Here is a 72089-nt window from a genome sequence, read left to right as displayed (position 1 = left end):
GGAGGGAGGGAAGGAAGAGGGGGAGGTTCAGGACTGCTTCATGGTCCACATCTCCAATCCTGCTGAAGATCCTCAGCTGAAAGATGCGGATGTGTGTCAGTGTGTGTGTGTGTGTGTGTGTGATGTGGACATGTATGAGAATGTGTGTTTGTGTGTGTGGTGTGTTTGTGTGTCTGTGTGTGTATATCTGTGTGTGTGTGTGTGTGTGTTAAAGCAGAGCTGATATGTCTAGATAAGCAACATCTGAGCTCCAGTGAACACACACACACACACATCCATCATGTCCTGTTTGATTAGATTTCTGCCCTCCACTGCACTCCATGCCTGCAGAAAAGCACCACTCAGCACAAGCTCTGCCTGGACCCAGTGTTGGAGATGGATAATACTACCTGTAGAATTAAAAATACTTTGGCAAAAATGTATTTTTGTCATGCCAATAAAGATTTATTGAATTGAACTGAGAGGAAACAGAGAGAGAGAGAGAAAGAAATAGAGAAAGAGAGAGAAAATAGATAGAGAGGCCATATTACTTGCTGGCTGTCTGGTGTGCCTCATTGTCCATGCTGCAGTTCTGTGTGATGTCTTATCTCTTGTCTGGACTCAGTGTGAGTGGGTCTGCCTTTGGTCCTCCCTCTGCTGTCTGTAATCATTATAGACAATAACATACAGCGCCCGCCATGGGGCCTCGCCTCAGAGTCCTCAACTCCCCCTCTCTCTCCGTCTCCCTTCCCTCTCTAGCTCCATCTCTCTTCCTTCACAATGGCTTCTTTAGCCGGACTGTTTTGGAGACCATCTGGCCAAAACCAGTGCTAATATGAGTATATACAGTAGACATTATAGAATGCAACATACCGTAATCAGTTTAACTATAACATGAATTTCTTCCTCAATATTTCTCTCTCTCTATCTCTCACTCTTTTTCTCTCTCTCTCTCTCTCTCTCTCTCTCTCTCTCTGTATATGTGTGGTTCTCTCATTCTGTCTGTTCCCCTTTACCACCCCCTTTACCACCTCGTCTCTCTGAACAGTCTGTGGTCTGTGTAATGCAGAGACTATATATGGTGTAATGCAGATGGTCAGATGGGGAACATGGACTCTGTCACATGTAGAAGATGAGGACATGTCATACGATGATGAACACCACTCTGTGTTCCTGTGTGTGTGTGTGTGTGTGTGTGTGTGTGTGTGTATTTTGTGTGGGTCTGGGTATCCTTGGGCGTGCTCTCATACCTTAAGCAAAGATGAATAAATAAGGTCCAGTGAGCTCATATTGCAGTGTCCTTACTCGCACCTTGACCTCAGACACACAGAAATGTTTGACAAAATAGTAGAGAGCGTTATTCTGGTCAACCCCTCCCCTCCGTCTTCTCTCTTTTGAACTTCAATTCCCCAGTTGATCTCAGCATGTAAAGCACCAGTGCTGAGACCTGGTTATTTCGTGCATTGTAATTATGCCCAGACCATAAAGTGGGATCACTTGGTTTGATAGTGCACTGTTAACACTAATTCTCTCTCTGTGTCTCTTTCTGTCTCTCTCTCTGTCTCCCATCACAGGAAGTACTACTACATCACGCTGCTGCGTGACCCGGTGTCGCGCTACCTGAGCGAGTGGCGGCACGTGCAGCGCGGAGCCACCTGGAAGACCTCGCTGCACATGTGCGACGGCCGCACGCCCACGCCCGAGGAGCTGCCCGCCTGCTACGAGGGCACGGACTGGTCAGGCTGCACGCTGCAACAGTTCATGGACTGCCCGTACAACCTGGCCAACAACCGTCAGGTGCGCATGCTGGCCGACCTGAGCCTGGTGGGCTGCTACAACATGTCCTTCATGCCCGAGAAGAAGCGCGCCCAGATCCTGCTCGAGTCGGCCAAGAAGAACCTGCGCGACATGGCCTTCTTCGGCCTGACCGAGTTCCAGCGCAAGACGCAGTACCTGTTCGAGCGCACCTTCCGCCTGCGCTTCATCCGCCCGTTCATCCAGTACAACAGCACGCGCGCCGCCGGCGTGGACCTGGACAACGACACCATCCTGCGCATCGAGGAGCTCAACGAGCTGGACATGCAGCTGTACGACTACGCCTGGGACCTGTTCCAGCAGCGTTACCAGTACCGCCGGCAGCTGGAGCGCCGGCAGATGCGCCTGCAGAGGAGCGGGGGGCTCTTCGCCCAGCGGCGCGGCGGGGGTCCCAGCGAGGACCCGCCGCAGCCCCACGGAGACGAGCCGCCGGCCGAGGAGGCCGCCCGGTTGCCCACGGAGGACTACATGAACCACATCATCACGCGATGGTAGCACAGGACCACAGGGCAGGGGCAGGCAAACAGATGGGAAGGGCAAAGAGAGGCAGCAGAGACTTAAAGAGGGGGGGGGGGTGGCATTTGGTATTTGGGGGGTGGTGCGGGAGGGCAAAAGGATATGAGGGAGTGGTTGAAGAGAATCCCCTCTCATGAAATAGCATGCTCATAAAAAAGACTGGTGACCACCCATCTTCCAACAGAGAGGCATGATGTCAGCAGTCAGCAGTCAGCTGTCTCCCCCCAGAAGCCCTGTACCCCAATCCCTCTGTGTCTCAGACCAAACCTCCTTATATGTGGCCGGGGGACGTGTCTGTGTGGATGTGGGACTTCCCAGAATTCCTTGCGAGGCCCTTTCCTATGTGGAGCCGCCGTTGAGCTGCTGAGACAGCCGAGACAGGTTGAGACCGTGCAACCCCACGTCCCCATCCAGTGCACCCCTCCCTAGGGAAGTCAATCCACTGCACATAGTAAGAAAAAAAAGATTAAGAGAACAAAGATGAACAAAACATGTATAAAAAGATATTTGCTTAAGTGTCAGCTATCATTTCAGCTATGGATGTGTGACTTTGATGGTCCATGCCATTTTAATGGAACATGGCTTTTAAGTTTGGGTTTCTTTGTTCCTGATGCTCCTACCCAACGAGAACATTTAAAACTGTATGACCAACAGAGCTGCCTAAAGTCTTTCTGGATGCAATTTTTCAGCTTCTTACTATCCATTGACAAAGGAAAACAATGGCTTGAAGATTTTTTTTTGTATTTTAAGTATGGACAGATTGGATTTGTGTTGGTTGGACCATTGCCTTTATTTAAGCCTTTCAGATTATGGGAAATCAGTAATTTAAGTGTACTAATATATTCTACCAGAGTGTTAAAGACTGTAGACTACTCAACAACTTTGACCCTGTTTCTCACACACACACACACACACACACACACACACACACACACACACACACACACACACACACACACACACACACTGTACAGTACACTTACCCCTACACAAGTGGGAGACCAGTCACTCTCCCTTAGTTAGGGTAGAGATAGAACACACACACACACACACACACACAGGGAGAGGGAGGGGGAGAAGCCAGTAGCCAGTCAGGGAGCTGGCTGCATGTCATAGCTATGGAATCATGTTGCAACTGCCCTGTCATCACTGCTTGTGTTTGTTTATTTCATAATTTGTTGTAAGATCAAAGAAGGCATTACCTTTCCTTTTTACTTTTTTTAAAACATAGTTTTAATTTGTGTTGTCTGTGAACCAAGGGATCAACTAAAGGTGTGTTTGGCGCATTAGAAAATGTTCATATATGTGTGTGTGTGTTTGTGTGTGTGTGTGTGTGTGTGTGTGTGTGTGTAGGAGTGCAGAGGCAGTTGAGCAGGTGTGGTCTGAGTGATTGCCTTGGCCAGAGGGCCGCTGCATTCTGCCTTACCATTCCCTTGAGAGCAGCCCACTGCTCCTCTACTGTGTACTCCTGTTCCACAGAGACACTGGATACTATGAATGCATGCTGTGTGTCACAGTCAATGTGCGCACCATTACGTCAGGTTAAATAATTAGCTAACGTACGAGTATGGGAGTCTGAGGAGTATGTTTTAGTCTATACCATATTGTGTGTGTGTGTGTGTGTGTGTGTGTGTGTGTGTGTGTGTGTGTGTGTGTGTGTGTGTGTGTGTGTGTGTGTGTGTGTGTGTGTGTGTGTGTGTGTCTGTCTGTGTGTGTGTCTGTCTGTCTGTGTGTCTGTCTGTGTGTGCGTACATCAACTGTAGTGTAAATTGTTTCATGACCAATCTAATGCCATGCTCTTCAGGGACTGAATATATCTTAAGCTAGTCTGAGCTCACTCGTAAGTCTCCTATGCAGTCTCATCACTAGGAGCTGCTGGTTGTTCTGCTGTCAAGTCAGTCAAGCAGCAACGGAGCAGACAGCAGCAGGAGTCTGTAACTGATCTGCCAGGCCTGGGTCAGACCCAGAGTGGATCCGGCCCTAGTGAGGACCAGGCCTGGGTCAGACCCAGATAGGCTCTATCCCAGCACTACCTGTGGGAGGTCAGGGGAAGGGGCACACCACTGGCTATTGGTCCCATTTAATTTATTCTTTTTTTTTTCTTATTTGTGAAATATATGTAAACTTTTCTTTTACCAAGAACTGAAATACTGCTTTGTTTGGGACATAATCACAGGAAAATTAACTGCTTTCAAATTCTGGCTGATGTGTTTGACATTGTATTTTCTTCTTCTTTTCTGTGCTTTTGAAGAAGAAGCAATGTGTAATGCTTACCAATGTTGTCCTTATTTCAGGTAGCTTTCATGGTGCGCTGAAACCCTCTGTAATGTATCATACTAGATAAGGGATATAATTCTGTTGTGTGAGGATGGCTGTGAGTTGCTCATGGTGTCTGTTGTCTGTTGGCAGTGCATTTCTGACCCAAGTTCATGACTGGTTCCCTGTTGTCTCTGATATCATTCTGTGTGCATCCTCCACAGAGTGTCCTCATGTAAATCAACTAACTGGACTATGTAAGCAAGAATGTTTGTGTGTGTGTGTGTGTGTGTGTGTGTGTGTGTGATTGTGAATGTTTGTTTGCGAGTGTGCTTGCATGTGTCCTGATAAGATTGGGGGAATGCCCCCCCCCCCCATTTCCAGTTCAGATGAATTGAGTTCCCAATCCATCCATTTTTTAGCCACCACCTCTCATACAGTGCCCATACATGTGCTATCTCCTTGCTTTCAAATCCAGCCCAGCAAGTCTGAGGTAAGCGCAAGGACCGCGGGCCCAGGACATACAGTATGCTAAAGTAAAGCAAAGCAGGCCTATTTGTTGTCCTTTGTGAATATGCGCCTGCACTTTATTAAGCTTGCCCAGCGCAATGGAACTAATGCATTAATCCCCGGAGTGCAAGTCCCAGCCTTTCTGGCACCGCAAACAAAGTCAATGAAGCGCTAAGAGCAGTGCTAAGCGCTACAAGCAACGGAGGACAAGCAAACAAACAGCGTTGCGTTTTTCCCCTTCTCCAGACTGGGCCTGCACGACTGCAGAAGTTGTGGCTTTGCACGAGACTATAATCAGGACGGGCGCTGACTGGGCGAGTTTGAACAGAATAAAAATGGCGCAGGAGAACTGGAGGTCAGCAGAGTTTATACTGTCCAACTCTCTCCAATACAGTCATGTGGTCACTCTCTGGGTATATTTGTAATCATCACAAAAGCAGACTGGATCATTAAAGATACCAATAAAGAAAAAGAATTTCATTTTTATACAAAAGCACTCTCTCAGTCTCCTGTCATTATTTCTATTTGGAAAAATACCATATGTCTGTTTGAATGGTCATAGTATATCTACAGTCATGGTGTATCTACAGTTCTACTCTGGTCTCACACATTAAAGGTTTATGAAGACTAATACATGTAGCTTGAACTTCATCTGCTGGTGTGTCATAAATCCAGCACTTTTTAGAGAATGTTGGAGAATACACTAACACCGGGCGCGTTATTGAAGTGTTCCGTTCGCAACGCGTGCAAAACTATTTTAGAAGACTGGTCTATTTTGTAGTGTTTATAGTTGAAGCTAAGGCCCGTTTCACACCGGGTGAGTGGTGTGAGCGTGTCAGCTGTGTGGCATGTAATTTAGTTGAAAACGGTCTTCACTGATAAAAATCACACTTGCTAACATGGAAATGAGGTCCTATGTCCAAAATCCTGAACCACTCCTTTAATCTAAGATAAGATCTTGGTCATTGTAATGGTCATCTATACATGCTATATCTTCCTTTTTCGGGACAGTTTGGGATACCCATATCTGGGAAAGTATGATGTGATAATATTTGCATATTCCAGGTTTTATATCAGAGACATGCTTTATATCCTTGTATCCGGTAAGGTCTGCTGTTTATCGTGATCTACTGAAAGGTTTGCCATGTGATGAGTGAAGAGTTTGTGTGATATTTCACAAAGAGTAATGGGTATGCAGAGCTTCGAGCAGAATTCAAATATAATTCCATTTCATGTTTAAGTCATGTTTCATTCAAGTTCAATGTTCATTTTCTCACAAACCAACTTGGTGCTAATATATTCCAAACAGACTTGGAGTCAAAACACTCTCCGAGTAAACCCTGGTAGGCTACGGCTGGCTACCGCGGCTCTGATTTCCCGACAGCAGATGTCCATTCTCCTGGCGAGACAAGTAACCACTCATCTGGCACTAGATCCAACGCTCTCCATTCTTCCAAGCAAAAAAAGAAAAGTGCTCGTTTAAAGGTCCCCTTTTCTAAAAGGAATGAGCGCCGACGATCGCGGGCCCGTTGTTTATGATTCACATCCACATACATCCAAGTAACGTGAAGTAGTAGCCTAATGAAACTGTAGGCTAGCCTTTCTGTTCTGCTGAATCCAAGTACAGCTCGCTGCAGCCTGTGGGAAGGCGAGGCTTGGAGATGCTCCTCTCTGAATTTGCCGCCGCACACTGACTGTTGTTTATCCTATCAGCTGTTCTGGTGGAAGCGCGACCACAGTGCAACCACTGCTCACTAGAGGAAGTGTCTCCCCTGCTGGTGTGGGGGCGTAACGGTTGGACTTAGTGGTTTATTGAAGTGACCCTGCTGTGGCGTATAGACTGAGAATGTTTTGGACTGTGCAAATAGTCTACTACCAGGGAAATAGCCAATATATATATATATATAGGTATATATTTTCATTCAACAAAAATATATGCAGTTTTGCATATATTTTTGTTGAATGAAGATAGTGATAAAGACAATCATTTATTTGCCTCTGAAATTCTCATTGTGTTGGTGTGAAGGGAAAATCTGAATCTAAACTATCGACTGTTACATTATAGGAGCTTGCAGTGAACAGACATGTCATACCCAGCATCATTTCTGCCTGTTGAGCGTATTATTGGGAGTTGTGTGGTTAACACATCCACTGTTTAAGCAAGACCAAAGGCCACAGTCATGCCAGCATGCACAGTTCACTCCCCCTGCTACCCTGATTTGCATTTGTATAGCTCACAGCATATTCATTTACATGTTAAAGCCTCCCCTAGAATTAGGAGGAGGGGGGTCATGGGCGGACGACTGCCAAGCAAGGCCCCCGTCAATTTCTGACAATTCATGGCAGTTTTCGGCATTGCTGCAAACTGCCGCGAACAGCCATTAAACTGAACTTCCACGACAATCTACAGTGCCGCATACTGACGGAAATCACACTTTTCATGCAGTGCTTCTTATCATGTTGACACTTCATGCGCTCTCAAGCAACTTCAAGATTTTCCTCGAGTCACCCAACAAGTGGCCACTAAGCGCTCCTTAAAACAGGACATATATTGCAACAAGCTGCCCTCATCCTCCATCCAAGTTCAGTGTCTTTAAAGTGTTTTCGATAAGGGTAGCAGTGCTGAACCCAGAGCTTATGGGTAGAGTACCCAATGATTCAGGAAGTGGCCCCACAGACTTAACCACATGCTCTCTATGGGTCTTATTTGCAGAAGTGGGATTCGGTAGAGCGTGTATTTTTTGATTGATTGATTGATTTGTTTATTTAAGTGTCAAACACTATGGTGCCCAGCCCTCATGGGCTTATTGGACACTGCAGTAATAATTTCACAATTATCTCCAGCTAACCATGTGACGCAACACAGAACCCAGCATAACATAATAAAACCACTAAAAATAAGTACACATACAAATAGAGATGGCTTGTCATATGGGATACAAAATACTTTGCCGCAGATACCAGTAACAGACTAAAGTCACAGTCAGACTAAGCAACATGCTTCTATAGTGCAGCCCTAATGAGGCGGGGTCGAGGCAGTCTATAGAAAAGGAGAGAAATCAATCTCTTCGTTGAGTCCATGGAGCGTAGTGGCTTTAAATTTGTCGATTCAAAACTGCTCCCACTGTAGGAGACGTCTGAGTCTGTCACCGCCCTCGCCTGGTTTTGAACCACTTCAACAACCAGGACCTTCAGGGAATCGGGGCTGGAATGACCAGAAGCAAGCTAATGTGAGGCCATGGGGTAGTTGGGATTGTGTGTCCTGATGGCATATTTGTGTTCTGCCAATCTGTCCCTGAGTCTCCGTTTAGTACGGCCAATATAAAAGCAACCATGATCACATTCACCACACTCTAATCTATAAACAATGATTTTTGTGTTGCAGTTGGCATAGCTCAGTGTAGTGTCTTATTGCCCAAAACATCAGCAAATGTTGCTCCTTTCAATGTGCTCACAATGTCTGCAGGAGCCACAGGGAAAAGTTCCTGTGGTTCTGGGGAGCCATGTTGTGGGTTTTGGAGGAGGGGGCAAATGGCTCCTCACTAGTCTGTCCCGGAGTGTGGGCACCCTTCTGAAGGCAAATCCAGGGGGTTCAGAGAACACGGTGGCGAGTGAGGGGTCACTCTGTAGAATATCCCAGTTCCTAGAAATGATGTGCCTGATATCGTAGTCCAGGTGGCCATACTGTGAAGAAAATAAGATTTTAGATAGTTGTTGTTCACAAGGTGTTTTGTTAAGCAGGAGTTTCCTATCAGATGATCTGGCTTTGGACACTGCTTGGTCCAATAAGCTTTTCTAAGTATAACTATATATATATAATGGTCCAATAAGCTTTTCTCATATCCCCTCTGAACAAACTGATCGAACATCTCACTCATTTGGTTATCAAATTCCTCATCAGCTGTATTCCAGACTGAGTTCGATGCTGGGGTGGGTGGCATTTTAAGGTAATGGTGGGAATCAATAAGCTGTTCTGATCCAGAGAATATTAAAAATAGGTCATCGATGTATCTGCCATACCATCTGATGTAATCTTTAAATGGATTGGTTAGGCTGTGTACATACCTTTCTTCCCATAGTTGCACCCATGGCTGCCCCCTTCACTTGTCTGTAGAGTTGATCCTGGAATAAAAAAACTTTGTTTTCAGTGTGCAGACTGTAAGCTCTACAATGTAGTCAGTGAGGCACCTAACCCCTCACTGCTCCCCTATAGCGCCGCTGTAGCAAGGCAGCTCACTGTTCCAGGTTAGTGTCTTCACCTCACTGTGTGTTCACTTTGTGTGTGTTCACTAATTCACGGATGGGATAAATGCAGAGACCAAATTAGTTGTATAGGCAAGTATACTTGGCCGAGAAACCCGATTAAAAAATAAAAATAAAAAATTAGTCCAGAAATGGCGTGGACCCTTTCCAGAGCTCTTCTGTTCCAGATGCTATCTTCACCTCGAGTGATTTCACAACACAGTGCGTTGAGCTGGCTGGCTGCTCAGGCCCATGGTAGTCCTCTCTGGCCCATTCAGCTGACGGAAAAAAAGGCCCAGCATCAGCAGCTATCAGTGTCCCCTGTGCTGTGAAAATTGGACAATCACTCAACATTATCCCACTCTAGAGGTGTGTGTGTGTGTGTTTTTGCAAAGCCTCAAAAGAAATTGCTGTGTGTGTGTGTGTATGTGTGTTTGGCCCTAAACTTCAAAAGAAATTGCAGTGTGTGTACAGTATGTGTGTGTGTCTGAGTGAGAAAAAGAGAGAGAGAAAGAGAGAGAGGGGGGAAGAGAGAGAGCTTGTGTGTGTGCCTGACCCACAAAAAAAGAAGTGCACCCCCTGGACACTTGGTTAGAGTCCACATGCTGACTGAGATCTGAAGAGAGGGCCACTGAGGAAGAATGAGCTACCATTTACCACTGGCCCCAGCTGCAGGGCATACAAGAGCAACAGCAACTGAGTGAAAAGGCAAGGTGATGAGCCGCTGAAAGGCTGTTCTGATCTGTGAACAGCACCAGTAAGTTGAGCCGCAGCGGCATCATAACCACACTATATTGCAACAGGTGAAAGAGAACAGCCAGGAAACAACATGATATTGAGGAACTACTGCCACTGCAACCACTATGTCACTATGTCACTACCATGCCGACCATTTATGAGCATCTGTGCCACAGAATATTGTTTTTATCAAAGGTGCTATAGCAGAGGTCTATTTTCCTTTTCTCTACACAGTTCAGAAAACATGTGATGATAAAGGACATCTGGCCATAATAAGACCTTCAGAATAGAATACTTTTCACTTTGGGGTTGTTCCAGGGTGATGTCTGATATCTTTTGCCACTTACACCCACTGAACAGAGACAGCCTGCTGCAGGCAGCCCTTGGCACAAGTGAAGCATGACATACACTCCCAGCAAACATAAATCAAACCCGATCAAGCATTAATAACAATTATTAATTACCATTAGCCACTCGTTTCCACACTAATTTCCCTTTATTACTCGACTCCTATCCTGCAATTAGGGAGAATTAGAGGTGCATTATGGGAAAGGAACGGCGTGATTAGAAATCTCTCCGACCGATCCTGCAGCCAGCTCTCAATTAGAAGTGGGGGTTTCTGATACAGCAGATTTGAAGGGCTTGCCACTTTAATCAACCAGATGCCATATCTCTGAGTAATAGGTCTTAGCCAAGACATTAAGCATGTTATAGATGACTCACGATTCTCTGTGAATATATCATCTGATTTCACATAGATCAAATCTAAAACTACAGTTAAGACCTGACCATACAACATGCATGTTATTTCACAACATATACTTTACTTCTCAAGCGAGCAGGAACAAGCAGGGACATAATAGCTTTGTCACCCACCAGCACTGAATCATGCCAGTAAAACTGATCTATCCTCGACGTAAGCCATCCATTCCCCCCAGCAGTCCCACGGTAATGGCTTGGTGGTGAGGTTTGCTCCTGCCCTCTGGCTCCTGTAATGAATACCCCCAAGATCCAGCACTAAACATCCCAAGGTCTTGTCCCACCAAGGTGACTGAGATTGCCCTTGCCTCTTTTTTTAGGCTCTGGTCATTGGTTCGACTTTAATGGAAGATCGCCCTGACCCCATAAACCAAGCAGACCCTCCACGGCATCCCACACCCTCTGTACTCCGATAAGCGTGTGCTGTGTTGTCACACTTGATCTACGGTTTAATTCAATCCCGGCACATGCAATTTTGTCCTTCCCATCAGTGCTGGGATGGGAGGAGGGGGGTTCATGCCCACCACACCATCACCACAGCCTGGTATAAATAACCCCACTGTAAAAAGTTTCTGTAAATTTACACCCAGATTCTAACATTATTCACCGGTTTTCTTTAATAAACAGGACTTTCCGGTCATTAGTAAGACTAATATGTAAAATCAGGCTCCAACACTGTTATTTACCACGCCCGTAATGTTTATTCTGGAACACACGTACTTCCTGTTATCTATTAACGTTACCTTCGTTCTGGTGATGGGAAGCTGTCTGCTGAGAGAAGACGATACGTTGGAATCATATCCAAACCCATCGAAAGCCATCAACACAATAAGGTGAGTTTATCTGTCACCTTTGACCAGAAATACAACGTTTGAAAGCACACTGGTCATGTTTATATTAAGTTGTATAATACAACATCTCTGAATGTTACCCTGCTGAAACGAAGTTAGTAGCAGTGCTATTCAGCTAGCCAAGACCGCGCTTTCGCCCTTCTTAAGCCATGCGTTATCGTTATCACTACACTTGTCGATCAAATGTTACGTTTCTTCATTGCAATCTGGAGCCATCTAAATGTATTGGTATGTGTAGGGTATGCGTAGTTTTTGAAAGTTTGACTCGCGGGATTTACCTGCTATAACACGTGCTTGCTAGCTAAGTCTGCTTAGCATCATCAGTTTAATAAACCAGTGGCCAAATAAACAATATGGCACAAACGGATCAGTGTTGACTGCTGCTTTCAGTGTTTACTTGTATGCATGGATTTCGCCCGTGCTGGTAATTACTTAAAGTTGTGTTAAGTCCTTCAGTTTAGAAAGCTAATGCTAGTTAGTAGCCTAGCTAGCTCTCCATAGCAGAGGTGGTTGCATGACACGCGTATGGTATTCCTCCCGAGTTCATTTGAGCTAGCGGCATGCAACAGGAAGATGTTTACATGTCAGATATGTGGGCATCAGTCCACTGCGTCTATTTATGTGAGCCATACCTAAATTCATGACAATATACCCAATATAGACCTTCCATGCTGTGTTCCAGATTGGCAAATAAAATTTAAGAGACATGCAGGTCTTGGATTTCCCCTGGGGATCAATAAAGTATCTATCTATCTATCTATCTATCTATTTATCTATCTAGGTCTTTAGACGCACATATATAGAAACCATAAACAATGTGGTTTTGATAAGACGGACACTATTTCAAAAGCAAGCCCCCTTACTTTGCACACACATTCCTCACACAAACATCTTATCACACCCGCCTCATCACTTTTTATCATTCAACGGCAGACACACACACCTTTCATACTCACCTTGCAGACAACTCACATTCACTCACTCCTTACATACATACACACACACACACTCAGAGATTACATTCACTTTCTCACTCACACACATACACACACACATCAGAGTTGTTGAGTGCCTTTCTTTTCTTTTGCTAAGGGATGTGCGACCGTAGCTGATGTTGAGTCTTCCAAGCCTACCTGTGACGCCTCGCCTGATATTACTCGGTATGTTTGTTTTCATTCACTAGAGTAATAATGATCAACATATACATATTTAAATCAACTTTTGAATACTAAATGTTTTTTTTTCTGTATTGAATTTTGTTTGGACAAAATCCTAAAATGAATCTAATCATAGTTGACATGTGGATCTATATCTTAAATTGAATATGATAAATTATTTTTTTCAGGTGAACGACAAGGTAATCATCAAAAGTGGATGGTCAGCATTGAATCCTTAATCGTTTGTGAAGGGTCCAACCTCGCCACATTTCTAACAGGCCTTGCAACATGTTTCTCCACCTTCTACATTCTGAATCTGCAATATCAGGAGGAGGCAGCGTGCACCCTTGAATTCATCCAGAGGTAAGTTCATGTCACACTTTCGAACCAGAATTTGTTTTATGTGTGGTATGTATTGGGGGGGTTGTGTAGTAGTCTACTATGTAGTTATAAGCACTACTATGCAGGATTACACCCTCTGTAGAGAGCAATCATGCATAGTACTGCTGTAATAACCACAGAACACTATACTTCTACTTCATACAACTGATTAAATCAAATATAAATGCAGTTACAGTAAGTAATAAATGTCAGTTAATTTCATTGTGAGAAAGTGTGTTAACGTTACAAATTCACATCCGATTCATTCACTTTGGCACAATTTTCCTCTACATGAATCCTAGTGTACCCTATCAGTTTTTGTAACTCTCTCTCTTTCTCTCTCTCTCTTTCTCTCTCACAGAAAAAAGGCCCAGAAGAAGCCTAAGAACAATCACTAATAAGTAAAGTGAATGTTATACTTGATTTCTCATGAATGTTACTTGATTTCCTCCCTGATTATCATTTATACTCATCTCTGTACTTTAAATTCTTCTGGACATAATCTGTCAGTTTATTCATTCTCACATGTACACAAGCCCAATGCGATGCAATGATATTGATAATTATCTGTGATAATTATTCTGTATCTTATTTGATTTTGAAATAGTACTACTGTAGATAACATGTCTACATTTTACATACATATGTGATACACAAGCCTAATTTTCCATGATAATTCTTTTGTACCTTATTCACGATTTTTGAAATACAACTAGATCACGTGTCTACATTTTACATTCATACGTGATACACGAGCCTAATGCGATGTTTTTGTTTTTCATGATAATTCTTTTGTACCTTATTCCTTGTTTTTTGAAATACGATTTTCAAAATACAACTAGATAGCGTGTCTACATTTTAAACGGGCCTAATGAAATGTTTTTGTTTTCCATTGTAATTCCTCTGTGTCTTATTGCCTGTTCTTTGAAATCCGATTTTCAAAATACTACTATGTATCTACATTTTACATTCATACATGATACACGAGCCTAATGCGATGTTTTTATTTTCCATGATCATTCTTCTCTGTCTTATTCCCTGATCCTGAAATACGATTATAGTCAGTCTACATTTTCCAAAATTACTATTTATCTTGCTTCATCTCCCTTCATCTTTCAAAAAGATGACTTTACTGTTAGACTGTCAAGTAAGTGCTGTGAAATAAAATATCTGTTAAATTACAAATAAGTAACTGATGTGAAAACATGGATTTTTATCTTTAAAATGTTGATTTGAGAGTGGATGAACTCAATATATGGCACTTGTTTCCTGTAATTGTAAAAAAATAAAGACCTGTTGTGTAACTAACGCGAAGATCACATTTTTTTCTTGTTACCCAACATGAAAATTATGTTATACAGGAATTTAATGTTATGGTAGTCTGCCGTTAAACAACGGGAAGCTCCTGGAAATCCTGCCAGTTGTTTCCTGTTAATTTACAGGAAATTAATGTTGTTATTTTACATTAACTTAACGTTAAACCAGGGCACCGTTAAATAACAGGAATCTCCTGGAAACTCTGCTGCCAGTTGATTCCTGTTTTTTTACGGGATAATTTCTTACAGTATCGGCCCTAGAGAGGTAAAGCCAGATGGATTCTGGGTCGGCCACCTCATAAACGGCCAATGCACTTTCACCCCTCAGCAGCAGTGAAATATTCACCCAAAATGATAAGGGCGGAGAGGATTTCTGTCAGTTATCGCTGGACCCCTGGGCCCTTTATCCATGCACACATAGGCCTCAGATCAGGTGTCTTATTACCTGAAATGCAAACAGAGGCAGTCCAACAGCCACAGGCCTGGGCAATTTTTATTCATGAGATATAGAGAAGCCATGCTGTTTTTTGATAGACGCAGAGCAAAATCCATACAAAGTCAGCAAGCCTCGAGATTTAACAGTCTGATATGCTCATCCCTTGACACCATTCACTGTACCATTTTCCATTATTTTTTTAAAAATCTTGTGTTTTGCTTTTTGCTAAACATGGTTAGGTCTCCATTCCTTGAGAAAATGCCTGTACACAGACTATTAAGCTATTTAAAAACACTATTCTAAGTGAATCCCTCCACCAAGTCTTTTCATCCAGATTCTATAAGATATATAACATAACCTTTCAGTGATATGGGGTTTACCATCTAGGTCAAGGTCAAAGGGCTATGACAATCGTCATTTATTGACGGGTTCCCAGGACATACAATGTCCCCAATAAAAACTCCACTGTGCTGAGATAAGAGACCAACCAGGACAATTTAACTGCCCCGTTAAGTATGAAATATCCACACTTTGGGTCAAACGAGAATAGGTTATCTGTGTAGGAGAAATATTTGTTGATAAAACCCACTGTCAGAACTGAACATATTGAAGCAGCTATGTGGTGCAGCTCTGGAACCAATTTCTGGACGCATCAAAACTGCCCCAACTATTGTCGGTTTCAAATCTAGACGTAAGACATAAACTGTTTTCAGATGTTTTCCACTATATCAAATGCATTTTACGTTAATCAGATGCACTCTATCTTTTATTTTCTTTTATTTTCTTTTTTATTCTACTTTGTGTCTTTTATGTCTTTTAATTATTCTGTTTCAGTGATGGACTGCCTGTTTTACTTTACTTCTCTTGCCCTTTTATGCTTAAATGTAGCCTATAAGTGTCATATCTCGCAATGCTAATGGAAAATGATCCACCCCATGATTCTAATTAGCTCCAAAATAGGTTGCTCTTGGGCCTATGCTCCTTCCATGGTTTCATGAAAATCGGACACAATTGTGTTTTTCCCTCCGGAATTGTATTTACAGACAACCCATCATCCAATATTATCAAGGAATTTGACCTGTCTACACCATTTGATTATGCACTAAATTAAATAAAGTGTAGGCCTACATAAAATATGATTTTGTGGGGAAATAGAGAGAGAGAGAGAGAGAGAGAGAGAGAGAGAGAGAGAGAGAGAGAGAGAGAGATAGAGGGATTTTAATTGAATTGTGTGTTTTTTTTGTAATGGAATGTTGTTAAATGTTTGTCGACTCAAAAGATCTGGCATCTGCTATGGCATTGCATTATATAGGCTATATCTTTCAATCTTCTGGGTCAGATGCGGGCGGGCCACTGAGTTCTAAGATCTCGTGCCTGTTTAAATTATGGCTATTCGTATAATTGATGACAAATAACTGTAACTGAACACTGGCATGTTGTGAGACATTACAACAATAGCCTAAATAGTCTACAAATTAGGGGTAGGCCTATATGCAATATAGGCTATAGGCTAGTCGACGAATATCGTTGTTTTAACACTCCACCCCTCACTCGACAACCACACGGAGATTCTGTAATGTGCGTGTATGTCGTTCATAGTGGGGTTGTTTAAGGCTCAGTCATTTCAAATTTGTGTTAAAGTTTGGTTTTCACTTCCAAGTTGAAGTTTAGGGTCTATAGAACAATTTGAGTCCGAGTGTCAAACACACAGATAAAAAATGGCCTCTGGGGGGCGCCGTAAAATATATAAACTGCTACAACTTTTCATTAGATTATCCAATTTTAACATATGAGGTATGTATGGATTCAGAATTAAAAGGAGAAACTGGTGTGCTAAGCATTTGGTTACCAGATTAAAAACACACTTTATAATAAACACACTTTTAGCCCATGGACAACAAAATTTTGCTTTTTTTTAGATAAAGGGTGGAAATGCCCTCAAAGTTGTAATGAAACATCATTTTTAACTAATTTTTTGATGCAACAGTTGCTTTTCTGGACCATTGAGTGACATTTGGGTAATTTTCTGCGGCACACCTGATGATCTCTCACGGCACACTAGTGTGCCCCGGCACAGTGGTTGAAAAACACTGTCGTAGGCCTAATCCCTTGCATTGCCACAAACAAACATTATGCCTATGATATCCTATGCATGATAGATAGATAGATAGATAGATAGATAGATAGATAGATAGATAGATATACTTTATTGATCCCTAGGGGAAATTCAAGAAATGAATTTTTTCATGTAGTCCAGGCAAAGTAAGGTAATATTTCTCATGCTTATTTCAGACTGGTTTGTTGCAAAATTGGTGTCTATTTTTACATGTTGGCCCTTTGAATCAATGGAAATGGTTGTTGACGGGGATTGACTGATAGACTGTCTGTCCAATCAGAGGGGCCTGTATGATGCCTCTTTACTTTGCACAATTTTGGCTAAAGCAGTAGACAGTATGTTTATGTAAGTGAATGAAGATAAATTGTAAAGGTTGAAGATGGGGTTGAATGGGGGTTTCTGGGCTATAGGGCCAGATAATAGCGGTATTAAACCTATGATGTATATATATATGATGAGTCACCAAGTCCCCAAAAAAATCTTCAAAAGTGACCTCACTGCTAATAGCTTATTTAGAGGGCATGCAGGTAAAAGCCTGTCCAGCCATTTAACTATTAATGTAAACGGCAGCAGTTACTGAATTGTACAGTGACTTTATCTGGAAGTGTGGTCTATTGTCAGATGAAATGAAAATTGAGCTCTTTGGCTAGAAACTTTAGATGTGTTTGGTGTACATAGAAGAATGGCTATACTGAAAAGAACCCCATGCCTAATGAGAATTATGGTGGGGGGGCTGTGCTATTGTGGGGCTGTTTTTATTCCCAAAGGCCTTGAGAACCTAATTAAGGTGCATGGTGTCATGAACACCAAGAAAAACCAGAACATTTTCAAAGGAAATCTGCCAATCTCTGCCAAGACACTAAAAGTTGGTCTTGATTGGATCATTAATCAGGTCAATGAACCAAAGCAAATGTCCAGATCAAAACAAATATTGTTTGCTGAACACAAAATCATGCTTCAGACATTGCCATCTCAGTCCCCTGATCTAAACTCCATAGGAAAGCAGTGGGGTGAGTCAAAGAGGAGTATGGACCTAGGAATCTGGACGATCTGGGGAGATTTTGTAAAGACGAACGGTCTTAAATCCCTTGCTTTGTATTCTCCAACTTTATGGGGTTTTATTGGCAAAGGGAGGCTTAAGAAGTTATTACAAGCAGGGGTGCCAATAATTGTGAGCAATGTGTTTTTGTTATTTATTTCTTTATGAGATTTTCCTTTTTCTCCAAATAAATTTGCTTCCCTTCAAGGTTGGATTTTTCCTAATTTCTTTCATTGTGAGATTACAATAAATCACCAACAGATTGTTTTTTTATACCAGTTTTTAGTCAACTTTAACCGAGGTGCCAATAATTCTGGAGGTTACTGTATATAATTGCTATAATTATTGTTATAATTTTAAACTATATTTTCTGATTCAAAGCTGAACAACTGAACAACAGCTGAACTACAGCTATTAAACTGACTAAAAGCTATTCATGTCAATTCAGGTTGGTTTTTACAAAGTTAAATTGTGTTTTGTTTTATAAATCATGATATTGAATTATGCAGTGCAAGATGCCTCAAAGACAGTAGACAAATGCAGAAAGAAAGCCACAAAAGGCAATGGATCTCTCTCTCTCTCTCTCTCTCACACACACACACACACCACACATACAAACAAATAGATAAAGATTTCACCTGGTGGGGTAAATGATCTATATACTATAGTATGATGTAGTTTGTTGTAAGATTTCATGTTGAATTTTGTTTCAATATGGGTCGCTATAATTTAACGGATTGAACTGTAAATTATGCTGACATATGTTTAAAAATCTTGTTTCATGTGCCCCTTTTTCAATTTGAGCCCCTGGCCCTCCAAAGGTCTCGGCCCTGATATAGAAAGCTAGGCAATGCCCATGATGATGACTGAGCTGTGTAATGGGTCTGTTGCCTATTAGACTACTTTAGGCTATATCACGACTACTTCATGACTACCTAAAACCGTATTTATGCAGAAACTGTGTCATTGGTCTTTGATTTATGTACTCAAAAATAGCCCTCTATCCTTTTTCACAAGCCTGTATTAGGCAATGGGTTCCTCAAAATTTCACGCACATTATTATTTATTTACTTTACCAGATATAAATTTCTTTTGTGAATTTTTTGTGAATAAAATGATGGCTTGATTGAAAAAAGTTGGTACTCATGATCCTAAATTCATAAACTCAAAGTTGCAAGTTGGGTGCTTAATATCACATCGCCTTATGCAGCCATATTTGTGTATGGGTATCCTAGGTATCTTTGTGCTTCAGGGATATTCTGAACAACGATCTTAAATCGAGTTGAGTGATTACCCAGGCTTTATTTACAATAACTTTAAAAATGATGTTTCATTGCAACTTTGAGGGCATTTCCACCCCAAAAGCACCATTTTGCTGTCCATGGGCTAAAAGTGTGTTTATTATAAAGTGTGTTTTTAATCTGGTAACCAAATGCTTAGCTCACCAGTTTCTCCTTTTAATTCTGAATCCATACATACCTCATATGTTATAATTGGTTAAACTAGTCAAAAGTTGTAGCAGTTATTATTTTGCAGCGCCCCCTAGAGGCTATTTTGTTATCTGTGTGTTTGACACTCAAATTGTTCTAGACCCTTCACTTCAACTTAGAAGTGAAAACCAAACTTTAACACCAATTTGAAATGACTGAGAAAAATTACACATACATACGACCCCACTATCACACATACGTCCGTATAAGGTCAGTATTATATGGAGTCAAAATAGGGTCTTTAATATTGAGAGCTTGTGAAAAGATGTTCACATGTGTAATAAAGTTTTGCAGCTGTGCAAAAGGAGTTCTGCATGTGAAAAGAAATTTCGTACCTGTAGAAATATTTTGTACATGTGTGAAAAAATTATGTACCTGTAGAAATATTACGTACTTGTGTGAAAGAAATGTGTATCTGTAGAAATATTTTGTACATATGTGGGGGGAAAATGCGGATCTGTAAAAATATTTTGTACACGTGTGGAAAAAATATGTACCTGCACAAATACTTTGTACGTGTGTGAATCTCCTACGCGATGCTTTCCTGCGCAACACTGAAGTACGAGTGTGAAACTGAGATACAAGCTTACAGTGGTGTCATTCATGATTAAAAACAGTAATACTGTACACACATTTATGTTTATCTGCTATTATTATTTGATATGAGAACACGTTTATTTTATCACCCTTTGCAAGCCTATAATAATAGCCTAGTGGACGGCAAAAAGACGAATCAAATGAATGGGTTGTAATGGGACATCCACAGCTAGGAGATTATAGTGAGTAAGATTATAGTTATGCCCTTCCAGGACTGTTGGTTTGTTGTTTGGAATACAACATCCCATTTTCTTACATAGTTTTGTTTTCTTTGTGTTTGGGGAGTATTTTAACCACACGGTTATCTCGTCAGTTTATGAAGCACAGCAGCGGTTGCTATAGCAACCATAGACTGAACAGGACGGTAGACTACCAAGCAAGCAAGCTTAGGCAAAGTCTATGGCAAGATCTGAATGTAAATGGATAAACCCGTTCAAGCGTTTTCTTTATTTCCTATTTCTTTCAATTCTTTAACTTAAGACATGTAAGAATTAAGCCTACTTATTCGCTGGGCAACGTAAAAAACTGACGAGTTACATTAGCCCTAGCACTATGAGCTACGATAAACGTCAGCTAGGATAGCTATGGCAGCTATCATACAGTTATTATTTCATGTTCTGGTATGATATTCTTAACGTTTTGACTATGTTACAACTGATAAAAGCATGACAAATAAAGTAACCAAATCGCTTTGCAATATTTTAGTCCAGAAATACTTATGGGTGTTCATTTACAGTAATGTTACGACCTATCTGCCCTTGCTGTTACCACCAGTTTTAATAACTAATCTAGATCTGTGGGTTAGCGGCAAAATCTGGGTGGTCGGTGGGGAACGCTGATTGGTTGGCAGTAAGCAATGTGTTGATTGGCTCTTCAGAAAGGCAGTAAAATTAGGGTCAAAAGTCCGTAAGCTTGTATCTCAGTTTCACACTCGTACTTTCAGTGTTGCGCAGGAAAGCATCGCGTAGGAGATTCACACACGTACAAAGTATTTGTGCAGGTACATATTTTTTCCACACGTGTACAAAATATTTTTACAGATCCGCATTTTCCCCCCACATATGTACAAAACATTTCTACAGATACACATTTCTTTCACACAAGTACGTAATATTTCTACAGGTACATAATTTTTTCACACATGTACAAAATATTTCTACAGGTACGAAATTTCTTTTCACATGCAGAACTCCTTTTGCACAGCTGCAAAACTTTATTACACATGTGAACATCTTTTCACAAGCTCTCAATATTAAAGACCCTATTTTGACTCCATAGTATTAGGTCTGCAGGTTAGCATCATATCTGAATCATCTGAAGGGTAGGACCTCCGTTTGACAAACCTCCTCATATACTCCGGAGGTTATATCTGAAAGCGCTTAATGTGCAAATTGACCATAGGCCTATTTAAATTAGACTATTTAAATGTAGGCTATTTATTTTATTTTCAACGCCTTATGCGGTGCCAACCCAACCTGAACGCAACTGAATCTCACGTGATTCTGTGTTCTGGATTTTGAGCCAAGATGGCATCATTATATAGATAACTACTAGTTTGCCTGTATACAATATCAATATACAAGATTTTACTAATTTGATATTTGTATGCAATACACAATTATTATCTGCTTTTATAATTTAACAATTGAACTAGCTAAATATTAAATAAATAGAAATGGTACATGGATACAGTCACCTTTGAACAGGCGAGAACACCGCGGACAGTGCCTTTCAACAGGACCCAACGTTTAACATTACCTTCCAAACATGGCTACCACCGTAGGAAGTTTGGAAGCCGGTGGCGGTAAGTAGATTCTGTCTTCTGTCAAACGTATTAAGCTGGTGTCACAACTAAAAGGTACTGCATGCAAAGCATGTACTCATCTGTTGTCTTACTTTGTTTGAAACGTTACTGCATAATTGACATGCTTTCTGTCAACATTCAGATTGGGTTGGCCGCGTCCAAATAGCTAGCGACAGATGACTAGCAATAAATTGATTGAACCTGCTTTTCTGGATAGCTAGCAACTTAATTTTGATGTTGGAAATAAACCCTGCTTAAATGTCTAAATGTGTTACACAAGGGATATAATATAAATTCGAATGAGACTAGCTAGTGACATTTATTACGATGCTACCAGGATGTAACACATCCATACATATGAGGACTCCACTAGGCGGTTACTTTTGATGTTAGTCTTAGTGCAAAGAATGAAGGAACCACTTGCACGAAAACTGGATGATATATAGAACAGACTTTCTGTGAGATGTAGTACATATCTACATGTTGCCATGATCACATTAGCAGTGCAAGTTGAGGAAGGCATATCGAAATCCGGATGTGCTACTCGCCTGATACGCTTATTGGCTGTCTGAACACTGATCGGCCACGTTAGGAGTTTTGATTGGCTTAGGAAAGTATGTCTCATTTTTTTCTTCTTTCCCACCGAGCTGTCAATTAGAAAGGACAGATTTGACAGGCGTTTGATTATATGACTAAACTCACCACTTATTTTGTTTGAGATAAGAAATAAAAATTATAGTGCTACATATTTCAAAATTATAAACAAATTTTGATATACTACGGATCTACTTTAAACAACCTGTCTCTTTTGCTTTCACTTTGGATGGTCTCTAGTGTCACAAATAGGTAGCGCTGTTCCTTCTTGTTGTTCAGGCCCTCGCTCTGGAAGGATGTGGAAACTTTTGCTGGCTTTGCTGGCTCTCCTACCAGATGTCTTTGCTGGGGCGGACTCAAAAGCTGTCACAACAACACTAACTACAAAGTGGCCTTCCACTCCCCTCCTCTTAGAGGCCAGGTACATTTCATCTGCAGTCTAGATGCTTTTTCATGTTTTATTATTTTCAGTTGTCTAAAGAGTTGTCTAAAGAGTTGTCATTTCAACAGTGATATACATGTATTACCCTTTTGTATAGTATGTGGTAAGGTATAGTGGTATAGTGTTGCCTACAGTAAGTAACTGTATAGTAAATTATTCAATATGAAGTGTGTACTAATTATGGTTGAAGTCATTGCCATTACTGTTAGTAATGTTTAAATTTGTTTATGAAATGCATTTTACAAACAGTTGTTTTCTTTACTTTAGTGAATTCCTGGCTGAGGAAAACCAGGACAAGTTCTGGGATTTTGTGGAAGCCAATCAGCATATTGAAAATGATGAACATGATGGTGAGTTCAAAAAACACAACTCCATTTTCATTCTAAAATCTTTTGCTATGGCTTGTCTTGGCATGTGGCAATCCACACACATTTGTCTCATACAGTTAGCTGTAACCTTCACAGTGCAGGTTTACATTTTTCACCTGTGTAATTTCTGGTTATTAAAGGGCTGTTCACACCAGGAGCGATAACTATAACTATAACGATAAAATCATCCACACTAACCAACGATAAGGAACTTTCTCCTCATGTTGATGAATGTGATAGCTAATTCTGGATTCTGATTGGCTGTCAGCGTTTAATCATTCTCAAAATCGCGGTGAAAGTGATCCCCAACAATATCGTTCTTCATGTTGTTATCGTTATAGTTTATGTGTGGACGCAGTCATTCATATTAGCTAGGAGGACTATATTTTTTACGTTACTGTTATAGTTATACAGTAGTTATTATTCTTTGTGTAAACGGCCCTTAAGCCCTTGCCCTTGGTGTACCATTTGAAATTGAATTTGTGCAACAGCAATAGCAAGCAACAACAACAATAATAAGGCCACAATAACATAATGATAATAATAGCATCACACACAGTATTTGACATTGTGTTCTGATTCTGATTCTGCAGGCACGGATCTGTCCTACTATGGGCTGATCCAAAAGCGAGCCCAGCCTCTGCTCAGCCCAGTGCAGCTGAACCTGCTGAAGTTCGCCCTTTCTCTCAGAGCTTACTCCTCCACTGTGCACTCCTTCCAGCAGGTCAGCCTCCACACTCCCTATTCCCCATTCCTAATCCAGAACATGCAACAACACAAAATATGTGGAAAGTTGGTTGGTGTTGGCATTGTATCAGTTGACAGAGTTGGCCCTATGAAATAATATGATATTAGATAGTATTGATATTGGTCGTGCATTATGTTCTGTGGAGGCCTGCTGTCAGTGCAGGCCCCAATCTCACCCACTCCTTGGGGATCCACTGTGTGTTGGGTTGAGAGAAATTCAAAGCATGTGTATATTATACCAAGCTGAACTGATTATGTTTTTTTGTGTTCAGATTGCATCCAATGAGCCCCCTCCAGCGGGCTGTACTGCTTTCTTTAATGTTCACGGAAAGAAGAGTTGTAACACCGAGCATTTGTCAGACCTGCTGGACACTGCGTCAGAACGGTAAACTCAACAACACCTTCACTGGAATTGTTTGTCTCTAAATGCACTAAGCTAAGTGCACAATAAGTGTTTCATGATGTTCATGTTGGCCCCTCTGATAAAGCTATGGTTGTTGTTGTTTTATTCCATTAGGCCAAAGCCATATCTTTTCAAAGGAGATCACAAATTCCCTTCGACCAACCCAGAGGCTCCTGTAGTCATCCTGTATGCTGAAATGGGGACTGATGAGTTCTCCAGGTTACACCAGCTGATGGTCTCCAAAGCCAACGAGGGCCTGATTGTCTACGTCTTGCGCCATTTTGTTGCCGTAAGTTGAAACTTTAGATACTGTATTGGGAAAATGTTAAAAATATCATTCTTGTTATCAGTCAATAAGTGCACTTCAACTCATCCTGAGCATTACCAGTAAATGTTACGCTTATTTTTCATTTTACTTACTGTATGAAAGTTTATGTTTTGGGTGCATCTTTGCACATTTTGTTGTAGTGGGATTATACATAGCATTTTCCTTGGAGAAGAGTTACATATGGGTGGGAATAATTTTTTTTATCTGAGCCTTTCCCTTCTGCTTCACTCACCAGAATCCTAGCAAGAATAAAGTGTACCTGTCTGGCTATGGTGTCGAGCTCGCCATTAAAAATCAGGAATACAAAGCCAAGGACGACACTCAGGTTCAAGGTAAATTAATTCTCAAAAATCATACATTGGAGACCTTCACCTCTGTGGTGGTCTTTGGCTTTTTAATTAGAGGTTTGTGCGAATAGCCTGGTACCCGTGAAGGTTCCAGTGGAAGATATGTTCAATGGTAGCCTGACGAGCCAGACCCACATTAAAATGTATGGTCTGGGCACTCACCGTTCGCAGTGCTCAGTCCGAGGGGCGGAATAATCGGTTGTCTTTCAAATTCCCTCTGCACGCAATACAGTAGGACAGCGGCAGCGCTATGAGTCCCATGCGTTTCCCACCAGCGGAGCTAGTTGGCTAGTTTAAACGTTTGACAACTTAATAAAAGCTTAACTCGTGTCATTCTGTTCGCCAACAGCAACATCCATCTTATTTGTTTTCAAGTAGCAGGGAATTCAAGCCAAACCGTTGCAACTCTGCCATCAATCATTCTGTTAAGCCCACCTAACGACTCTATACACGATTTGATTTCCGTGATAGAAGTTTAATTTTTCGAGCTCACAAGCCAACGGAGAGTTAGGGTGCATCTAGTTTTCTAGGCTAGTTCAATGGTACATGCTAAGTGGAGTGGTGGAGCTTTGGTAGTGTTGCTGCCTAACAATTGGTTGACTTGGGGTCAAATCCCTCACCCGTTGTTGTGAGTCGGTGATGCTTTGGATGAAAACATCTGTTAAATACCAGGTCATTTTAAAGTGTGTAAAGTATTAAGGTTCAGTTTGTTTTAGTTTAAGTTAAGTGTGTAAGTTTTAAGTGTCAGATAAACAATTGTAATTGGCCGGGTCAAAATCAATTGAGTCGGAGAGGGGCCAGGCAGGTATGTGAGAGTAGATGAAATATGCTGTCAGATCTGCGTGGTTCCCACGCTAGAAATGTTTAGTTTTCACACAATACAGTGTTCCATATACGCTGATTAAACTGCTAACTATGCATCCTGACCTGAAGCAGTAACAAGTCTTTCATCACTCAACAGGTGGAGGTGAAACCAATGCTACCCTGTTCGGAGAGAGAGACGGCGTTGATGAAGTCCAGGGCTTTCTCTTTGGCAAACTACGGTGAGTGAAGCAGTCATCCGTTTTTCTGTGAGAATAATCTATATTTTACATTGTGCAGATCTCTTAACGGAGACAGACTACAGATTTTTCCGGTTCATGTTTGTCTTGTTGATGTCCCGCAGGACTATGTATCCTGAACTGAAGGAACAGCTGAGAGAACTGAGGAAGCACCTGGTAGAGAGCACCAATGAAATGGCTCCCCTCAAAGTGTGGCAGATGCAAGGTGGGTGATCCAACTTTCCTTTTTAAAATGAGTATCACAAAAAGTCCACACGGGCACTTTAAAGGAAGTATACTGTAGGGTGTTTTGAAGTATTTACCATGTAAATGTTCAGTTTAGTAAAAGCATTTGATTTTTTTGGAGCATTTATTTGAAGTTACTACAGGTTTCCCACACTGACTGTGTAGTAAAGAATGTGCAGATGTGCCTCCTGCATGTTTTCCACGTGTGCAGCTGTACTACAGCACTAGATGCGGAGAGGTGTTCTCCTCCAAGTTGCCCTACAGTATTCCCAAGGTCTTAATTAGTGGGTGTTACGCTAGCACCTCTGGCTGGTTGTGTGAATGCTGTAGGCAGACCGAGACATACTCTCTCCTGGGGTTCTGGGCTCATTATAGCTTTATCAGGGTGAGGCTGCCCTGCTTGGCTGGCTGGCTTTGTCCCACAGCTTGCTTTTCTGTGCTGGGGCTGAGCTCCGTGGGGATGGAAGGGAGCCCACAGGGGATGGATCGTTTTTGTTTCATCACTTTATTTTTTTTATTTTTTTTTGTGCTGACGGTTTCTTCTCACGGTTTTATACTTTCAGATCTCAGTTTCCAGACGGCAGCACGAATCCTGGCAGCACCAGCAGCTGACGTGCTCACCGTGATGAGGGATCTGAGCCAGAACTTCCCCACCAAGGCCAGGTGCGCTATGGGAAATATTTAGGGCATGCCCATAGGTCTCAGCCTAATTCCATCATAAGTCCCACGATGCACAATGACTACAGTACACTATAGGTCCAGTGCCGGCTACACCATGGGTCTTGTGCTAGCTACATTACCAATCTTGTGCTATATACACCATGGGTCTCGTGCTAGCTACATTATGGATATTGTGCTACTGTTTATACACCATGGGTCTTATGCTAGCTACCCCATGGGCCTTTTGATAACTCTAGTATGATATAATTCTAGTGTTCTACTATATAAATCCCTTGTCCACACTCTGGCAAAGGCAGCACAGTAGCTCCAACCATAGGATTAATTTCTTCTCTGGTTTATAATGGAGGCAATTTCAGGCCACCAGTCTGTCTCAGTGCTCATGGCATGATGGAGCTGAGATATAGCAGAGCCATCTGTACGGGATCAAGACGTGGGCCCTCAAGGTCTTACTACACATGTTCCAGTTGGTAGGGTTACTAATAGAGGGATGCTGTGTAGCAGATTGTTTGTATTTGTGTGCTTGTGTTTAATTTGCTCGCCATCTATCAAGGTCAGACAATAGACTGTGTAAAAAAAAATACTCAAATTGTTTAAATTGGTTGTTAATCATCTGCTGACGAGGATGAAACAGAAACAGGGTAAAAAATGTGTTTGGAATTTTTAATCATAAAATAGTGTCTGGACAGTTTTTCATGCTTTGTGCCTAATTGTAATGTAATAATGATAAAAAAGTGAGTGTGTTTAATTAACTTGGGGTAAAAAATTGTCCTGTCAGCAAATATGATAATAGGGTTCTTCAGCAGATTCAGGCAAGGGCGCAACTGTTTAGCACTCCAAGGCTAAACTGTTCCAACACCAGGGAGTAAAAATATTTCAGCTAACTTAGTCAGTGTTTTGAGTTAACCAAGCGGAACAGCCCATTGTGGAGACATGTTAAACTTGTATAGTTAACTCTACAATAGAAATAGATGATCTATTAATTTGATCAAATATAAATAAATTCACTTACCGTATATACAAATAAGTAGACTGACAAGTAAATATAGAGGATGTAGAGGTAGATCTGAAACCATGACTGATATCTACTGAAATGTAAAGTGACGTATTCCCATGTGTCAACTGAATTTGAGGGCACTGGGTAGGACCAGGCCTCAGGTCTCTGTGAAGGGATTGATGGCAGGATTTGTTTTTTACTGTGCCTCCTCAGGTCTATCACCAAGACGGCTGTGAGCGCTGAGATTCGTAAAGAGATTGAAGAAAACCAGAAGGTTAGTGGTTGAAACCTTAAGAACTTCCTGGCCAGTGATCCCTGTATGTTTGTGCTGTGTAGCCGACTCCTACATTTGGCACATTGAAACGGTGGCAAGAGGAGCTGTCAAGAACATTGTTGCCGTTTTCTCGCAAATGAGTTAACCAACACATTCTAATGGCACGCAAACAGTGACATTTTGTGAAACATCTGTGTTGACAAGAAGCTTTGACTTAGTTCACTGACACACCATGCGACACAAGCAAAAAAAACAGCCGCTCTTTTCTTGTGTGTCTACAACCCTCTTCTCACCCTCCACTCCTCCCCTGTCTTTTCAACTCGTGGTCCACGTCTTATCAGCGCTTGTCAGCCAAAGAAAGAGAGAAACGGATGGAGTAATTAACTTGTCTGTGACTCCTATAGACACACTTCCTTCATTGTTTTAGCAGTTGAGTTTACTGACTGCAGTCATTTCTCATTGCCTCCGTAATGAGGGCATGTAATAGGCCTCTTTCTCATCCTGTACAGTAATTGCACAACATGGAACATGACAAATGGACTCCTTTTCTCTCTTTTTCTTTTTCGTTTTTTTGTCTCCCCTAATGGCATTTATCTTGCGGTAATGAGGCTGGATTTGCAAACTAACCAACAAGAGAATGGAAAATGCTGTAATATTCGCATACACAAAAGCCCCCTGGCTCAGAGCAGTCTGGCTGAATTATAGATCTCTTTGGCTTTGGTTTCCATACAATTATTTACAAAACCATTAATTTAAGGCGCTTTTACTGGTGTGCTACCAGAGTGTCTTTGCATATTTTGTTGCAGTTCTCATCTTTCCTTTCAATGCTTTGTTGTAATGTCTTTGTTGAAAACCCCTTTTTTTATTTTCTCTGCCCAGTCTACAACTTGCCACATATCCGATCCGTCTTTAGTGCTAGTTGTCCTCCTCTTGTGCTTCTCCTGCAGCGATTAGTTAAGTGATGTCAATAGCTCATTCTTTAACACTGTCCTTATGGGTAAATGTCTGGATGAAGTTTTTTGGCATTAGTCTATTTAGAAGTAATTATTTTTTATTTTCTGTATTAGTTTATTAGTTTAGTCCATTAATCACAAAGTGTTATTTTACTGTTACTTTAGTTAGTAAAACTATCTAAAGACAATTTTACAGCAGTTTCCATGGCATTAAATGTTGGGGTATGGTTGATCAGCCATCATTGATATAGTTTTGTCTTCTCTCTTGTTTTTTTTCTTCAGTTCTTCAAAGGCACTCTGGGTCTACAGCCAGGCGAGTCGGCCTTCTTCATCAACGGCCTCCACATTGACCTGGACGCACAGGACATCTTCAGGTCAGCAGCACTGCAAAATACAGGCCACAGCTCCTGTCACGTTGTTTATTCTGTGACTCATTTATTAGTCGCTATCCCACTCGCTCTGTCAGCGCATGTCAGGGCCGGCGACTGCAAGTGTGGATGGCTGTTCCACCGCGGTGTTAATCTGCGTGACCGCTCTCCGTACTCTTGTCTGGATGAATTATTCAGACAGTGGAGAAACTGCAGCGCACCATAGTTTAGCTTTCCCCAGACTACCGCACGCGTGCACTCATAGACATTTGACACACCTAATGAAGATCTTGTCTGTGGCTGTAATTGTTATGCACATACCGGCATCTTCAGCACTCACTTGTACCTTGCTCATCCTAGCACAACCCCACACACTAATGCCTCACCCAGCTAATGCCAGTCCTTATACAGTGACATCCCTTATTATTAGGATGGTTGTGATCCAGTGTCTGTGATTATGATTGTGATGTGATATCTGTTATTATGATTATGTTTGTGATGTGGTGTCTGTGATTGTAATCATAGTAATGATGCGTTGTCTGAGATTATGATTGTGCTGCTGTGTGAGTATGTGAGTGATTATGATTGCAACGTGGTGTCTGATTGTCAATATGATTGTGACGTGGTGTGTAATTATGATCATGATTGAGACATGGTTGCGATTAAGATTGTGACACCATGTCTGATTATGAATATGACATGCTGTCTGATTGTGGTTGTCCTTGTGGTGTCTATGATTATGATTGTGATGCGGCATCTGTTATTGTGGTAATAATTGTGTCGTGGTGTCTGTTTGTGATTCTGCCGCTGTGTGTGTGTGTGTGTCTCCTTCAGTGTGTTTGATGTGCTGCGTAACGAGGCTCGGGTGATGGAGGGTCTGCGCAGCCTGCTCATCGATACGCCCTTCATCCACGACATTCTCAAGCTCAACGTCCAGCCCTCCGACTCCGACTACGCCGTAGACATCCGCAGCCCCGCCATCAATGTGAGTTTGGACCATGACCTGGACAGTGCAGGACACATAAACGCACACTCTCTTCTTGTTTGTTGTGGATCAATAACCTGGCCTACATCAATAGGCCAGAGATGGACAGTGTGTGCAATCTGTGGTATAACAAGGCAGCTGCAATGATAAATTCAGACAAATAGATGAATGCTTGGTTCTCATTGCAGTGGATCAATAACCTGGAGACGGATCGGAGGTACGCCGGGTGGCCGTACAACGTCCAGGAGCTGCTGCGGCCCACCTTTCCTGGAGTCATCCGCCAGATCCGCAAAAACTTCCACAACCTGGTCAGTACAACACTACTGACGTATGTTGGTTTAAAGGAGTAAACAGGGAGGGTATGAGGGTTGCGACTATAGTTACTGTGATGGTCAATATAATACAGACCTGTCAACGAAGATTAAGATCAACAAGATTAATGATCAGCATCAGCCTGGCTATAATGTGTGTGTGTGTGTGTGTGCGTGTGTGCGTGTGTGCGTGTGTGCGTGCACTTCCGTGTATGTGTGTTGCACCGCAGGTGATCATCCTGGACCCCAACCAGGAGAACTCTGCAGAGCTGCTGAGTGTGGCTGAGATGTTCTACAGCAACAACATCCCTCTGAGGTCAGTGTCTCCACAGGCTGGGCTCTCTGAAGGGTCAACAGTGGAGCACGTGTATGGATGGAGTGTGCTGATACTGGACACCTAGCTCAATGGCATGTGCATTGTTGTTGTTGTGCAGGATTGGTGTGGTGTTTGTGGTGAATGATGAGGAGGACGTGGACGGCATGCACGATGCTGGAGTCGCCATGCTGCGAGCCTTCAACTACATCGCTGATGAGGTGGACAACCAGCAAGCCTTTGATGCCATCATCAGTGTAAGTCTGCAAACAAAAGTGGATCACTTCATCAAGCTTTCACAAGAATCAAGCCACATCACATGCACTCACATTTCGTGTTTTTTAAAAATGACTTTTGTGCAGTATATGACACCGTGCTGTTGCAATTGATTACCTGACGTACATGTTTCAGTCCTTGAGCTTTATTCTTGAAGACAATATCAGTTGCTCATACCGCTATGCAAATGAATTTAGATATTTGGAAGATATTTGCAGTATTATCATTGTTTCTTAAAGATTGCATATGAAGGACTGAACTGAACTGAATGCATTCTTTGAGCACAGAACTAAAGCGATGTGTGTGTGCTGTGTGTCCCCCCAGATGCTGAACAGGGTCCCCAAGGGTGGGCATCTGAAGGTGGAGCACGTGGTGGGAGTCCTGGAGAAGAGCTACCCCTATGTGGAGGTCTCCAGCATTCTGGGCGCTGACTCGGCCTACGACAAAAACAGGAAGGTGAGAGACGCCACCAGTGCTGAGTCGGACTCCGCATTCTGAAGCACTCAGTGCGGCAGGCTGCTGTTCGTTAGTGTTATGGCACACGCCACTGTTTTCTGGTCAAATCAGTGGATCTGTAAATATGCTTTTACTGCTTCATTGAAATATGGTCAATAGCTGAATCAACAGCATCTTTAATTTTGTTTTTGTTGACCCGTGATTGAGTTCTAAAGCAGAGATTTCTCAGAACTCCTCTGCAGAGTCATCAGTCGTTTCTATATTTCATTTTTTGTGCATTAATGCAGTGTCTTTTTACAACAACAAAAATCGACCAGTTGTGTGTTTATTGATCGCTTTGAGAGACTGTGGTCTTTAAGCCAAAGCGGTTGTTTGTAGGGTTCCTTTGGTCTGGTATAATGCCCATGTGCCCTCCTTCAGGAGGGTAAGGCCTACTTTCAGCAGACTGGTGTGGGACCTCTGCCGGTGGTGCTGTACAACGGCATGCCCTACCAGAGGGAGCAGCTAGACCCAGACGAGATGGAGACGGTCACCATGCAGAAGATCCTGGAGACCACCACCTTCTTCCAGAGGGCCGTCTACCTGGTGAGTCCCACCCAGACACAGGCTGGACGGCCAATGCATGAACAATATGCATGAACCTGTTCTGGGGACGGCAGGCAGAAAATTATGGTCTGGGGGATGATGGGAGATGATGGTCTGTAGGGTTTAGTCTGAGCCATATCCTATGCAGGGCTCCAGACTAACTTTTTGCACTGGTTGCACTGGTGCGCCTAACTTTTTTTCTTAGGTGCACCAGCACAAAAGTTAGGTGCACCCAAATTTTCAACCACATCGCATTTAACACCGCAGCAGGTTCACTTTTTTTCCTTAATTACTGTCCTATATAGGTTGTCCTATGACTTATGATTTACAATTCTACAAGAAAAGTAACTTAATGAAGTGTTGGTGGTGCTTTAAGTGCTTCACTGAGCTGAAATTTAAACTTAAAACATCTCAAGATGAATTAAATAAAAATAACAGTGAGTAAATTAACAGTGCACGTCTTTTAAGGGCTTCAAACTGCACATCTCATGGCTCAATGTCTTACATACTATCCTTCATGATCTTTAGGCCTTGGCTAAACCAGCTCGCCATAGCATCTTCCATAGAAATGTATATGAGCACAATTTAAAGAGGGATTTGTATGTGATTTTGCAATGATTGCAATAATCATTTGACAGCCCCACAATGCAATTTACTTTTTAATTTTAGTATTTTTAAATTTTCAATAAGAACATCACTATGGTTAATGCAGTAACGAAATGGTAGGCCTATTATTATAGGCTATTGCAATGACTTGCCATGCTCGATCTAAATATGTCCATTCAATTCACCGTACACAATGACCACAGTTATACATGCAGGGAATATTCGGGCTTTAAATGTAGCAGCGATATTCGGTTTGCGCCAAATACCGGATTAAATTGACTGATGCCATCAGAATGAGTTTACACAACTCGCGCGCAAAACAAATATTGCTGTTGAAAACCGGGTTACTCCCTGCATGTAACTGCGGTCAATGACGCACTCCTTTTCGGCGATATCTGTATCTGTCGTTCGGGAAGGCCTTGTATGCATTGTTCACAATTTTAAGACGTCTTTTCATCTGCAATGACTCCTAGATTTGGCGCAAGTGGCATTCCTGTACATCGGGTTTACGTTCAAACTATTTTTCTGGTGAATAATTATTTCGGACTGAACTTGGTGAAGGGAAGTTTTACTAGGCCTATCGTAGGCAACGATAAACTTGATCATCATCTCGGGCTCGTCTGATCGGTTTGCTGCTGCCAGCCGCCGAAAGGCAGTGGGGAGAGGGGACATTTATCTCGACCTATGTGACCACACTGTAATGCAACTACATCCACTCTGTTTATCTGACGGGTCTCTGACCTCTGTCTCTCTATCTGCAGCACACGCATTTTCAAATTTACACACAGGCACTGGGCCACAGCCAATCAGAGGGGAGGTCCCGCCCTTCACTATCTGTGATTTGTTTAAACCACGAAATTGGCCAAATATGTGTCTGTTATTGAACCAAAGGTAGAGTTTCAATGCGGACACTTTTTCCTCTCTCGAATAGCTGGTTGCACCGGTGCGACCTCCGATTTTTTTTTTAGTCGCACTTTTGAAAAATTAGGTCGCATATGCGACCAAATTGGTCGCACTCTGGAGCCCTGCTATGATAAACAAATAAAGTTATGTCTCATTGCATGTTGTCAAAGACCTAGTAGATAGAATTTCCAAGTATGTGTATAAAGCTGTCCTCTATCACTATTTTCAACAAAATCCAAATTTAGTTGTTTTCCTAATGCCAAAATGTGACTAAATATCATTGGCAGGTGTTTGGAGGCTACGGCAAAGGCTCTGCTATGTGTAAAAAGTGTAAATGTGATTTCTCACTCTCTCACTCTCTCTCCCTCTCTCTCTCTCTCTTCTTAGGGAGAGCTGGCCAGTGACCACGATGTGGTGGACTTCATCATGAACCAGCCTAATGTGGTCCCGCGCATCAACTCCAGGATCCTGTCCACCAGCAGGCACCACCTGGACCTCTCCCACACCAGTGAGTGTCCACCTCATCCCACCCTACCACCATACCACCCTGCCACCCTGCCATTATACCACCCTGCCATCATTTTAATAATGAGGATTGTTTTGCTAATTGAATACAATGAGCAAGACCCTAAGCTCAGACATCAGTGCATCAGCTCAATGCTCCCACATGTCTTAGGATAGCTTTGGTTCACACCCCAGACACTTTGTTCACTGAGTGACTTTGTCTATCATTTAAATTAAGTACCAGTAAGTGACTAGTACACTGTAGGTAAAATGTGAGTAAATTAAAGCATTAAGGCTGAGTGAAATGTGTAAACTACTCCAAATCCCTCAGTAAGTTGGGGTTTGAAGAGCACTGATAGTCTGTGGCCAAAATCACAGGAGCATGCAGAGTTGCAGACATTTGGAATTGTTTCTTTTCAGCACTGCTCGGGTCCCCATTATCACACAGGGCTGATTTTGTTCCTTTGTCACCTCATTCATAAAATGCACATGATTTACACTGGGCTGCCCTGGGAAGATTGGATTGTGTTTTTGAAAGAGCTGTACCGCTGGAAGGCCACTGGGGACCATCCCTGGCATTGGAATTCAGAGCGAAATGTGTTGTTGGTAGTGTGGGGTAAAAATAGTAATCTGTTTGTTGAGAGGGAGACAGAAGTGAAGAATTTACATTGCCTATTTGTTCCAGCCATGAATACAAATCAGGATCCAAAAGCATGAATTTGAATTATGAATGAAACTTTCATTCATAACCATTTTTTTCTCACAGTAACTAATACCATGAATCAGAGAGGACAGGTCAAAAACAAACCAAAAATGTGATTTTCCCCAAACGTAAATCTACTTTCAACAGTTTTTTTTTCCCTCTCACTTTTCTGACCCCAGACAACCATTTCATCGATGACTACGCCCGCTTCCTCTTCCTGGACACGAGAGAGAAGAACACGGCGGTGGCCAACAGCATGAACTACATGACAAAGAAAGGTAAGGCGAGAGCCGACACCGATACCCATGTGAAATCACCAACTCTGGGACGCAATAAGAGTTTGATGATAGATGTATTATCCTCCATCACCTGGTCCCTCAACACAAACACACAAAGTCACTATGCTCAGTCCATTGGCCCTCTCTCTCACACACACACACACACACTCTTATACATAGAGACATGAAGAATGTGAAGGGGCACTGTACTGTTGAGATTTGTCAGACCTTATTTTTAAACAGCACTTTCTCTGCAGTGCACCCCCTAAATGAGGCCTTTTATCTTTCATTTTCTCTTGTTTCTCTTTCTCTCTCTTTCTCTTTGTGGTGCTATTAAAGGCATGTCCTCCAGGGAATCTTCTGGTAACTGCCTCTTCTTGCCTGAGCCCTTTAAAAGCGCCTGACTCATCTAGTCTCGTGTGTTTAACGTGACTAATAAGTGAAGCCTGCACCGTCCGCGACCAATGGATTCATTACGTTCCTGCTGCGCTTATGTGGATGTTAATGAACCATGCCCATACACACTACCACTCCTGTGTGTGTGTGTGTGTGTGTGTGTGTGTGTGTGTGTGTGTGTGTGTGTGTGTGTGTGTGTGTGTGTGTGTGTGTGTGTGTGTGTGTGTGTGTGTGTGTGTGTGTGTGTGTGTGTGTGTGTGTGTGTGTGTGTGTGTGTGTGTGTGTGTGTGTGTGTGTGTGTGTGTGTGTGTGTGTGTGTGACCGTCTATGTCTTAAGTGTGTGTGTGAGAGAGAGAAAGGGATCTCGACTGTAATCCCTTAGCCATTTCTTTCCCTGTATTTGTTATAGACAAAAAGGCATGTTGCACCAGACTAAAATCAGAATCATTACACGCATAGTCGTTTATAGGTCTTATAGTTCTTATTTTCAGTTTTTCCTCTTTGTTTGACATCTGAGTCCCCTGTCTTTCATGGCTGTTATCTTAGCGTTTGCCTGTCCTGGAATGTCATGCCTGATATGCCTGTCTACTGATACTCTGTGACAGCTTTTTGTCCAAATAGATTTGTGATGACTGACCTGTCTCTTACAGTCAGTGACTTTTATAATGCACTCCTTAACCTGGCTGGGACATCATAATGCACTCCTTATTAGAGGTGAAAACTTCCAGACTCGGACAGGGAAAGTCCTGCCATGTTTTTACCTGACCTATTAACCTCCAAATCTAGCAGTTTCTCCATCCATCTCCCACCTGGATTGGGCTAATCACCTAATTCATATGGCTACTTAATTTTTTATTATATACTTGATGAGATACTGTGTTCTTTGTATTACTGTTAATGGGGCCATTAAAAAAGCTCTGTTAACCTGGAGGTTGCACCACTGATACAAATATCCCATTTTCCAATTCCACCTTCCACTACCTTGTGTTATTGTGTATTTGCAGATGATGGCATCATCCGGCCAGTGACGTTCTGGGTGGTGGGCGACTTTGATCAGCCTTCAGGCAGACAGATGCTGTACGACGCCATCAGGCACATGGTAAGACGCCCATATGGCAGGAAGGACCAGCTGATGCCATTCTGGGATTTCCCCTTATTTCAGTTCCCTGATGGAGTTGACGTTCTCGATCCATTCATCCATCATCATGTAGCCATTCATCCATCTACAGTGTTTGATTAACTTTGTTTCTGTGCTGATCATGTTTTCTTTTCTATGACTTATGTGACTGTCTCCCATAACACCTTTTATGCTGTTGCATGTTTGCATGTTTGAAGTAAAATTGTGTTACTGCATAATGTGTACTCTTCACTGAAACTTGCCAGACTTTTGCCTCATGTCTAAGAGTAGATGTACAGGATGATGATCCATGGCATATGTAATGGAGTGGAGTCCCTGAGTTTATATGCCACTCTGCTTTGCTCTGGGCAGAAATCAAGTAACAACGTCCGGCTGGGCATGATCAACAACCCCAGCGAGAACCCCACCAACGAGAGCAGCCTGATTGCTCGCGCCATCTGGGCAGCCATGCAGACCCAGACCGCCAACAACGCCAAGAACTTCATCACTAAGATGGCCAAGGAGGAGACCGCTAAAGCCATATACGCTGGGGCAGACATCAGCGACTTCGCAGTTGGGGTACGAAAACCTTACTCAGCCTCCCTTCCTCTCTAGTGTTGTCTACTCCTGAACACTGAACCACACAGTCAAAGATCACTGATTGCCAACTGCTCCACTTCAACCCTGCTGCTGCAGTTGTTGAATTTCCCTGCTTCTATTGAGTAGTTTTAGTAGCAGGTTATCCTGGTTTCAGATGCCAATGTTGTGTCTGTAGCTCAGTGGCTAGAGCAGGCTGTTCAAAGACAACAGCGCACAAAGGGTTCCAATACGGGTCCAAATGCCCACAGGGACACAGGTTCGGTCCTGACCCATCAACCATTTTCCAATATCACTCCCATATCTTTATCCCACTCATAGCCTGTGAATGTCTACTGTCCTATGAAAGCCCCCGCCATTACAAACTCAAGTATAGGTGTCTACTTCTAAACAGTGAGCTAAAGATCATGTCACTGAAATGTGCAACTTCAACTGCTGAGTAAGCCAATATGAGTAATCATATTAATATAATCAAAGTTCCAGTTGGTCTCTTGTGTAATATGTGCGCTGGTGCTTGTGTCTGTGGTGCAGGGCATGGATGTGTCTCTGTTTAAGAGCGCGTACAGCGGCCCCAAGGTGGACTTCCTGCTGTCTCACGCTGCCTACTGTCGGGATGTCCTCAAGCTACAGAAGGGTCAGAGGGCCGTCATCAGCAATGGCCGAGTGAGTGATTAGTGGTGACGCACCATAATGAGCCAATGCAATGCATTGATAAAGTTACCATTTTTACAAAAGCTTTAATTTTGTCCATTATGTCAAACTGTGGGAACACGGATAGAAATGTTATACTTTTCCCTACATTTATTGTCATCATTATCAGTACTAGTACTATATCAATAATAATAATTTATGATATTTCTTGCAGATTATTGGTCCTCTGGAGGAAGGGGAGGTCTTTAATCAAGATGACTTCCTGCTTCTAGAGAGCATAATCTTGAAGACGTCTGGAGAGCGAATCAAGACCATTGTCCAGAGACTAGGCGTGGAAGAGGACAGGTATGACAACCAGTCAGCTTTTCATCATTTTTTTAATGAAGCCAAATTTTTCATTTCATTTTTAATTCTAGTCTTACATTTGTACCTGTACGTTTTATGTGGAAGTTTTACTAGTGTGCATAAACATTTGGAGAAGTTGACAGTCCCTTTCTGGGTCAGCTCCTCAAACTTCTTAGAAGTGCTGTGTGATGTGCGGCTCAACTTCTCTTCTCTCTTCCTGGAGCAATGCGATTAGAATGTCACAGTTTCTAAAAGTGTAATCTCGGCGGTAATTACTATGTCTTAATGAAGTGTGTCAGTCTGGGGTAAAAAAAGAATCCATTATAGATGCGGCACTTTTAGAGTGTTTTCCGGAAGAGACGAGAGAGAAAAGTGTGCTCGAGTGACGAGATGTTAATTATGGCCTCGGCAAAGTTCTGCCTGTCTGCCAATTAGCAGGGTGGCACTTGAAGTGGTATCACGTGTCTCTATCTTCTCTGGCATCTGTCTCAATGACAAGTGTGATAGACAGAGGGTGTACCTGTTCACACACTCACACTTTTATTTTTGAGTTCCTCGGCAGGTATGTTTTGCTCAAACTAAAACTACTGCGTACTGTACTGTCATTTTCTTTTTAATTGTTTTTTCCCCTTCCCTTTGCCCCCCCCCCCCCCCCGCTTATTCTCCGCTCTACCTCCAACTTCATCTATCTTTCTCCCTCCCTCTCTCTCTCTCTTTCTTTCTTTCTCTCTCTCTCTCTCTCTCTCTCTCTCTCTCAGGGCCAGTGATTTGGTGATGAAAGTGGACTCTTTGCTGTCATCACAGCCCAAAGGCGAGGCCAGGATGGAGTATGGCTTTGCCGATGACCGATACAGGTAGAGTCCTGCCGGAGGCCGGGCGCGCTTAATCACACGGCCCACACTCGCCTCCCCCCAGTCTGCTCTCCTCATCTCCAAATGACTCAATGTCTGGATTTTTTGTCTCTCACTTTTTTAGTTTGTTTATTTTTTGTTTTTGTCTTGCTTGTTTGTGTCATTTCTGTTGTTTCCTTGTACTGAATTAGCTGTTTTAGTAGGTTGTATGACCTTTGTTTGCTCACCTCTGGTAGCTAGAGAGAAAGAGTATCAGTATCCTCGGCTCTTAAGTTTTGTCCCTCCGTCCCCTGCAGTGCTGTGAAGATTAGGCCGAAAGAGGAGGAAGTGTACTTTGACGTGGTTGCCGTGGTCGACCCCGTGACCAGAGATGCCCAGAAGCTGGCGCCTCTGCTCCTGGTGAGATTAAGAGCATCCCTTTAAACTCACACATCACTTCCTGCGGTCAGAAACTGGCCCCTCCGCTCCTGTGATACCAACGTCCTCCTGTGAGGGGGCGCTCTCTGAGCCTGTGCCATTTTTCTCTCCTCAGGTGCTGAAGCAGCTGGTCAATGTCCACCTGCGCATCTTCATGAACTGCCAGTCCCGACTCTCGGACATGCCGCTGAAGAGGTGAGACTCTGCTGGCTGGTGCAAGTGTTATGTTTCTATTTATGCTTGAGTTAGACTGCAGAACAGATTATATGGTGCCAATGTTGGCAGCATAATCATAGGTTGAGGAGGGTTAGATAAATAATAAATATAATATAAATATATGTATAATAATAATTTAAGGGTGTTTTTTTTTTAAGTGATACCTATGCACAATGTAAAGACACATACAAGTTATAATCTGTGCACTATCAAACTGCACCCTCTAGCAGGCTGCTGGTGGCCATGTTGGCTCTAGGTCTCTCTAAAGCTTTTTCTCTATGGCCTCTCCCCTCTGATCTTAGCTTCTACCGCTACGTGCTGGAGCCGGAGTTGAGCTTCCAGGCTGATAACAGCCTATCGCTGGGGCCCATGGCCAAGTTCCTGGACATGCCCCAGTCGCCCCTATTCACCCTGAACATCAACACCCCCGACAGCTGGATGGTGGAGTCGGTCCACACACGCTACGACCTGGACAACATCTACCTGGAGGAGGTGAGCATGCTTCTGTGCTTAGGGGAACGCTTTCTTTAGGGTCATTCCGTGTGAAATCACCCAATTTCAGCGCAATTTGGCAGGTGACCCTCTCCGAAAAAATCTGAAAAAAATCACAGGTGTTTGTAGACCAAATCCATGCATAGATCTTAAATAGTATATCTGTATAACTAATCGTTGCAAAACTACAGCCCTTTGAAACTTCAAGTCATTTTAAGCATTGTGGTGAACAATCCTTTTTGGTCAACTTCCAGCATTATTGGCTCTTTTGGTATTTCACACACATTAGTGAAACTATGTGAATAGAAGTACATTTTCCTGTTGAATTAAAATATCCAATCGGATCAGACGTATCTTGTATACTTTCCCCTCTGCAAAGCTCTGAAAATGGCTATAAATTCATAATGTGAAAAGACATCATCACCTTTGAGGGCTTCTCATTCAAAAAGTATGTGACACAAATTCATCAGATTGTTTTCCTACACATATATGTATTATAAGGTCCTGTCCATGCATTAACTTTGGTTGTTATCATTTTCATATTTTCAGAGCATTTATTTTTAAATTGGGCTTGATTTTCAAAAAGCCTGTTTTCATCTTCTCATTTCACCACGTGGACAGTTAACAGGATTTTTTTTTATTTTACCATATATCATTCTGTATGTGAGGATCATCTGCCCAAAATTTGGGCTTGTTGCTGAGTTTCTTCATTGAGATAAGATTTTTTTTAAATATTGTCTATAAATCCACTGAATTTGTACTGGATCTGCAGTACCACTTTGCACCACATGTGGTGCTCTTTTAATACAATGGAAGTCAATGGAAGAGTAAGAGAGTCACTTGTTTGCTGCACATATCCAATCTAAACACACAGTTTATGGTTCATAGTTGAATTGGTCCAAATAATTATTGCAATATGAACAACATACTACTCATACATAAATCTTATTTAGAGAAAATAAACTGATCAAGTAAATTATACACACATAAGACTGACTGGTCATCATACATGCAGCAAGAGGATTTAGCATAATTACCATCTTTGTAATGAGTTTTCTACACCAGCTTCAACCTATCAGTGCCTATGTGAGCACTTTAATAATTTCTAGCCAGCTGGTTAGGCAAAGTCTATATTCATCGTCATGCTTGGGATGCAGTCCTCTGTGATACATAGACAACGAGCATCAAGATGGAGATCAGTGTTTTAACAAACAATCAAACAATGGGTTTCTAAAATTCAGTTCATCAAGGTATTTCACTTGATGAAGATGACCATGTGTGTTTCCATCACAAGTATTCATAACAAGGTTTGAGGACTCGTGGATCCAAGAGGCATTTGTAAAAAGATGATAAATCTTTAGTATTGATTTTTCTGCATCTGACAATGCACTGAATTTTAGAAACCCCTTTTTACTTGAACCATATGAACCATAAACTGTGTGTTTAGATTGGATATATGCAGCAAACAAGTGACTCTCTTACTCTTCCATTGACTTCCATTGTATTAAAAGAGCACCACATGTGGTGAGACAAGTGGTACTGCAGACAAAGTACAAATTCAGTGGATTTATAGACAATATTTGTAAAAAATCTTATCTCAATGAAGAAACTCAGCAACAAGCCCAAATTTTGGGCAGATGATCCTCACATACAGAATGATATATGGTAAAATTTTAAAAAATCCTGTTAACTGTCCACGTGGTGAAATGAGAAGATGAAAACGGGCTTTTTGAAAATCAAGCCCAATTTAATAAAAATGCTCTGACAATATGATAATGTTAACAACCAAAGTCAATGCATGGACATGACCTAATAATCCATACATGAGTGGGAAAAAAATCTGATGAATTTGTGTCACATACTTTTTGAATGACAATCCCTCAAAGGTGGTGATGTTTTTTCACATAATGAATTTATAGCCATTTTCAGAGCTTTGCAGAGGGGAAATTACACAAGATACACCTGATTTGATTGGATTGTTTAATTCAACAGGAAAATGTACTTCTATTCACATAGTTTCACTAATGTGTGTGAAATACCAAAAGAGCCAATAATGTTGGAAGTTGAACAAAAAGGATTGTTCACCACGATGCTTAAAATGACTTGAAACTTCGAAGGGCTGTAGTTTTGGAACCATTAGTGATACAGATATACTATTTAAGATTTATGCATAGGTTTGGTCTACAAACACCTGTGATTTTTTTCAGATTTTTTGGGAGAGGGTGACCTGCCAGCCACTGGGTGATTTGACACGGAATGACCCTTTAGTGTGTTGTGTGGATGTCATCATAAATGTACACACTACACAGTATTGCTCATGGCAATATTTTGCTACATATGCACCAAAAACAGCATAGTCTACCAACTGTGTTTTAGAACCTATAAATGTAAATGCCTACTGGTACTGATTTGAATAACAATCTTATCTGTTGCTGTGTGTGTGTGTGTGTGTGTGTGTGTGTGTGTGTGTGTGTGTGTGTGTGTGTGTGTGTGTGTGTGTGTGTGTGTGTGTGTGTGTGTGTGTGTGTGTGTGTGTGTGTGTGTGTGTGTGTGTGTGTGTGTGTGTGTGTGTGTGTGTGTGTGTGTCAGGTGGACAGTGTTGTCCCTGCGGAGTATGAGCTAGAGTATCTGCTCCTGGAAGGCCACTGTTTTGACGTGAGCACAGGGCAGCCCCCCCGTGGCCTGCAGTTCACCCTGGGCACGGCCACTGACCCTGTCATCGTGGACACCATCGTCATGGCCAACCTGGTAAGGGAGAGAGAGAGAGACCGTATAACAGCTGGCTCTAAACACCAGGGTTGCCAGGTCTGCTACCTCGGTCTGCTACATGGTCACCAGACACATTCAGCAAAGAAATGTAGCCTGGGCCTCAGAAGTCTAAAGATGAATATCACTCATCTGAGAGTGTTTTTTTATTTATTTATTTATTTATTTTTGTAGTTGAAAACTGAGCAAAACTTGCTGGACCTCAGAAATAAGAGTTTACACACAGTTATACTGGTTGACTAGTGAGGATTATTTGCCTTGTTTATATTTTATAACCTGTAGTCTGGGGGTAGATGCTAGCCAGGTGGGCATTCTCTGGGTGCTCATGTTCAGTGTTGCTCTTTCAAAGACTCACACATGGGTCCTCTTAAAACTCGCACACACACACACACACTCACACTCACACTCACACAGACACACACACACTGTGGTTGGAACAGCAGGATCATGGAAGAAATTGGGGATTGCTATTGGCCTCAAAATACCGGCAGGCACCACAGACTGTCCTGAAGATGTTCTTATCAGGCCTGTGAGAGTTCTCTTTAGTGTTGCAGCTTTGTGCGTGCATATGTTTGTTTACTGTATGTGTGCCTGTGTAGTGGTGATGTTGTGTATCTCTCTCCTTCACAGGGCTACTTCCAGCTCAAGGCTAACCCAGGAGCCTGGGTCCTCAAACTCCGCAAGGGCAGATCTGAAGACATCTACAAAATCTACAGGTACTTACAATTATGTGTGTATGTGTGTATGTACGTACGTGTGAGTTTGCTACTTTTGCTTTTCTGTTTGTGTGTGTATGTGTGTCCTCTTTTTGTGTGTGTGTGTGTGTGTGTGCGTGTGTGTGTGCGTGTGCGTGTGTGTGTGATTGTGTGTGTGGAGGTCATAGAAATATCTAAATAATTTACTGTCCCTGTCAGCCACGATGGCACCGACTCCCCTGCCGACGCTGATGATCTCATTGTGGTCCTCAACAACTTCAAGAGCAAGATCATCAAAGTGAAGGTGAGGAGGAGCCTCTCAAAGGCACCGCCCCTGCTGCCGCTGCCAGGAGGACAGAGGTGGCCTATGGGCTTTTAACGCCTTTATATTCAACTACACCTTTTTTTTAATTGACCACTGAAACAGAACTGTGATTTTATTTCACTCTCATTTGTTAGTGAGAACAAATCCGCTTCATTCATGGTCCATTATGTGCTGTTGTGTGTGAATCACTCCGCCTGGCATTGGGGTGGCCTTGGCAGGAAGACAGATAGCCAGAGAGAGACACAGACAGACAGACAGACAGACAGACTTTCCGGTAGATAGACAAAGAGATGTCTAGATATACAGACAGGTTTGAAGACGTGCAGGGAAGGAGGAAGTTAACAAACTAATGGAGGAAGACGGACTAAGAGTAAGGCAGACAGATAGAAAGACAGGCTCAGAGTAAGGCAGACAGATAGAAAGACAGGCTCAGAGGAAGGCAGACAGATGGCAGACAGACGGGGTGGCAGATAGACAGGCAGACAGACGGGGTGGCAGATAGACAGGCAGGCTCTTTATGTGTGCAGCTTCAGACAGCAACGAGCTGCAGCAGTTTAAAGGAGGCAGCCTGATCTCCCCTCAGCCCCCTTATTACACAGGACAGCCTGTCAGCTCTAATCACCATCTGTGTGTGTGTGTGTGTGTGTGTGTGTGCGCCCGTGTGTGTGTGTGTCTGAGAGTTCATATTCTGTTTGGAGGCTGTCTGAGTCAGTATGTGTTTGTCTAAGGCCCTCATGTTGCCTGCATCAGTCAGCATGATGCCACTGGGCTTGACACAATGTGTGTATCTTCTAGTAGTGAAATCATTCCTGTTGGATATAGTTTCACCTATCACTGGAAGTGACAAGGGAGTTAAGGGAGTTAAGAGAGAAATAAAGCATGTCACTTTGGAGTTTTTACTCAAAAAAGGGAATACATTTGCTTTCAGAACAGTGACAAGTTGGACATAATACTTCCAACCTAGCTAGTCATAATACTTTGTTACAAGTACACAAATAACAGATAACTGCCCACACTTCTATATAGGAGCAGGCCAATTGACATGTCATATGGTCTGCTAAAGTGAAGCGCCATAAAGGATATGGATGTTGAGGCCGCCCTGCGCTGTTTAATGCGGTGTGCGTATTTTCGGTGCTGCAGGTCCAGAAGAAGCCGGAGAAGATGAACGAGGAGCTGCTGAGCGATGGTGCCCATGAGAACGACTCGGGATTCTGGGAATCTCTCACACGGTACGAGTGAGACATTACTGCAAGACATCATCACCAAACTGATTGTAAATCTCTGAGCACTTGATGGCCGACTTTTTCCCCCCTAATTGTTTTGCAGTCTGTCGAGCTGTTCGGTTGCATCTCTATGTATTGGTGGAGGGGGGTTTAATGGAGGCTCTCAGGTGCTCATTCTGTTTTTCGCTCACGCTTCAAACTCAAGTGTGTCATGTCCACAGAGGCTTCACGGGCGGGAGCAAGACGGACGAGAGCAAGCAGGAGAAGGACGACGTCATCAACATCTTCTCCGTGGCCTCGGGGCACCTGTACGAACGCTTCCTCAGGTGAGACAGAGGATGACCACCTCCACCTGGGTACACTCATTAAAAATGTCTTTATTTCGATCAAATGTGAAATGGCACCTGAAGATCAGTCATTGATTTAACATTCTCAGGCCAAAGCTGAAACAATGACAGAACACAACAAATTGAGAGAATTGGCCTTTTTTTCTTTCTTTTTTTTTTTTTTGGTGAAAATGTCAGTCTGTCCCTGATGTTTTATTTAAGAGTAGGAAAGAGGAAAGTTAGTCTTAAGCTTTAGCGTGACCCCAGCGACATGGTGACATTCTCCGACATTTTGGTTTAATGCTGGAGGGTTCCCTTCAGGATCAGGATGAGCTCGATTTCGAGTCCCCATCTCTTTTCTCGGAGGGTTGGTGATCTTTGGAATTGCCTCCTCCAATCAGCCCCGACATCATTCCTGCTGATTGCATTAATTTCACTTGAAGGTCAGGGAGATGGCAATAAAGAGAGGGAGGAGTCCATCTGAAGTCTGATGACCAGGAGCTGACATTGTTCTGTCCGTATGTCTGTCTTTGCAGGATCATGATGCTCTCCGTGCTGAAGCACACAAAGACGCCCGTCAAGTTCTGGTTCCTGAAGAACTACCTGTCCCCAACATTCAAAGCAAGTATCTGCTGCAGATGGCACTGTGAACAGCTGCACGTGTCAGATTGAAAGAGAACAGTGGGGGTTCATTTCCTCAGTCATATTATTGAGCATTATCATCTGGAACCAGAGAGCCCCAAAGTTATTAATTTTGGTTTTAATGATGAAAATCACTGGGAAGAGCTTATATTGTGTTGGTGCAGTGTTACAGAAAATTTGCCATTTTGTTCATTATGAGATTGAAGATGGTATATCATCTTGCAAATAATATTGCATGTCCAACTAGTAGTTCCTACAGCTGGGTCACGTCTGCTCCTCAGTATTCGTTTTTTCAGGAGTCAGGAAATGATCCCCCCCAAGCTGTTTTCACTCTCCATCTCTCTCTCTCTCTCTCTCTCCCTCTATCTCTGTCTGTCTGTCCATCATTCTGGAGATCTTGCCTCTTTTCATCTCTCTCTCTCTCTCTGTGTTTTTCAGGAGTTCATCCCTTACATGGCAGAGGAGTATGGCTTCCAGTATGAGCTCATCCAGTACAAGTGGCCCCGCTGGCTGCACCAGCAGACAGAGAAGCAGCGCATCATCTGGGGCTACAAGATCCTCTTCCTGGACGTGCTCTTCCCCCTGGCCGTGGACAAGATCCTCTTTGTGGACGCTGACCAGGTACCGCTCAGATAAGTTGCAGATGGTTAGTTCACCAGGTTAACACGGTAATGCTGGAGGTGGTAGTCGACCAGAGGGCCATACTACGAAGCGACTTATCCAAGTAGAAGGGATCGATGATATCAGAACACTGTATCTGCATCTGTGGTTTCAAAAGTGGCCTGATCTTTACCTGGTAGTTCTTACCCTCAGGTGCTGCTCTGCTAGACGGTACTGTACCTACTCTTGCTCTAACAGGGGTCAGAGTCGCTCTAGTCATGTTGAAAAGCAGCTGGAGCTCACCACAGCTTAGAGCAAGGAGTTGTGTGCAGTGCACTACTGCCCCCTAGGGAACATATATGGTATTTTTTTTATCATAATCATTAGACACAAAAAGACAACAGTTGTAGGAATGGGAGAGGCAGAAGCAGTTGCACCTGCTGAAAGTGTGTACAGTAGTACACACAGTAGTACACAGTAGATTTTCTGTCATACAGCGCTGATATAACGGCTTGTCTCGCCATCTGTCCTCAGATCGTGCGCACTGACCTGAAGGAGCTGCGTGACTTTGACCTGGAGGGGGCGCCGTACGGCTACACGCCCTTCTGCGAGAGCCGCAGGGAGATGGACGGCTACCGCTTCTGGAAGTCTGGCTACTGGGCCAGCCACCTGGCCGGACGCAAGTACCACATCAGGTAAGGGCCGGCGCAGCGCAGTGGTGGCAAGAATGGGCTTAAAGATCAGAACCCTGAGAGCTGTTTTGTGTGTGTGACATTTAAATGTGTTCATTAGTGAGGAGGCGGCAGCATTTTGGTGGGTTCTGTGTAAATTTGATTGACCTTTGCCAGTGTTTTTTTGCCCCTCCTGTCACTAGACTTGATTTTTGTTGTTTATGACAAAGAGGTGTGTGTGTGTGTGTGTGTGTGTTGCTCTAACTCCCTCTTCTCTGTGTGTGTGTGTATGTGTTGCTCAAACTCCCTCTTCTCATTATTGTACATGTCCGTAAGGGAGATTATTGGTGCAGAAACAGTCATGTCTACAGGTACACTGCTATGGTGCTTAACAACACAAATAAAGGCTTTTCTAAAGTGCATTCAAGCACACTGATACACTAACATCACTAAAATAGCATAATGTAGATATTCAGATAGCCATGTTGTATGGTAAGTCAAGTCCACAGATGTTACAGCTTTTACACATTTGTGAGTAGCACTTGATGGATTATGCTGGTCATTTAAAGGAGGAAAGTTTCTATTTGCAGTTCTCTCCATCTGCACACAACTCCTCTTTGAACAAACAAAAACTAGACACAAACTAAAAGAAATTGTGATTCACTTGTGATTCACCCCCCCCCCCCCCCCCCCCCATGGAGCTGAGGCAGCTGATCGCCTGTGAATTTGGCTCAGACATGGTCACAGAGTTTGACACACACACACACACACCATACCTGACATAAACTCTTTCTTCTAGGGGGGAGCCCTGTAGACTTTGAGCGGCGTCCTGGGATTGGGGGTGTTGGGTTGACATTTAGAGTGCCGCGGTGGCCAGCGCAGATGAATGGCCACTCCTGATATAATTCACTTATCTCACCAGCAGGAAAGCTTTATGGGCTGCTATGGGGAGCAAAAAATATCATATTTTGGTGAATTATCATAGTTCAGACGCTATTGATTTCATAAATCTCTGAAACACTTTGTTGCATACACACTATCACTACAGTATGGTGTACAGTAGTGTGTATTTATCATTATAGTCATTAACTTATGACTTTTATAGTCTATAACGTATGACCACTTCATGACTATAAATAAACTATGTTTGTTATTTGAAGTTGAATTTTCCTTGTTTTCTCATTTGTAAAGCAATTTAAATGAATGCAGTGTGTGAATATTTGCCTTGCCGTACTTACAAAGGTCATGTCCCTAATTGTAATCTTATAATATTATAATATTAGTTCTGTGTAATAATTAGTTAATACACACTGTTACATGGTTTATTACAGTGTAATTAACTGTGATGGCACAGTTAACGGGTATGTAAGTGTTGCCTGTATGTCTGATTTATGCCATATATATTCTACTCTCATCTGTCTTATCTGTCTCTCTCTCGTGTGTGTGTGTGTGTGTGTGTGTGTGTGTTTGTGTGACAGTGCCCTGTACGTGGTGGACCTAAAGAAGTTCAGGAAGATTGCAGCAGGGGACCGTCTGAGGGGACAGTACCAGGGACTCAGTCAAGATCCCAACAGTCTCTCTAACCTGGACCAGGTGAGGCCACTTCTCACTCACCTACCAAATATGAGAACTCATTTGAACTCTTGACTACAGTGGCAACATTAATTAATTGTATATTTACCATGTCTTTGTTGAACATTTGTTGAATAGTTATTGTTGTAAGATACTTTATAGTTATGTTACCCATATAGTTAGTTACCCAAGAGATTGTCACAAAATGTTGTAGCCTCAGTTGCTTCTGTGCGGTTTTATTGTCTCCATTATATTATATAGTCCATTTGCTGTAAATATTTGTATTTTTATGGACAAAACAAAAGGTTTTGGAATGTGTGTCCATTTGAAATGCACAGTGCTGATGCAAGCTCTGCTGCTCTCCTCAGGATCTGCCCAACAACATGATCCATCAGGTCCCCATCAAGTCCCTCCCTCAGGAGTGGCTGTGGTGCGAGACCTGGTGTGACAACGCGTCCAAGAAGAAGGCCAAGACTATCGATCTGGTGGGTAGATGGCACCCAGCCGCTTACCTTCTGTTCAATTCTATTCTCTTAAAGAAAAGCAAAAAAGAGTAATATTGTTCCCTGTACAATCATTCTGGTTAAAACAGTGGATCCCAGACCTTTAATGGCAAAGCCCTCTTTGAGGAATGGCAACCATTCTCCTACACCACCATGTAAAGACTGAGACGGTCACATATCACCTGCAATTTACTCCTTAAAAAAGACGTCCATCAGCTGTTGCATAACTTTTCTTGAGCAATGGTTTTTGCATTTGAACAGTTAAGCATGCTCCATTAAATCAGTTAGCCAGTTAGCCATTTGTATATTTCATATTCATATTTCATTTATAAAATAAAGTAAATGAAGTAGGATATACAATTGGTCCTGACCACAAACTGCTGACATGCACCACAATAATCAGCAGTCCCTCTGCTAGAGCACAACAACATTCCACTGAGCATGACCTGAAGTCTGATCTATTGTATCACCCCCAGTGCAATAACCCCCAGACCAAAGAGCCTAAGCTACAGGCAGCCGTGCGCATCGTGGCCGAGTGGAGCGACTACGACAAGGAGGTGAAGCGCTTCCACAGAAAGTTCCAGAAGGATAAGGAGAGTGGAGGAAGTAGCACAGAGGACGACCAGAGCGCACAAACAGGTGGGCCCGCTGGAGATATCACACACTGCCTGCCTGATAGGAGTCTGCCTTGAAGACCTGATTAGAGAAGGATGGAGATGAATGGATGGAGATGTAATCATTAACTATATTTTTCCCTCCTTCCTTCCTTTTTTCCGCTCCCTTTATCCCTCCCTCTCTCTCTCACACACACACATACACACATACATACGCACACACACATTCTCTCTCTCTTTCTCTCTCTCTCACACACTCACATACACACATACATACGCACACACACATTCTCTCTCTCTTTCTCTCTCTCTCACACACTCACATAAACACATACATATGCACACACACATTCTCTCTCTCTCTCTCACACACTCACATACACACATACATATGCACACACATTCTCTCTCTCTCTCTCTCTCACACACTCACATACACACATACATATGCACACACACATTCTCTCTCTCTTTCTCTCTCTCTCACACACTCACATACACACATACATACGCACACACACATTCTCTCTCTCTTTCTCTCTCTCTCACACACTCACATACACACATACATATGCACACACACATTCTCTCTCTCTCTCTCTCTCTCTCTCTCTCTCTCTTTCTGTCTTTCTTTCTCTCTTTTTCTGTCTTTCTTTCTGTCTCTGTGTTGCAGATTCTGACCCGCATACTGAACTGTGAGCACAGCCCTTACAGTTGAGGAAGACTCGACTCTGTTTAAAGAGTTGCTTGCGTGTTTGTTTGTTTGTTTGTTTTTTTAACTGAAGCCAATTCTCATGGAACATGGCTGCTATTTGAGCTGAGAGACTTGATCCAAAAAAAGAAACATCTATCCGTCTTTGGTTTGTGATTAGCTAAGGTGTAGGGTTGTAGGTATGGTATCGCCTAGTGTTTGGGAGAGGAGAGAGGTCTGAGCTCAGAGCTCATATTGAGAGAATTGGTCACATCTGGCCTCATTGGTACTGTACATCCCATGCTCTCTCATTTAGAGTTTTTGACTTGTGAGCCCAGGTATATACACACACACATACACACAAACACACATTGATTTGATTGTGATTTATTTGTTGCACAACACAGAATGCTTTTCTGATTAATTGTTAAAATATTTGTAGTACATTTTCTGTGTATATGTGTGTGTGTCTGTGTGTGTGTGTGTGTGTGTGAGAGAGAGAGAGAGAGAGAGAGAGAAAGAGAGAGAGAGAGAGTCTGCACGTGTGTGGTGGGACCATGGAGTAGTAGTTTGTATCTCTGCATTACCTTACATGAGTGGAGCCATTGTGTGTGTGTGAATTTATTTGTTTGTTTGTGTGTGTTTGTGACGTCTTTCAGACTTTCAAAGAGAAAATAATACAACACATTTGTATAAACCATAAGACCACTGCTCCATTTGCCTCATAAAGCCACCCCTCATATAGAATAGTGTCAGACTCAGGGAGGAATACTTAGTTAGGCCTGTCACAAGCATGGACAGCATGGTAACAAGTGTGATTTTACTCCAAATGCAATGTGTATCAGGCCTATGCAGAAGTGAAAAAAAACCTTGGCATTCCAGTCCAGTCCAGTGCCACTTCTGAAGCATTCAGATGAAGCCACTATATATGTTTTCATTACTGCTAGGATTTAGGGGTCAAAGCCACACGTTTCAGAGACCAGATCACAGCACTGGGTTAATGGCTGACGGCTCACGGTCTCGCTCGTCCTACAGCTCTGTGTTTTCTGATGAAATGTATACAGGAAGGAGGCAATCAAGTCTCCTAATGGAAGTTCCCTTTCAACAAAGCACAGTTCAGAGACAATGAAGTCTCAAGGCTCCAGTTAGTTTCTCCTGAACCAGCAGGTAGTGAATGGCGTCCTCTACTGGCACCAGTCAGAATTGCATGGATAAAACAAAAAAATAATAATTTCCAAATGGCTGGATTTTATAATCCTCCTCTATTTCGGCTGATGTCTTTGGTTATGTTAGTCTTTTTTGCGGAGAGTGATTGGCCACTATTTAAGGTTTCCTCTTTTATTGTCATCACAGCCATAAACAAAAAGCTCAATCTGCATCTGAAACAGGTTTGCGGCGCAAGCAGTCCCATCCCATAGTCCACTGCTCCTGCCCGTGTGTAGAGGCTGGCTGCTCTTTTGGGGGAACTTGACCACTTGGCTGATGCTGTTATGAACTCTACCCATCCTTGAGAGGTTTCATTTGTGTTCCCCCCCCAAATGCCTTTCTGAGAGACAGCATAGTTGGTGATGAGCAGATTGTGCTGTACTTTGTGCCTTTTCCTGTAAGGAAGAGTGAAGGTGCAAAGGCCCCTTTGGCCATCATGCTGTTTGTGTGTGTGTTTTTTTCAGCTGTTCTCTCTGTTTTTTGGGTATGTGTCAATCATTCTGGGGATAAAAAAGCAGACTACTTTCTAGTCACTTGTGGACTTTTGTTTGATTCTAAGATTGTATGAAGTGAATTATGGCGTATCAATATTTTGTAATAAAATACAACTACCAAACACAACATTTGGTCTGTGGTGTCCTTTCTATAATGTGTTCAGTAAAGTGCTGTGCTGTCCAGAGATAAGACTCAAGTCATCTCTTGTGTGCTGATGTTCTTTGCACTCATCAGTTTAACAGGGGAGCTGAGATATCAGAAGATGTAAAACGGTAACACTTTTCAAATATTGAAAATGGTTGGCTTTATTTTGAAAATAGATGTTCTGCCTCAGAGAGGTGAAAAGACCATGAATTTCTAGGCTAATGTAAATTTGGTGCTCAGAAATGAGTGAATAATATTGCACCTGGTAACACATTTAGTGACTGTAGTGGCCTTCTTTTAGCTTACTAGGAACTGTTTGGTCTTGACACTGAATCCTTTATTATCCTTTTTTAAAGGGTCTGAGAAAGTCTGAACCTTCCAAGCTTGTTTTCCTCTGGATACACATGATGTCACCTACCTATGAATAATTACATTTGGGTCATTCTGTGTCAAATCAGACAAAATCCAGGAAAATGGTTAATGCACCGTCTCACATTCTGCTCAGAGTTTGTCTACCTAATATTTAGGTCGCAAAACTAAGACCTGTAAAATATTTTTGTTAAATTCAAATGTTAATACATTTTTATCACCTTTGATTTTGGATCATTTTTACACTCTCAGAAATGCCTGTATCCATATGGCACCAATCATTATTTTGTCTGCAAATGCAATAGTTTATTCATGTTGAGTCAATATTTGAAGTCTAACAAATGCACATGAAGATAGTATAAAACAAGGTGTGGTTGCATTTTTTGGTAATGTTCATAGGACTAAAATGGTATGTGGGGTAGCTTGCCTTGTAGGAACACAAAAATCAACGTGGGAATAGCGCAGTTTGTAGTAATTTTGTGTATAAAGTGGCAATAATGTACCATTTTTCATTCATACATACTGTAAATACACTAAATGTACTTTGTTACATTTATACCTATGGGTTTTCATTATTGGCCCTGGGGCAAAACAATGATTTTGACTCAATTTATTCATCTATGATACAACATATTAAACTAAATGTTGAACATACATAAGGATGGATAAGGCTGGCTACACACTGCTTGCGTGAGCGTGGTGTTTCAGTTGTGTGGCGGCTGCGTGCTGTTTTCTATGCATTTACACACCAGAAACGTGTCATGCTGCACTGTGGTAGCCTCTCTGCCTATTAAAACATCTGTTCACTTTCTCTTTTGAATGGAAACGCTTCCAACACGCTTGCATGTCGCTTGAAAAATAGGCGTCAGTTGGATTTACGGCTCGTGTCCATTATTGCGGCGCGTAGACGCTTGCAGACGCCTAGCCCTCTCTCCCGTCGCCGCTTGTGGGCGTGTATAGGCTAAAGCAGGGGTCTCCAACCTTTTTGGGGTCGAGGGCTACCCGAGGGTGAAAAATTAGTCGGAGGGCTACTTATTCGAATAAATAAATAAATAAATAAAATAAACGTATTCATTTCACTATAAAACTATGACTATGTAAGATTATTTGTGTTAATCACTAATAATCAATGAAGACAGACATTTAAACATGAACAATGAATTATTAATAGTCTCAACAATCTTACTCAATAATATGAATAACTTTTATTTTTCAATAATTCCAAAATGTACATAAAATTGAAGATCAGTAAAGAAATCCAATATATATTCTTTTTTTTCTAGTAATCTCATATAGGGATAATTAAAGCTGTTCTATTACAATATACAAATTCCACATCAATAGCTGTAACATAAAAATAGAAAAATAAAATAATAAAAAAAGTGTTTTTCTGGAAATGTCAGAGGCACAATAACAAAAGGTGATAAATATGCCCTTTTAACACACAACACATCTATGACATTTAAAGCTGTTATATGCAATGCTAGTGGGAAGCCTGGCATTGCAGGGAGCCGCTAAAGTGTATGGTGTAACGTTTTATTTTTTGTAATTACACAATGCCAGCTAACATAGGCTACTAAAGTGGAGGTAGCCTACTACTGTTAACATATTTTATTGAAACACTCACAAATATCACTGACATGTTCCTCCAAAGCACATTCTGTCTTGGTTCAAGTCGCCAACCAGGTCTTTTTGATAGGGTGCAGTGGTGAACTTGTTCTAAACTTAACTTCTTCGCCACTATATAGCTTAATATATTTTCATAAAACCTACACGATTATCAGGCGGAACAAATATTTCTGGCAGGCTATTGTTCCGGACCGGAAGACTAAAGCAAAGGACAGAACTTGTTTACCGAAGATGTACTTTCATTGGCTAACCGCCTCGCGATAACCGTTCTCATTTGCATAAAGTTCAGCCGAGCCCAACTTCTTGACGTGCCGCCTTCCCAAGGTGCATTGCGGAAGCGTAAACCACGTCTTGGCGCTCTCCATAAGAAATCAATGGGCTATGTGCGGCGCGGTGGGCTTTTGCCGCGATAATGGACACGAGCCGTTAGAAATGTGTCTGATGCGGCGATGCGGCAGCCTCTCTGCTAATTAAAACGTCTCTTTTTCATTTTTTTCCTTCACTGTTCTGAACGGAAACGCTTCCAACACCCGCTTGCGTGTGGCCTGAAAAATAGGTGTGAGTCCTATTCCTAGCATGCACGCGTGCGCTGCGTCACGCAGGCGGTGTGCAAGGTCTAACCTGTTAACATGGGAGCCGAAATAAAAATGGATACGCCACGTAGCTGACACACTCACGCCACGCAGTCGGTGTGAAACGGGCCTAAGCATGCACGCGTTTTCAGCGTGGCTCGAGCTGCGCCTGAGACATGCATGTCACGCAGGCAGCGTGCAAACTCCAACCTGTTAACATGGGAGCCTAATAAAAGGGACACACCACGCAGGCAGCGTGCAAACTCCAACCTGTTAACATGGGAGCCTAATAAAAGGGACACATGTTTTGGGGGGCCACCCAAAATGAGGTGGCGGGCCGTATCCGGCCCTCGGGCCGTAGTTTGGGGACCACTGCTTTAGATCAATAAACGCGGTTGGTTGACGGCAAGATGGCAGCCAGATCAGTCCAAGACGAGGCCGTAGCGGCCCTAGAGTCCCCTTGTATCACACGAGGCCGGCCCAGGCAGGATATCCCTGCCGAGACGATTACAGCCTATGTGCAGTTAGGAATGACAGCAACAAAAATCGCGAGCCTGCTCAATTCGTCGGAGAGGACAGTACGGCGTGGCCCCCCAAAACATGTCTGTGGTATATAGCATCTGTCCCGCACAGGAGTACGACATCGTCAAACTATAACCTCTGTAATTTCCCCCATTCATTCTCTATGGCGAGTCTTAACAGTACACGTGTAATACTCTTTTTGTCCACTGGTGGTTGTTTTGGCGCTGTTTTGCGTTTACCATCGAAAACAGAATGAAATGTAGGCCTACCTGCAAACAATGTAAGAGGCCTATGCTCAAAGTATTCTAAAAGTTTATCAATTAATTGTTAATAACTAACTAACTTCTATTCAAGTCATATTTCTGGGACTTCCTGGGATAATTATTTCCATTTTTTATTCACTTGTTCAAATGTTAATCCAAATTCACAATTCACAAAGTTCTCATCAGGTGAGTGAAAGTTAGAATAGTGGTCATTTCAGACGTTTTTGCCAGCACTTCATAAAACTCTCATAGTTTGAGAACTTTAAATTATTTGTAGGATATTGCTTGTTCACAACTTGAGCTGTGTATGCAAAGACACAGAGTTCAGAGTTCACACATTGTAAATAAAATATACTTTTGGGACTCCCTGCCAATACTTTTGGGAATGCTAAAGTCTTTTTATTCATATTATTTCATTTGAGCTACATTTTACATGGCATGATGGCAATATAAACACAGCTAACAATGGTATTAAATTACAGTAGCCTATGATTAAATGTAATGGAATATTCAACTAAGGTAGACTGTTGTTGTTCAAGGGACTAAGCTAATTATGGTTACTGATATACTCCGAGTCTCTGGCCCTCTCTTAGAGCCAGGCATAGTGAGCTGGCCCTCGGAAGAAAAAGTTTGGGGACCACTGGTTTAATATCTCACTAACCCTTCACACAACACGTAGCAAACCTAATATCACAATAAACAGCAAAACCGTACCGAATACGAGGATATAAAGCATGCCTTTGTTTTTGAAATTGCAACACATTTCTACGTAGCCTCATTGGGGCGAAATTATGTATTCTAATGTAAACTATTTGTCAGTAGGCCTACATACATTTTTGTAAATTGCTAAGCCATAGATTATCCCACTATCATGGTTCTTATATTGTCAGGTTCCAGACAATCCCACTTACACAGATAAATGAATATATTTATATTGGCATGCTTTCTAGTGACATTAATGCAAAAATATGAAGAAAATCAAATAAGGAGACACAAATATTCATATAAAGCCTGACATAAGCCATATGCAAACATTCACATCATGCAGATATGGGTACATCCTGAAAAAGAAATAGCCTGTAGGCTATAGGCTATGGCCATTACAATGACCAATATATTATCTTAAATGAACTAGCTGAATAACACAGGTGACCACTTCTGCATAATTTCATGGGGTGCTGAAATGTACACACATTTTTTAACATTTCTGAACTGTGAAATGTACCATATGTTTTTGTGGTTGTGAACTTATTGCAATATCACCACAACTATTCCACCTGTGTATGCATGGTTATAATTCTGAAGTGCAAAATAGCTTAGGCTACAGCACAAATATTTCCATAAAAAAAGTCTGACCTCTGAATTTATTTTTAAAAGTGCACCAGATTGATGCATTTAAAAGTTAAAATATACAAACATTTCTATTTGCCGTTTTGCCGAACGGATACGGATATGGTCGTAGCGCTGGCCTATTGCATGCCTAGGCAGTTTGAAAGACAATTCTCTGCCCGCCCCTTGGATTAAGCGAGGTGAATGGTTCGATTCCAGATTATACATTTCAATGATATAGGATGGCCCGCCAGGCTACTGTGGATCTGCTCTCCCTCAGAAGTACCAGCGTGCCACCCGGTTGATAATTGTGGATCTTTCTTGCTGGGGGTTTACTCGGTCGCATATCACAATGGGTAATTGTGGATCCTCTATTGTGGATCTCCTCCCTGCTGATTATTTATCATCTCCTGGATCGCTGCTGGTAGGTCTAGCTACTACTTTGGAGGATGATTTTTAGTATTTGGCCTGTAGTTAAGTTTAGTTTACTTTAGGTACTTGATGTTAAGAAGGAACACCGCACAATACTCCCAAGATGCCGTACTGCTGGCTGGCATGGTAGGCAGCAGGGCCGACGTAGGAGGACAGGATGACTCTCCTGGTGAACTTCACGAGAACGCTGCCACTTTGTCTTCCTTTTAACTTTGTCTTGTATGTTTTGTGCTGTGTGTGCACTTATTGTGTGATGGTGCTCCAGCTTTGTTTATCCACCTCTTATTAGAGTTTATCCACCTCTCAAAAGAGTTTATTCACCATTAACTTACATATTGTGAATGTGGATAATACAGTGTGATTTTAGAATGTTAAAAGTTGCAATTGGTGAATAAACTATTTTGAGAGGTGGATAAACTATTTCTGACATTTCAGAGGTGGATAAACCGCATTTACATGCGGTTAGCCTCCACTACAGCCCTGATTGCAACTAATAATTTATGTCATGCTACTTTGCTTAATGAGGGTGTTCAGTGTTCACAACCTTCGCAGATACGCCAAGAACGTAATCAACCACAAAGACATGTTTCTCCCCCAAATAGGCCTACAAATAAGTGAACCTTAAACACTTTGGGAAGCTCCAATTATTTTTCAATGAAAAAAAAAGTCATGCATTTTAAGACTTCTGAATCATCTTCATGCAATGGATGTTCTATTTGTTCAAACAATTATATTTCAGAGGTCTCTGGTCTGTGGGACTCTGGATAGCTGATGCAGAATAGGGCTGTTATCTAGACACTAAAATAAACACCCTGTCCTGTGAACAACACGTAGGCATATAAACTACATGCTGATTTTCCCATCGAAGGAGTCGGAGGGGTGCACATCTGTTGACAGGACCTGATCCACAGATCAGCGACTGTGTAACTTCCAAAGGATTTTCCTTTTTCTCTACAATTGATCAGCTGCGTTTAGCCTGCTATAGTGCTAAATTTGTTTGTCAGTTATAGTCAAATATGAAGACGGACAAAACTACAGTAGGAGTGTGAAGAGTGAATATTGATTGATTCTCATGTTGCCATAACAGTTCAGTGAATTTGTATGGAGTAGTCATTTACAATGGCCAATCAAGAGCATGCCCTGTCCGTCCAAGTGGCGATGACTGCACTCGGAGATATGGAGGCCCACATCAGAACTGAGGCTCAGATGGTCAAGGATGGGTTTGATTCAGACTGGGGGGTAACACATGCGAGTGAATGGGTGCGGTCCCTGAAGTCTGTTAAAAACAAAGGCGTTATTCACAATATTTAATTGCCCGATGGATGCATCATTCAAACGGGTAAAGATAAAGATGATCAACCTATTGCTATGACCCGGCTTATGGAGATAATGACACAGGCTACAGAAATGACAAGAGACTTGGTTCTGAACATGGCGGGAACAGTTCCATCTACAGCCGTACCGTTCGCAAATATACTTGAATATCGTGAAGATATCATTGCAATGCTGGTGTTGTTGAGAGATGGAGCGCCTGGTTCTATGACACAAAACGTGGACTCCACTGGAGCGGATACTCAAAGCCCTCCATGCCAGCCTCAGCTGCCTGAAAATCCACATCCAACAAGGTAGGCCTATAGGCTACTGTTGCCAAAAAAACATATCACAATGTTTTTGTGTCTCTTCAGCTGTGCTTCCCAACCTCAAATGATTCAACTGTGAATTTAAGGGTGTAACTTTTTTGGTGAGATTGGTATTGGAAGTTGTAACCTAGCCTACCCACCTGTAACTAGCCTAGCAAAGTCCTTTTAGGCAAGTCCCTCCACTCGGCGGCCATATTGCAACGCTTTTTGGGAACTCATCGGGCATCCTCTTCGGCAGAAATGCACGTGAGCAATAGGCTGGCGAGCCAGACCCACATTAAAATGTAGGGTCTGGGCACTCACCGTTCGCAGTGCTCAGTCCGAGGGGCGGGATAATCGGTTGTCTTTCAAATTCCCTCTGCACGCAATAGGACGCAATAGGATATTTGTTTTCAAGTAGCAGGGAATTCAAGCCAAACCGTTGCAACTCTGCCATCAATCATTATGTTAAGCCCACCAAACGACTCTATACACGATTTCAATGTCCTGATTAAGTTTCGATTTCTGGAGCTCACAAGCCAACGGAGAGAGTTGCTAGACTAGCCCTGGCAGCAAATGTAATTTGCTGCCGTTAGGGGCGCGTCTAGATTTCTAGGCTACGTGAGCAAGGCTTCACGACACCAATCTTGCTCCAGCGGCGAGTTCACAACACATGATTGGCACGATGTCTTCACAACACACCATATGATTGGCTCAATGTATTCACATCATACCACATGATTGGCTCAATGTATTCACATGTCGACGTTTTGCCGAGGAAGGGGTGTGATGTGTAGACAACGGCGTTACAAACTAGCCCGATGCATTTCTATGGAGGATTTTTTGAGTGCTGTGTCTCCTCATTAGAAAGTCTCTGCCTGGACCCAGCCGTGGCACGACTGGCTGGGGCACCTGCACCGTACACCGGCGACCCAGGTTCGATTCCCGCCCCGTGGTCTTTTCCGGATCCCACCCTGACTCTCTCTCCCACTCGCTTCCTGTCATTCTCCACTGTCCTATTTCATTAAAGGCATAAAAAGGCCAAAAAAAGTACTTAAAAAAAAAAAGAAAGTCTCTGCCTATAGTTCAATTGTTTTGACACTACCAAATTAACAAAGGAAACACACACTGTTACAAATTAAAGAACATTGTCATTCTACAACTAAGTACACTGTTTTTTTTTTTTTTTTAAAGAGTTGCTTCAATAGCCTAGAAATCATCTGAATCATCTTCAGCTGCCCGGGCTAGTCTAGCAACTCTCCGTTGGCTTGTGAGCTGGAAAAATTAAACTTTGATAGGGCCAATCACATTGTGTATAGATGTTAGGCGGGCTTAACATAAGGATTGATGGCAGAGTTGCAACGGTTTGGCTTGAATTCCCTGCTACTTGAAAACAAAGAAGATGGATGTTGCTGTTGGCGAACAGCATGACACGAGTTAAGCTTTTTGTAAGTTGGCAAAAGTTTGAACTAGCCAACTAGCTCCGCTGGTGGGAAATCGCATGGGACTCATCATGAGTTGTAGTGCTGTCCTATTGCGTGCAGAGTGAATTTGAAAGACAACCGATTATCCCGCCCCTCGGACTGAGCACTGCCAACGGTGAGTGCCCAGACCCTACATTTTAATGTGGGTCTGGCTCGATAGGCTATTGCTTCAAGGCATTTCAAGTTGATAATGATTCATGTACTGTACATCAAATCAAAGCATACTTTGAAAGGGCTGCTATATCTCTTCCATTGCTGAACTCTGTGCCCTGCAGTGATCTGTCTGACCTCTGTGCCTGAGTCTACACCTCTGGCCACTCTCTCCATGTGTTTGATAGAAGCCTCATTATATACATCAAAAACAATGTCAACACGGGTGCTGTGACTTGCTTCAGCTAGCACAGTGGACAAGGCATAGTCTGCAATATCAGCAAATGTCTTGCCATCACCGTTCAGCTTCTGAACAAGTGCCATGCCATCTATTACGCAGGTGGAATTTAATGGCAATGATTCAGCAACACATGGGAACTTGAGCAGTTGCTTGGCAAGTAAGGATTTGCAAGTCTTCCTCACATTACCATCTGGTGAAGCAAGAGCCCACAGAAGTGGTCCAAGGGGATGAGATAACACCTCCTTCAGGTTGAGCTGTCTACTCTGTGCAATCAGTACCATCTGGGCAAATATTCGATTATCAGCTTTGAGGATAACTTCTTTATTCCCAGTTTTGCATGTCTTTGCCTTTTTCTGCATTGAGGAGAATGTTTTCAGTTTCATCTTGGAGAGTGGTGCATGGAACTGCTTTGCTGGAGGATTACTCTCAACACGCTCAGCAGAGAAGGTTCTGTAGGCATTCTTGCCAATGGTGTATGAATTCAGAAGGTCTTCGGCAACATCTGCTGGTGCTGTACTTCTAGTAGACAGAGAAAAAAGGGACTCACCACCTGCAAATGGATTTATCCAAATAGAATCCAACAGATCCACAGTGCTTGTAATGTGTTCTTTGTCTTTGCCAATTTTTCTTTGTCCAAGGTCCTTGTGAGAACAGTCACTTTGTTGGAGTCCCAGGGAGCTTTTCAATATAGACAGGTAAGTGCTTTTGTACTCAGCAGTAAGGTAATATCTTGAGACAGCTGCTGGGTTCAAGCTGAACCCTTTTGTGCCTCCAGCTGTCTGAGTGTCCCGATTGACAGTTTCCTCTAGGGTCTGGTCAATCGGAACCCTGCCAAATGTGTTTGTTGCACTCAGCTGGGCCGAAAAGCCACCTTCACAGAAAAACATGTACAGATCTGGTTTCTCATGTTCAATATGGCTCATCTCTGAGTAGTAAGCAGTGAGTGACCTTGCATAATTCAGATTAAGTATAAGTACATGTACTCTTTTGATCCCGTGAGGGAAATTTGGTCTCTGCATTTATCCCAATCTGTGAATTAGTGAAACACACTCAGCACACAGTGATGTGAAGCACACACTAATCCCGGCACAGTGAGCTGCCTGCAACAACAGCGGCACTCGGGGAGCAGTGAGGGGTTTGGTGCCTTGCTCAAGGGCACTTCTGCCGTGCCTACTGGTTGGGGTTCGAACTGGCAACCCTCCAGTTACAAGTCCGAAGCGCTAACCAGTAGGCCCCACGGCTTAACATAGGCTAAGGTCCAGGGGATGATTGATCGAATGCTAGCCATGTGCAATGCCCAGTTTCCTTCACGTGATGCCCTCACAAGGTTTAGTACAACCTGCACCATGTCAATATATGACATCCAGAAGCTGGCCAGTGGACCTTGCTGAGACCTGAGATGCTGCAGGAATTCACAGAAGTACTGATGGACCTTTCTGAAAGACTGTACGGTCAAGTGATTCTTCTACAGTGGTTGATATACCCTCAGAAAAGACACTCAAGTCTAGGGGCAGGATATCTAGGAGATCGTGGGCATCAGGATGGTTCTCTGTGAGCCACTGGGAAAACTAATTCCAGACTAGCCTCATGAGGGCTTCATACATGATTTTGTACTTATGGCCATCCAAAACACCACTGACAGATCCCTCAGCCACAGCTCCAGATTCAATGCATATGTCCCTTAGGCCTGCAGCCTGGAAGCGCTTCCCAATCACACCCAAGATCATACAGATGGTGTGAAAGACTCCAAGTCTTGGCACAATGTTGGGAAACCTGTCTCTATGTGCCCACAGAATTTCTGTAACTTTACAGTAGGGAGCCTGATCAAAGGCAACTGACATGTTGCTGATGTGTAAGGAAGTCATGATTTTTTTTTACTTTGAAGGAGAATCTCATGAACAGTTGCCATCTGGGTGGCTGGGGCATTGATGGTTGGCCGATAGCTGACAACACTGGGAATAACATCCACAGAGTTTGATGCTAAGATGTTGTAACCTGTCCAGCTAGGAACGCTTTGATTTGTGGCAGAGTGCAGTCTGCATAGCAACCATAAGAAGTTCTTCTTCAAAGCATCAGCACAGATATATGTCTTGACCTCAACATAGGATCTAGTTGGAGGACCACACCTAGTTCCCACAGCATACACTGGCAGAGCTGGCAAAGATACAGACAGTTCTCTGTTTGCTCTTGGGCACATCACAAGCTGGTCTAGGCAGTTCAGGACCGAACATCCGAGGCTGCACTGCTATACCATTGACCCTATGGGATGTTCCACAGCCTGTCAGTGTCTCTTCCAGCCTGTCAATATTGTCCCTGGCCTTGAATGATGCAATCTGTGCTAAAATGTCATTGACCATGCCTAAAGGTCATGACCTTGACCTTTTACAGTAATGGCAATGTTATAATTGGGTTTACCACACCTTAAAACATAAGAATCCATGTCTCATTTGTTATTTGTTAATTTTTTTTTAGAATTTCAGCTATGTCAGTGTCACTGCTTAATTTATACACATTATTTTCTCAAACGCCATGTCTGATATAAGACTAAAAATCACCCCCTCCAAATCAGATAATATGGGTAAATGATACATTTTCTGAATCCTTAGGGTCATGCCAGTATTTCAGTGTTTGGATTTTGTTTCTCTGATGCTCCCTGGTGCCACAGAATTAAAAGACAAAAGATGACTTAGGTGGAAATGGCAGGAAAATGTGTGTGATTAAAAGTTTGAAGAGCTCCAGGGTTGGCTGTACTTATCCAAAATGTTCACAAAAGGATTTAAATGAAAGCTCAGAGCTTGAGCTCCCCTTTAAAATGATGCCAAACATAACAAAATAAAATATTCCAATATGTCCAATATAGATTTTCAGCTATGTCAGTGTTCTGCTTGATTTATACGCATTATTTTCTCAACCTTAGTTTACATTATGTGTGATAACTCAAAACAGCTACTCTTGTCAGATGGCCATCATACATCATTGAAAAGCTGAGATTCCAGGCTTTCAGAAAAGGCATGGTAGCCTTTGCCACTTTTTCGGTAACGGTTTCCATATTTTGAGGCCCTGGCTCACAGACTATTAGTTTAGTCTCCTCAATGTACTATGTTGTGATAAGACCTTAGCAGAGCTAACTTTCAGGGCTGCCAACTCTCACGCATTGGCCGTGAGACACACACACAATTGATTAGTTTCACACGCTCACACGCCACACCCCCGATTTCTCAAGCTGAAGTGTCAATCCGGTGAAAGATGAGTTTATAGATCTACCTGTTGAGCCACTCGTGATCGACTGCTTTCAGAGATGGTGAGGGGGTTCAAGAGCACCCCCTGTCTGTGGAATTTTCTACACTTTCTCTCATTTGCGATGCTACTTCACAAGCCATCCCAGGTGCATTTCCCCCTCCGGATTTTCCCGGCTTCAGGTATGCTTTGAGTATTTATTGAGTATTTTTCACGCTGAAGTGTCAACCTGGTAGGTCAAATACCTGGCAGATGAGGTTCAACTAAACTAAACCTATACAGATATCACACTCATGTGAACTAGCGGAATCTAAGCTTTCCAAGTAGCGCCAAACTGCTGTGATAAATGGTTCGTGAGAAAATAAGCATTGAACTTACATGCAATTTAATCATATTTGCCTTTTGCACACAGTGCGCACACCCATTACTCTCGGTTAAATATCTCACTAACCCTTTAATAAACAGCAAACTGTACCGAATATAAAGCAGGATATAAAGTTCCTGAGTAATCCGGTTTTGAAATTGCAACACATTTATACATATTCCATGGAAAAAATGTTGTAACATCCATAACGCCAATAAAATGTGATGATATGATGTGAATGATTACATGAAATTTGAGCATTTGCTATTTTTGGTTGAAGAATGTACATGAGGAAAAATGCACAAAAATGAATGCTATCATTCACATAATACAAATGCCAAGGCATTTCACTGGCGTTATGGATGTGACAAAAAGTAAATTTTCTGTGGAATTGCCCATAGTCTCATTGGGGCGAAATTATAATGTATTCTAATGTAAACTATTTGTCAGTAGGCTACATACATTTTTGTAAATTGCTCAGCCATAGATTATCCCACTATCATGGTTATGATATTGCCAGGTTCCAGTCAATCCCACTTACACAGATACATGAATATATTTTTATTGGCATGCTTCCTAGTAACATTAATGCAAAAATATGACAAATCAAATAATGAGACACACATATTTTTTTTCTTGCCTGACATAAGCCATATGCAAACATTCACATCATACGTTCCCAGTTATGGGTACCTCCTGAAAAGCGAAGAGCTAGATGGCCATTACAATGACCAATATCTTATCTTCAATTAACTAGATGAATAACACAGGTGATAACTAGATGTACAGCAGAGCGGTACAAAATATGACCGCCGCCCAGTCCAGCACATTTTTTCCACAAAAGTAAATCACGCTGAAAGGCCTATATGATTCTAACCAGGGGCGTAGATTTGCGTGGGGACCGAAGGACGTGTCCCCACCAATGTCAAATTACGACTGAAATGTCCCCACCAATATTCAGGTTGAAATGGGGAAAAAAGCGCTCACATGCGCTACACAAAGAGTTAAATCATTTCTCACTTCAGTGCTGCGGATCATCTCGTACAGATCTTGTAATGTGCAGTAGCCTATAAGGGTAAATCGCGCTGATTTGAAGTTACCTATAATAACTACCAGTGAGCCGCAGTCTCCTGCGCAGCATGCAGCGCTTCATCTTTACTTCACTACAAGCATGAAGTGCGTTCAAATTCACCCATTCTTCTCTGTTGAACTCCTCGAGAAGTAGGCTACTCATCACACATGTGTCACATGAAAGAGCCTTTTCTCAGCTTTTAAACGGTGCTAGCTAGCCACTGTTTGCTGTAATAAACAGTTCGCAAGAAAAATAACTTCAAGAGATTTAATAATTATTCTCTGCGCCCATCTCCACATCCATTCGTCTCGGTGGAATATCGTAACACTCTTCACGCAACACATGACAAACCATATATCAGAATAAACAGCAGACCTTACCGAACACAAAGGTGTAATGCATTCCCGTGTATAGTTAGCTGTTCCAGAGTAATCCGGTTTTGAAATAAATTATAGCAAAATTCAACATGGTCTTTCGGCTGCATTTCTTAAAACTGAGCTGTGCTTACATTGCCTAGATATCTGTAAATATTACAATCAGACAATTTTCTTTTCACAAAATGCTAAGCATGCCTGTATTTAGGCTAAGTTTCTTAAAACTGAGCTGTGCTTAAATGGGCATGATTTCATAACAGACCAAATAGAAAATAAATGTTAAATATAGCCTACATATCTGTAGCCTACATATTAAAATCAGATTATGTAGGCTACACAGTGTAGTTAGATCAAGTTGGACAGTAGCACATTTTAATCATTTTATATATTGGGGGGGGGGGGGGGGGGGGGTAGTGGGTAGTGTCCCCACCAAAGCTCAGACCAAACCTACGCCCTTGATTCTAACTGTCTCACTAAATTGCATTATCCACACTCAATTCTTGGTATCTGCTAGACAACAAGTACCAAAACATGATTAGTTCATAGATTTCACATGTAAAATTAATTTTATACAACCCCACCTCCATCTTGCCTGTTCATAATTCTGAGAAATTCTTGATTGTTTGTGTTATGTTTATGTTATGTGTGTGGGTGTGTGTGTGTGTGAGTGTGTGTGTGTGTGTGGGTGTGTGTGTGTGTGTGTGCGTGCTTGTGTGTGTGCCTGCGTATGTGCCTGTGCATGCAAGCGTACATATGTCTACTGTGTGAGTATGTGTCATACGTATGATTACTGTAATTGTATGTGTGTGTGTGTGTGTGTATCTGTTTGTGCACATGTGTGCACATGAAATGAGTTAACATGACCCCTGGAGGCAAACATACGGAAAAAAATGGTCATCCTAGGCCCTACAGTTCTCAAGATATTCACAGAGAACTGTGTCTGCCCTACCCTCCTTTCGGGGGGTCCAGTCCAGCGGGGGGGCTACAGATCAAAATGAAAAATGAAGGTTCCATGCTATCCATGTGGGGGTACATGCCCACCAAGTTTTGTGTACCCCGGTCTTTCAGTGTCCCGGGAATCCTTGTTGGTGTACGTCACTAAATGAACACATAAATTATTTTATTGTAAGGCCCCCCATGAACGAAAGTACACAAAACTTGGCATGCATTCGGAGGGTGTCATAATGATCCTACACTTTTAATTTCGTGCAGTTTTGACCTTGTCAGCCAGAGATATTGTGATGAAAACACCTAATGTTTTGCTTTTTAATTTTTAACTAGGTGGCGCTATACATGAAATAAGTGGGAATGGGATGGGTTGACATGCCCCCTTAAGACCAACATACATAAAAAAGTTGGACCTCCTAGGCCCTACGGTTCTCGAGATATTCACAGAAAACGGTCTCCAACCACCTACAGGCCAGTTGGTGTATAGTAACATAAATTCATTTATTGTGTGGCCCCCCATGAACGGAATTCCACAAAATTTGGCGTGCATACAGAGGGTCTCATAATGATCCTACACTTTCAATTTCTTGCAGTTTTGACTATGTTAGGTCACAGATACCTTCAATTACAACACCTCATTTTTACTTTTTTGTGTTTAACTAGGTGGCGCTATACATGAAATGAGTGGTTATGGAATGGGTTGACATGGCCCCTTGAGATCAACATACAAAAAAGAAATGGTCCTACTAAACCCTACGGTTTTCGAGATATTCACAGAAAACTGTGTCTGCCCTACCCTCCTTTCGGGGGGTCCAGTCTAGTGGGGGGGCTACAGATCAAAACGAAAAACGATGGTTCCATGCTATCCATGTGGGGTTACATGCCCACCAAGTTTCGTGTACCCCAGTCTTTCAGTGTCCCCGGACTCATTGACGGAAATTTGGGCATGCGAAAAAGAAAAAAAAAAGAAAAAAAAATTCTGACTAAACCTATATGACCGCCGCTTCGCTGCGCAGCGGTCATAATAATTAATTTCATGGAGTGCTGAAATGTACACACATTTTTGACCATTTCGGAACTGTGAAATGTAGCATATATTTATATATTTATGTAGAATTTATTTTGAAAGTGCACCCGATTAGTGCATTTAAAAGTTAAAATATGCAAACATTTCTTAAATTCTTACAAAACACCCTTAGGACGACACAGCATCAGATGAACGCAGGTTCAGGCCGAAGTCCTAGCAGTAGATCCCTTTGATACCAATGTTAATTTAACTCTGGGAGCCTGGTCCCTACACCTGAGAACCACTGATGTAGCCTACGTTTTTTTTTTTTTTTTTTTTGCTGTAGCCTATGGTAATAATGCTGAATGAGTCAAACAAAAATGTCCCATGTAGCCTACGCAGCAAAATTTTGGTTGACCCCACCAAATCTCACTCCAAGGTTTTTTGAAAAGTTGGCAGCCCTGAACTTTAATGCAGCAGTTTTGAACAAATTTATGCAGCATTGTCACGATGCTAAGCGGATTTAATAGCAATTTAGCCCGTCGTGTTCTATGCAATGCTTCTATGTGGCAACAACAACAATCCTTCAACAATCGTTAATGTTTTGTTAAATGCACATGCAGAAGAGGGGCAGCGCCGCAGCTGTTTCATTACAATAGAGAGCGAGGTGGGGCAAGGAAAGGCTGCAGGCGTAAAAAGCGCAGCTCAATGAAAGGATTTTATATAATCTTTAATAGAACATGTATGTGTGGCGGCCAGTTTTGATTTCGTGGCACCCCGCCACAGATGAATCAATGTATGGGAAACACTGTGGTCGTCTTGGATGCTGATCATGGATCACTCTTCTCCAAACATGCACAACTCAGCTTAACCTTTATAAGGGCACACCTGGACAAATAATTTAGCTTTCGCTGGATTTCTTTTTGACCCAGGGACATGGCCTGAGTACGGTGTGCATTTTAGGACATCCTCAGCTGTCAGACATCAGATGAAAAGGCATCAGGTCTCAGGAAATATGACAACAGTTGTCATATTTCTGACGGACCGGTAGCAGGGACGTTGATAGTATTTTGTGAGAGGTGGTGCTGGGGGTTCAGGGGTGTCTCCCCCAGGAAAATGTAGAAATTCTGACTGTTAAATAGGCCTACACCATTTTAACAGTTTGGAAGGGGGAATGGGGACGCTCAACAGCAAAGCTGTCACCAAGGAACTTTAATATCTATGCCATTTGGAAAACTGTGCGTGATGACTTGACTCAGGTCATAGGTTCCCATGTGCTGTAATGGGATTTATACTGGCATACTGTGATGCTAGCTACTTGTGTTGGTAGGCCAGTTGTCTGCAATCATATAATTCCTTAAGTTGTATTTTGAGATAACTTGAATCACTAATATTCCTAACTGAAATTACCACAATTGTGCAATTCTGCCCTGCCTCATCAATCATAATTTTATTTAGGTCTCAACATGTCAGTATTTCTTGTAGTGCAGAATTGTGACCACACAGGGGCAGCAGCACCATATGTAATGGTCATAGCCAAAGGTATACAAACATGACATAATAAGAGGTAGCCTCAGACGCCGTGAATATGCATGCCTCTTTCTGCCTTAACGATATTTAATGAAATATGTATAATAACATATTCCATAACATTATATAAGTAACATCATCACAACATATTATATAAGTAATGGAAACATTAGTCAGTTTTCACAATGTGGTAGGCTAATATTAAAACAGTGCTTGTAGATTTTGTGTAGCGTTAAAGTCATAAGCAACACTAGAGAACATGAAATGAGATCACAATTGTAATTGGTGTTTTGTTTGCCTTTAATCAAACGGACACTTTATTGTACACAGTGGGCCTTGGAGAATGATAGCTGTTTGTCTGCACACTCTTTGATGTGAGTGTATAGGGCTAGACTACCCATGATGCTTCAGCTGTAATGAAGGCCCCATTGCTTCACTGCCTCAGCTAAATGAGAATCCATCTGCTCACGATACGGCTGCTTTTAATACCATTTCACACCATAGCATATGGAAATAGCTGACCAGCAGGGCCATCACCAAGTCAAAGAGAACTCTTTGTGTGTGTGTGTGTGTGTGTGTGTGTGTGTGTGTGTGTGTGTGTGTGTGTGTGTGTGTGTGTGTGTGTGTGTGTGTGACTCTAGTCCTAACTGACATGGCTTCTGTATGTCATCTATATATCCAGCCTCTATAAATAAGTCTCTTTTCAAAACAAGCCTTACTTGGGCTCTGGGAACGACTAGCTGACCAGTTCCAGTAGATCCGAGATCACTAGCAGGTGTATGTCATTGACATTTCTGCAATGTTTTTTTAGGGCCCAGGACATTTGGTCTTGTATACGATTAGTAGTAGTACCTTGAATTCAATTTGGACATTAACTGGCAGCCTGTGCAAAGACTTGAGGATTGGAGTAATTATGGTCTCTTTTCTTGGCTTTGGTCAAAGGTCTGGCAGCAGTGTTCTGATAGCTGTACTTGTTTGATGGATTTCCTGGGGAGGCCAGTGAGAAGAGTGTTGCAATAGTCAACCCTACAGACAACCCTACAGGATATGACTATGTTTTCTAAACAAACCTAATTTGTATCTGAGGTGCCAAAATATAATCCATATATAACTACACATTCATCAGCAACACTAAACACTTCTATAATCTACACATTCATTAGCAAACACTTCAATAAACACTTCACTACACAGTTGTCAAATGATCACTGCTTTGTAATCATGGATGTAATTTAAAACTGTGGTTCTCATAAAAACGAAGGTATCAAATAGGCCTTCTCTACTGCTGTAATGACATGATTATATCTCTGTCTCACACAGGAGCTTTCAAACAGATGAGATGAGATGGGATCCCTCCCAGGTTTGCAGTTACGCCTTGATTATCCCAGTGAACGAACTGCATTAGAAAAACAGCGAGGCTGTGAGGAGTTAATGACTGTGTGCTGAAAAAGAGGAGAGAAACAGTTTGAAAGGAAAGGAGAGAAATAAAAGTTTGTCTGTATCAATTGCCAGACAGAGTAAGAGCCCAAAATTGCAGATCATTTATATGTAGATGATAGTCTTAGCCTGGATCCATTCTCTTTTTTGTTTCTCTCCAACTCTCTCCAGCTTCTGTCTCCCCATTTTCTCTGTGTCAGTCTGTCGTTACCATGACGACGCTCATGCCATTTATCTCTGTGTGTTAGG

At 42.3% G+C, this 72089-nt stretch overlaps 2 protein-coding genes and 1 long non-coding RNA gene across 4 annotated transcripts in view; all 3 read left to right on the top strand.

Annotated features, from left to right (window-relative positions):
• The window catches only part of hs6st1a (heparan sulfate 6-O-sulfotransferase 1a), an 87982-nt gene extending 85297 nt beyond the window's left edge, over positions 1 to 2685 (top strand). Inside the window, exon 2 of the mRNA XM_076294439.1 lies at positions 1554 to 2685. Within this exon, the coding sequence (XP_076150554.1) occupies positions 1554 to 2289 (736 nt within the window). The 3' untranslated portion in view covers positions 2290 to 2685. The remainder of the gene's footprint in view (positions 1 to 1553) is intronic.
• A 10261-nt stretch (positions 2686 to 12946) lies between these two features.
• Positions 12947 to 14512, top strand: LOC143135201 (uncharacterized). The gene is made up of 2 exons (XR_012988851.1): positions 12947 to 13186; positions 13566 to 14512. It is a non-coding gene; the product is annotated as an uncharacterized LOC143135201 (long non-coding RNA).
• A 7428-nt stretch (positions 14513 to 21940) lies between these two features.
• Positions 21941 to 53244, top strand: uggt1 (UDP-glucose glycoprotein glucosyltransferase 1). Of its 2 annotated transcripts, none has more exons than XM_076294437.1 (40): positions 21941 to 22002; positions 22876 to 23017; positions 23306 to 23388; positions 24000 to 24130; positions 24426 to 24538; positions 24671 to 24845; positions 25120 to 25216; positions 26193 to 26274; positions 26397 to 26497; positions 27081 to 27180; positions 28406 to 28466; positions 29702 to 29793; positions 30622 to 30772; positions 30961 to 31080; positions 31314 to 31399; positions 31518 to 31653; positions 31997 to 32128; positions 32549 to 32713; positions 34610 to 34730; positions 35609 to 35707; positions 37108 to 37202; positions 37593 to 37799; positions 38349 to 38480; positions 38683 to 38813; positions 39572 to 39667; positions 39961 to 40063; positions 40197 to 40276; positions 40600 to 40789; positions 43379 to 43537; positions 44186 to 44271; positions 44470 to 44554; positions 45716 to 45804; positions 46020 to 46124; positions 46661 to 46745; positions 47205 to 47387; positions 47901 to 48061; positions 49516 to 49630; positions 49978 to 50094; positions 50589 to 50751; positions 51400 to 53244. In XM_076294437.1, the coding sequence occupies exons 1-40, from the start codon at positions 21966 to 21968 to the stop codon at positions 51423 to 51425; spliced, it is 4632 nt and encodes a 1543-aa protein (XP_076150552.1). In that variant the 5' UTR covers positions 21941 to 21965; the 3' UTR covers positions 51426 to 53244. The 2 variants fall into 2 exon arrangements, with proteins under 2 accessions (XP_076150552.1, XP_076150553.1); XM_076294438.1 differs by having other exon boundaries at positions 21967 to 22002; positions 22837 to 23017.
• Positions 53245 to 72089: the final 18845 nt, after the last annotated feature.

This window comes from Alosa pseudoharengus, unplaced genomic scaffold (genome assembly GCF_046254945.1).
Source record: "Alosa pseudoharengus isolate Yale_2024_CS ecotype anadromous, Long Island Sound unplaced genomic scaffold, YU_APseudo_1.1 YU_APseudo_1.1_scf_2, whole genome shotgun sequence".
NCBI lineage: Eukaryota > Metazoa > Chordata > Actinopteri > Clupeiformes > Clupeidae > Alosa > Alosa pseudoharengus.
Note: the sequence above shows the minus strand (reverse complement) of the source record. Positions and strands in the feature narration are given on the sequence as shown.

Coding starts and splice junctions, on each gene's coding strand:
- uggt1 (XM_076294437.1), top strand. CDS start 21,966: ATGGCTACCACCGTAGGAAGTTTGGAAGCCGGTGGCG. Junction 34,731..35,608: donor CCTGGACCTCTCCCACACCA/GTGAGTGTCCAC, acceptor TTCTGACCCCAG/ACAACCATTTCATCGATGAC. Junction 44,272..44,469: donor GACATCTACAAAATCTACAG/GTACTTACAATT, acceptor TGTCCCTGTCAG/CCACGATGGCACCGACTCCC.